This window comes from Peromyscus californicus, unplaced genomic scaffold (genome assembly GCF_007827085.1).
Source record: "Peromyscus californicus insignis strain IS unplaced genomic scaffold, ASM782708v3 Scaffold_3__1_contigs__length_106647218, whole genome shotgun sequence".
In the NCBI taxonomy this organism is placed as follows: Eukaryota; Metazoa; Chordata; class Mammalia; order Rodentia; family Cricetidae; genus Peromyscus; species Peromyscus californicus.
Genome location: NW_026294551.1, coordinates 63,893,067 through 63,947,579, shown reverse-complemented (window position 1 = coordinate 63,947,579; position 54,513 = coordinate 63,893,067). Strand labels below are relative to the sequence as shown.

At 51.1% G+C, this 54,513-nt stretch overlaps 1 protein-coding gene across 1 annotated transcript; it reads right to left on the bottom strand.

The window, feature by feature from the left end:
- Positions 1–8,796: 8,796 nt before the first annotated feature.
- Wnt3a (Wnt family member 3A) lies at positions 8,797–53,391 on the bottom strand. Its single transcript, XM_052759886.1, has 4 exons — positions 53,321–53,391; positions 37,245–37,486; positions 15,300–15,565; positions 8,797–9,276 (listed from the first exon to the last, which is right to left on the bottom strand). Exons 1-4 carry the CDS (start codon positions 53,389–53,391, stop codon positions 8,797–8,799), a joined length of 1,059 nt encoding a protein of 352 aa, XP_052615846.1.
- Between the last annotated feature and the right edge of the window lie 1,122 nt (positions 53,392–54,513).

Genomic DNA, 54,513 nt, shown 5'->3' with positions numbered 1-54,513 from the left:
TCTGCACCTTCTCCACCTGCAGGGTCCTCTTTTGCACCTTCTCCACCTCCACAACCCTCATACGTCCCCTCTCCACCCGCGCTGCCCACGCCTGCCCCCTCTCCTCCCGCGCTGCCCACGCCTGCCCCTTCTCCACCCGCGCTGCCCACGCCTGCCCCCCCTCCACCCGCGCTGCCCACGCCTGCCCCCCTCCACCCGCGCTGCCCACGCCTGCCCCCCTCCACCCGCGCTGCCCACGCCTGCCCCTTCTCCACCCGCGCTGCCCACGCCTGCCCCCTCTCCTCCCGCGCTGCCCACGCCTGCCCCCTCTCCTCCCGCGCTGCCCACGCCTGCCCCTTCTCCACCCGCGCTGCCCACGCCTGCCCCCTCTCCTCCCGCGCTGCCCACGCCTGCCCCTTCTCCACCCGCGCTGCCCACGCCTGCCCTTCCTCCACCTGTACCACCCTCACCTGCACTGCCCTCAGTTGTGTCTCCTCCCTTCCATACTTGCCACATGCATTGGGCACCCATTGTATCTGTCAAGCAACCTTCCATTATATGATAGCAAGGACCTGGCAGGGCCTTCGTTTTGAGGCAGCCCCTTCCTAACCTCAGGGATGTGGGCTCCTCTGGCAGATGGGTCACTTGGAAATACAGGCCCTGTGTTCAGCTGTGTATGTTTTGAAGCCCCTAGGAATGAGCAAAGTTGCAGTGACATTAGGATCGCCCCCCCCCCTTTATTGTCACGCAGGTCCCTGAGGTCAAGCTGGTACTTAGGATGTCCCCAGAGACAGTGATGGGCTCCTGAATGTGGGAAGAGGAGGGTCAAGGAGTTGGAATCAGTTCCAGAGTCAGTTAGAAGCCATTGAAAATTTAGGATCCAGGGGAGAAAAGGCTAAGAGACCTGAGACTTCTTTCAGAGGTGGTGAGAAGACCAGTACAGAGGTCAGGAAGCATCTGAGGGATTGAAGGATGTATGTGGGGGTCAACTGCAGTTAGAAGAGTGATGTGTGTAACAGCTCCTGGGTAGGACAGTCTCTCACTCCATAGGTCAATGACTCATTTAAAGAACCAGACTGTGAGGTGCATAGGTTGAGGAGTTTAATTTCATCATAGGGAGCCATGGAATATCCTTGAGCAGAGGACACATGGGATCAGGTCCCCACGGCATATGGAATGCTGCCTGGGTCATGACACCCACAAGATTAGCCCCTGGTCCCCGAGGTGCAAGCTGGCACTTCACTTTATTGCCGCAACCCAGACCTGGACAATAAAAACAGTCGGGGGAGAAGCATGTGCAATCCCCAGGGTCTACTCCAAACTACAGACGTCAAATGGCCCTCTTAGAGTTTCGGGACTCACCCTTCCAGAGCTGTGTATCTAGTGGACCGGTCAAGGGTCAGCTTGCTTTAGAAAGACTGGTGCTGTGGGGTAGCAGAGTGTCTCAAGTCTGTGCCGGGGATGGAGACGGGACAGAGGGAAGCTGCAGGAGCATCCAGGCTTCCTGCAGCAGAGGGAGCCGAGGAGCCTGGGGTGAAGGGAGCCTGCTGAACCACCATTGCCAAGGAGCCTGAGGGTTCTGCACAGGCCTGCCTGCTCTCCACAGTGAGAGGTGAACAACAGGGGAAGTCCCCTTCTCCCAAGAAGCCCTCCCAGCCATCTGCTCAGGCTTGGAATTCCTCTGGCACCTGCCTTCCACACCCTGCACCCCACAAGCACCATACAGAAGCCATACATTCCTGTCTCAAATCTGTGAGGCCACTGGGTAAGAAGGGCCTATGTGCATGGATATTTTTCCCTCCCTCCCCCCTCCTCTCTCTCTCTCTCTCCTTCCCTCCCTCCCTCTCTTCCTTCATCCCTCCCTCCATCTCCCCCCTTCTGTCCTATGGTGCCTCCTGCATGCTAAACATGGGCTCTGCCCCAGTTCCTGTAACTGCCAGTCTCCCCACTACTAAGTAGATTAAGGAGCCTCTTCCTGGAAGCTTCCCTGGATCAACCAGCAGGGCTGGGCCTAGATAGGGCATAAAGGGTGCCTAGTCCCCCCAGGACCCATGCCTCCTTCGCTTTCTCCTCCCTCCTTACTGGCCTGTGTTTGGGTGGACTAGTCCTGGATCCTCCTCATCTTCACACCATAAACACCAATTTGCAGGGCACTGAGAGCCAAATGACTATTTACCATGAGTTCTAGACGCTCAAATAAAAAAGAGAGAGAGGGTGGAAAAAAGACCAGAGCAAGGAGCTGGCTCAGAGCTAAACAGCAATTAGCACCTTCTGACAGCTTGCAGCTCCATCCCAGCTGCCTGGCCAGGCAGAGCAGGGCAGGGCAGGAAGGGTGGGCAGCGCCCAGGCTCCTGGAGTCAGGGCCCTTTCCAGGGCTTCCTTGCTGCCCTGGCCACTACTCCTTGTCTTGGCATCTGTGTGGCATCTCAGAATTAAAGACCATCAGGGGGCAGAAACAGCACCTTGCTGGGCTCTTCTTGGAAGTCTTCCCACATGGCCCAAGAGTAGCATTGAGAATATAGTCCAGTTCAACTCTAGAGACACTAGCCAACTGGGCTATGCGGGACTCATGCCTCTCTCTAATACTGGACTCCAGTTGGATGGTATGCTGGTCCCCTAGGGCTTCAGGGGCAGTAAGTGGGTGTACCTTGTTTCTCCTCTGGCTCTGGAAATCGAAGGTCATTGAAGAGATGATGGTCCTAAAAAGGCTATGATCTCAGAGTGTGTTGTTCTTGGGTACCTCATGGAGAGGGTTTCTGAAAGGAAAATGGGGGACTCCTGAAGCGACCAGGCTGTAGGAGAAGGTGAATGACTGGTCGGGGGAGGTGGGACCTGGGGCCTATGGCATGCTGCAGGGTATAGCCAGAGGGAGAAGAATCTGTTCCAGGCCACTAGCTGGACTCCAGGGAATTACCATGCCCCACAGTTCCTTCTGGGTAGATCTTTATGGCTGGGGCAGGCTTGGCAGGACTCAGAATTGATGCAGCTATAAGAATCCATCACCACAGCCACACAGCAGCAGTGGGACATCAGGTCAACTGGGACCCATACAGCAAGGCAGGCTTGGCATCATCTGTGGGACATGCCAGGTCTGGGAGGGGTTCCTAGGGCTGTGGTACTCCTAATCTTAGTTTTCTCTCACCCCAACAGTGGATGGTTCGCTTTCAGGAAGGCCCTAGGGACTTCCCAGGATTTCTTCCTGGTTGCCTGTTTGTCCCCAGGCATTCCCTGGAGGAGACTGTACCAGACCCTGCAGCCAAGACTGCTTGGGTTGAGGACTCCAACTTCTTGCCGTACACTTGCCTACACCATCACCAATTATTCATGGGAAGCTAGTCCTCAGGTCCATTTTCTCAGTCCCAAGCCAGGTGTGGGAACCATAGCTGGCTGCATGCACCCCAGCTGTCCTGAGAGTAGGTTGTCTTGGAGGTCAGGCCATGGTGACAGCCTCCAGTCTGTCTCTGAAGAGAGGAAACTGAGCCCCAGGACCCAGAAAGTGGGCGTCCAGGGGAGGGGGTGACAGAAAGAGGGAGGGTCAGTGGGGCCTCAAGGTGGGGGCTGGCCACACCCTTTCCAGTACTTCAAAGCTACTGGGTGTGAGATTTGCAAGGGGATGGCCAAGCTTGTCCTGGCTGGGTGGGGCCCCCAGCCTCCGGCCCTTTTATATGGTTATTCGGGGGCTGTCTCAACTACCTGTGAACAGGCCCCCAGCTCATTTCCTCCTTCTCTGGGGCAGCGGGATGGGCTGTAAATTCACCAGAGAGGCAGCTTCTGAGGCCCACAGCTGCAAGCTTGGATTTGAGTGGGGCCTAGGACTTCCCACCCCTAGGCCTGGGGGTTGCAGTTCATCCCATTTCCTTCTGCAAGAAGGGAAACTGAGGCCCAGAGAGGAGTGGAGCTTGCTTTTGCCAGGCAATGAGTTCAGGGTTTCACCTTCTAGCTCCCCATGGCCAGGCCATTATCTGGGGTCTGTCTCCTGTTCCCATGGGCTGTGGATGCTCTTATTCATGGGCTGTCTCCCTTTGTTCTTACACCGTAGCCATGAGGACCACAGCCTAGTGTGTCTCCTCTGGACAGCCAAGACCATCTTCATGGTAGTCTGAGAGATACTGGGCCTGTGGGGCTGCTGCTCAGAAACTGGCACCTAGGTGCCAGTGCCCACCTGGGTCCCTGGCATGCCCTCGGGCCAATGCTGTTTGGTGCTTCAAGCTTCCCAGACTTCTATCTCAAGGTATGTGGGCTCTTTAACCCTCTAAAGTGCTCTGTCTTCTGCCTGGGCACATGGGCTCTGCATCCCCAAAAGCTGTGTGGCACCTGGATCCTGCTAGAGTCTTGAGACAACTGTCCTCCCAATACCCACTGGACTCTGACTTCTCAGGTCCCCCTGACCTGTTGGTTGTGCCACTGTCCTGCCGCCTCCCAGTCGAGTCTGTCCCTTTCATCTGGGCACTAGGGCAGCAGGTACCAATTAGGGTGGCTCCTGCCCGGGGTGCCAACCAGAGGAGCTACTCATCTGTCGGACAAGCTTAACTGAGGACTCTCATCACCGCCCTAGGGACTGATGGCTTTATTATTGTTAGCACCCAAGATGGCCCAGCAGGCTGAGTGGACTCTTCCGGAACCTGCCCCCTTGCCCGCTAGTGACTCACTCCCCTGAGGGGAGAATGGGCGCCTGTCCTTCTGCCTTGGCTGGCCCTGAACATGGCATCCTCTTTATAGAGTGTTCACCTGCAGCTGGCTGGCCCCGCTGACCCTTGCCCTTACTGGGAATTCCTAGGTAGTCCTGCCAATAGTAGGTCGGGGCCTGGTGTACACCTGCAGCCCTGAGAGTGGGTGGCCTGCCTGGAATGCACCTGGAGGGGTACAGAAGGCCCCGAGGCTGAGGAGAGAGAGCTGTGTGTAGGCATAAATGACATTAGGGTGCCGACTGCCAGGATGCAGAGAATCAGAAGGCTAAAGAAGGGGTATCAACAGTTCGGAACCTGGGCCTACACCCTGTTCCCCCACAAGCCCTGAACAGACCTGGCCAGCTCTCCAGGGGCCAGAGAGCTCCCACACTGTACCCCTTCCCCGAGACCACTCAGCTGCCAGTGTCCCTCAGAACCTGTGATTTTTTTTTCCAGTGCTGTGGTGGTGTTCAGGGCCTCACACATGTTAGAAAAAGCATTCTGCCACTAAAGTACACCTCAGCCCTTTATTTGCATTTTGAGACAGGGTCTTACTAAATTACTTTAGCTGGCCTTCGCCTTGTTCTGTATCCCAGCCAGCCCTGAATTTGTGGTCCTTACCTTCTGTGGCAGCTGGGATCATAGGCCTGTACCGTCAGGCCAGGCTGGCTATTCCTTTTGTACCCTACTAGGACTCTGGTTACCTTGATGTTTTGAGTATGACAATGTGACCAAGGAGGGCCTGTATATTGAGGTGGTGGATTGAGCTGTCTCAGGCCATGGATTGGCAGCCCACAGGTTGAATCTGTGCCCTGGAAGGGGTGAGTGCTCAGAGCATCCCAAGGCTTAGCCAGCAGGTTAGGTGGACAAAAGATGTACCTGGAACATGCAGGGGGAGCCATGTACAGACCAGGCACATGTCTGGTCCCATCTTTAGGCCCTCAGACATGGGGGCTCCCTCCCGGTATACTTCTTTAAGGGTACAGGGGAGTCTAGTAGGGTCTTAGGACTGCTTGTGACTGCTTTGAAGGTTTAAGGGCCTCCTTAAGTGGCCCTTCCACAAAGCCAGTGGCAGGCTGCTCTGATAAATGGCATTCAGAGTGTAGTGTCAGCCAATGTGACATAATGTTGGGCTACCAGGCCTATGGGCAAGTTCATGTGGCATGTGGACAGCAGCCTTGGCTTTTAGCAGTCAGCATGGACCAACCGCAAGAATTCAACACAATGCTGGGTCAAGTGGGCCTGGAAGGCCCTGCCTGAGTCTTCCCTCACCCCACCGCCTCTTTTCCCAGGTCAGTTGTTTTTTTTTTTTGGGGGGGGGGATGAGCTTAGGGGGGTTGAGACAGGATTTCTCTGTGTAACCACTCTGGCTGTCCTGGAACTCACTCTGTAGACCAGGCTGGCCTTGAACTCACAGAGATCCACCTGCCTCTGCCTCTCGAGTGCTGCGATTAAAGGTGCGGGCCACGATGCCAGGTCAACTTGGGTTTTTGAGAGGTAGGACCTGCTGCTCCCAGCCTCCTTGGGACACTCATTGCTCTGGTATCTGGACATCAGGACAGGACCCCGAGGTGTGGACAGTATAGGGATGGATCTGGGGAGCAGGGGAAGGAGCAGAGACATGGTAGGGCTTGCTTAGGCAGAGTCGTGGCCTTGAGAGAAGTATGGCTTTGAGAGAGGCCTTCAGCCTCACTTCCATGGTGCCCCTGAACCCCACCCCTGATCACTTGGTTCACTGACAGGATGGTTCATCCTACCTGGCTCGGCTGAGGCCATGGGCCCCTTGTCAAGGCAAATGGGAGGATGGTGGCTCCTGAACAAAGACCATGCCCATCCAGAGCTTCCTTTGGGTGGGAATCTCCGACACTTCTGGTGTCCAGCCCCATCTGAGAACTTGAGTGTGCTCCTCAGATCCAGTTGACCCTACACTTAAAGGCCACCAGCAGCCAGCCAGACCACTGTCCTCAAATGCCACGGGCTACCTTACCTTAAATACAGTGATCTTGGACTGTCAGCTGTGTGACTATGGATTAATGGGGAGATGGTTTGTTCCATGTTTCTCCTGCATCACCAATGTGTGAGGGGTCGAGCTGCTTCTCCAGTGGCCCGGGCTCCTCCTCTGTTCACCGGGGCTACCCAGGTGTCCTAATCACTGTCTGGATCCCCAGCTCTCTTACTTAAAACCCCATCCACACCTCTCTATCCAAACTCTTCTATACCAGATTTTGCTGCAGCTGACTGCTCTTTTCCTGACCTAGCTATTCCTACTCTTTCTTCTTGGAATTCTGGGCCCACAGTCTTCCCTGGAGGCTTGTTGATGGTCTCTCCTTGGTTCTGAGACCCAGCCCCCGAGCTGGTATCTTCAGGTCCCCAGCATAGTGCAGACACACCACAAATGATAGGGACAGGGAAATGTGAATTACCCTCAGGGGATCAGCACAGGATGCCATACCAAACTCTGTCAATATGTGCAACTAATACATGTTAATAAAAGGGAGAATCTAGTACAAACCACAGACTTGGTTTTTTTTCTCTCTCTCTTTTTTTTTACTTTCCCCATTATTTGAAACAAACACACTATAAACTAAAATAATTTCTTTCATAGAAAGAAAAGAAAAAAGAAAAATGTCACGTTTATCTAATTCCAGTGATGGTGGATATAGCAGCATTGGAAATAAAATTACAACCCCAAACGCAAAGTTCCAGGCAAAAGACAGTCACCGTGAAGAGCCTTTCTTCGGTGCTCTTGGGGCACACTCCTATGTGGCCACATCCCCTCCCCTGCCTGGAGGTGGGGACAATTCACAGTGGCAGCAAGTCAGAAGCTCTTGTAGCAGATGGCCTGCAGCATCTCACTTCCAGGCCAGACAGACGCAAGAGAAGCTTGGAGACAGGCTGGTGGCCAACAGATCTGGTGACCGTCGCCTCAACAGCAGGCTCTGAGGGTTGGTCTTGAACGGGGGGGGGGGGGGGGGGGGGGGGGGGGGGTTGGGGGGCTCCAGGAGACACCTTGTCTCTGCAGCCTGACTATGCCCTAATGTCCCTGAAGTTCATACAACTCAAAGTGAGGCCAAAATCTCTGAGCACCTTTGGGGCCTGGGCATCACTGCCAGATGAACTGGGAAGGTTTCCTGGGAGGAGATCTGAGTGTTAGGTGTCAGGGCAGAGAGAGAGGCGCTATGGTGGTAAGATGCCAGGCTCCAGGATCCTTCTTAGCAGACCCCATCCTCTAAGTACCTTCTCTACTCAGGATAGAGCTCTGTTCCATGCTTGGTCACTTCAACTCTGGAGGATTGCAAATCTTCCTCAGGAGAGATCTGGTAAGGAGGGTAGGAACGCCCAGGCAGAAGGGGTGCAGAACTTGGGAAGGAGTTCCCAGGCATGGGGGTGAGATCTGGCGTCACCCCTGAGTTCTCCATGGCTCATTCTATCAGGAGATCCTGCTATGCACAGATGAGGCTTGCAGTTGGAACCGTACATGGGGACCGAAAAGGAGCCATAGAGTAGCTGAATTGCCTGCTCAGAGCCTAGGCTTCGTTAGGAGCTCCTCCCTCCCTGGAGTTTGTTCCATGAGTCCTCGGTGAAGCCTTGCCTCACCCCAACGGAAGGGGGTCTCCTTCCTTTCTTCGTGCTCAGAAGTTCTAACCACTCAGGGTGAAGTCCCGCCCCCACTGGATCCCGAAGCCCAGTAGGGCCCACCCTGAAGCACCCTCTCAATCTATCTAGAGCAGCACCTCTGGGAGGAGGGACCCCAATCCCTCCCCGCCCATCCACGAACCCCAACTAGTTGAGGGAGTTGCTCACCTGTACCGATTTGAGCCCTGTCGGGGTCAAGAGAGAAGCCCAACCCATATGGGGTAGGACCCCCGTCCCAGATTGGAATTCCATCCCTAGGTGGAGCCCCACCCTCGGTAGAAACCCGTATCCCAGGCAGGAGCCTCTCCGCTAAAAGGGAACCCAGACCCCAAGTAGGAGCCCCGGCTGAAGGCAGAAACCGGGTCCCTAGATAGGAGCCCCTCACAAGTAGGAGCCCTGCCCTCAAGTAGGAACTGGATCCTCAGGTATGAGACCCCCTCCAAGTAGGAACCCTGCCCCCAGGTAAGAACCCTGCCCCTAAGTGTGAACCCTGCGCCCTCCGTTAGGAACCCTCCTATTTGCAGGTGTGCACGTCATAGACGCGTGTGCACTCCTGGCAGCTGACGTAGCAGCACCAGTGGAAAACGCAGTGGCACTTCTCCCTTCGTCGCTCAGTGCGCGCGTTATGGCCGCGCCCGCAGCACAGCAGGTCACAGCCGTCTATGCCGTGCGAGCTCACGTTGCAGGTGCGGTCGCGCGTCCCAAAGGAGCCGGTTTCAGGGTTCGGCTCACAGAAGTTGGGCGAGGCCTCGTAGTAGACCAGGTCGCGCTCTGTGGGCACCTTGAAGTACGTGTAACGTGGTCTCAGGGTCTCCACCCAGCCACGAGACTCGCGGTGTTTCTCCACCACCATCTCCGAGGCGCTGTCGTACTTGTCTTTGAGGAAATCTCCGACAGTGCGGAAGTCCGGCTGCGACCACCAGCAGGTCTTCACTTCGCAGCTGCCGGATAGTCCGTGGCATTTGCATTTGAGGTGCATGTGGCTGGCGATGGCCTGAGGAGGCAAGCACAGAAGCCGGTGTCTAGCCCTGGTGTGACTCAACCAGGGGGTCCGCCCTTTGCTTGCAGCCCACCTACTCCAGAAAGACTCCTCTCTGTGGGCACTTAGTGCCTTCACCTTCCCTATGGTGACCTAGGTCTTCCCTGCCAGATCCAAGGCCTCAGGGGCCTGGGAGCTTCTTTCTCCGTGTAGGTCCCACTAATTCTCTTTCCAGGGGTGTTTTAGGATAGAGTGCAGGAAGCAGGGAGCTTCAGGTGGACAGTGTGGAGATGCTGGAGGGACAATGTGATGTGTTGTCTGGAGCAGATGCTATGGGCTTGTTGCAAAGAATAGGAGTACCGAGCAGGGGCACTTAGAGTGGTCCCTAAACTCAAGGGTCCTGGATGAACAGAAGCTTTCCCTATGGACAATGGAGACCTTGCTCCTTCTTTAGGGGAAGGAGCAGAGTTGCTTCAAGAAGAAGGGAATCCTGCCTCCCTTTCTTTAGGGAAAAGAGTGGGGACGAGGGGACGTTCAACCACCAGAACTGTCTAGAGTGGCCCTGTCCATTGTCCTCAGTTTCCAAGCCCTCCCTACCACATACTCCCTGTTCCTTTGCTCTGGACTTGTAGCCTTCCCACCCAGCCCATAAACATCAGCTCTGGACACCTCCTTTCATCTTTCCTTTTACTTTCCAAGAAGCACTGTCTGCAAAACACACACTGAGTCTTTAAGTGGAGACTTCATTGGAAGGGAAGAATGTATACCCCTTGATAGTCTATAACACAAAGTGATCACCACAGTAGACAAGGAGCTACTTCAAATGACAAGTGGAAGGTTTTGAATGTTCAAACAGAAAAAAAATATATTTTTTCATTTTGAGACATGTTCTCACTATGTAGTTGCTGGCTGGTCTGGAACTTAGTACATAGCCCAGGCTAACCTTGAACTTGTGGCAATTCTGCCTGTGCCTCCAAGTGCTGGGACTGCAGATATGCACCACCATGCTCAGTTAAAATAAATTTTCAGGTGATAGGAATGCTTCCTACCCTGATCTGGTCATGATGTTTTATAGTCACATATTGAAAGGCCTCATTGTACCCTGTAAGTAGGTTCAATTATGATGGCAGTTAAAATAGTTTAAACGGAGGCAGGGAACTGTTAGGTGGTTAGAAGCTTCTCTCTCAAGGACCTTGCCTGCTGCTCACTTGCTCACTTGCTGCCCACTTGCTTTGAGACACATGCCATCCTTCATGTGTCCCTTGGCCCCCTACCTTGCCTAGAGTGACAGTTCACCCGTCAGACCCCAGGAGTCAAGAGTCTAGAGTCTGGGTCTCTCTCTCTCTCTCTCTCTCTCTCTCTCTCTCTCTCTCTCTCTCTCTCTCTCCATCATTCCCCTTTGTTCATTCTGTATACAGTCTTGGATGGGAGGAAGGAGGAGAGAGGGTTGTGACAAAAGAGGAAGACCAGTCCATCATGACGGCACAGGACTATAATCTAAGTGGATGCTGAGGCTGGGGGATTGAGAGTAGGAGGCTAGTCTGAGCTACACTGTAAGACTTTTTCAAAAGACTCCAAGTGTATCTTAACTGGGTGTTCAAAACTACAGCTACCCGAAAGCTAAACCACTCAAGCAGCTCTGGCCGTGCCGTGCAAGGATTTGTATCAGAAAGCGTCGGCTTAAGTCCTCGATCATTCTGGGTTCAGATCTGTTTGCACCTCACCTCACTCTCAGCTGCTTCTTCACCCTATCGAACTGGCCCATGAGCATGGTCGAATAACACCATGCCCGGCCGGTCCAGCTTGCCCAATACCCATATTCCTCTCTTTTGCAGCCAGGCTTTCTGAGAGAGACTTTTTCCATCTCTCCTTTCTCAGTCTCTTGTTTTTGTTTTACTTGGTCAAAGATCACAATAGCAGCTGAGACCTGCTGGTTAAAGCAGGGATCCTGGCCAGTGCTCGCCTGCGTGGCGTAATTCCTGACCGTGCAAGGCCGTGCGTCGCAGTATGCAGGGTGGCCACAGCCTTGTCTTGCTGCTTCTTTATTTTTGAATGGAAGATGTGTCTGCTGCTTTCTTACTATGAAGTGTTGAAATTTACTACTCTCTCTCCCTCTTACTACACAGCCAAACCTCCCCCTTTCTGCCCTGAAAACCATAGGATGATCTGTCCCTTCGGTGGTCATTGCCGATGGCACTGGCTATGTTAGCAAGTATATTCTAAGGTGACACTTCCTTTCCTACACAACTTCCTGTTCCATGATTAACACACCTGCCATGGGCCAGCCCTGTGTTTTCTCACCTCTAAACATCCTCTTAAGATGCCCAAGCATGGGCATGAAACTCAGTTGGTGGGGCACTTGCCTAGCATGCCAGGCATGAAGGGCCTGGATTTGATCCTTATCGTCTCACAAACCGATTATGGTGGTCCACGTCCACAGTCCCAGTGGTACACGTCCACAGTCCCAGCACGTGGGAGGCAGAAGCAGGAGATTGGAAGATGGTCATTCTCAGCTACATAGAGAATTCAAGGCTAGCTTGGAATACATGAGACCTTGTATCCAAAAACCAAAAGGGCTAGCGAGGTATTTCAGAGGGTAAAGGGCTGGCTGCTAAGCTAGTTGACTCTGCACGCGCGCGCGCACACACACACACACACACACACACACACACACACACACACACACACTCTAAATGTAATAAAAATATTAAAACAATCCCAAAAAATATTTACTCATTTCACCTTCAAGACATCTTTTCGCCATCCGGTAAATTTTGTCAAATGGTGCTGTCTGAAGACAAATCTTCTCTACTGTACCACTCCCTTTCTTTTTTTTGGTTTTTCGAGACAGGGTTTCTCTGTGTAACTTTGCGCCTCTCCTGGAACTCACTTGGTAGCCCAGGCTGGCCTCGAACTCACAGAGATCCGCCTGGCTCTGCCTCCCGAGTGCTGGGATTAAAGGCGTGCACCACCACCGCCCGGCACCACTACCTTTCATAGAGTAGTTGGGAACGAAATTCCTGATTTAAAATCATTTCGTCACTCAGAATCCTGAAAGTGTTGCTCTATTTTCCTCCAGCTTCCAACGATGCCTTTTTGATACCCCTTTGTTTGCAGGAACGCCAAGTATTCTCTTTGAAGCTTGGAGGGTTTCTCTAGGTTACAGGCTCTGAATTTCATAACGTCTCTTGGGCAAGGGGGCTTTCCCATTTTTTTTTAAGGTTAAAAATTGTGTGTGTGTGTGTGTGTGTGTGTGTGTGTGTGTGTGTGTGTGTGCATGTGTTCAGGTACCAGAAAAGGGCAGCAAGTGTCTTGGAGCTGGACTTACAGCCAGTTATTTGCCACCCTGTGTAGGTGCTGAGAGCCAAATGCTAGCCCTCTAAACCAGATGTTCTCAACCTTCCTAGTGCTGTGACCCTTTAACACAGGTCCTCATGTTGTGGGGACCCCCCTCCCCAGCCATAACATTATTTTCGTTGCTACTTCATAACTGTAATTTTGCCATTGTTATGAATCATAATGCAAATATGGTCTTAGGTGACTCTTGCGGAAAGGGTCATTCCACCCCAAGGGATCGCAACCCGCAGCTGAGAACCACTGCTCTAAAAAGTGCATCAAGGGCTCTTGACCCCTGAACCCTCTCTGTCCGTCTTATCCCATCCTTGCAGCAGGGCCTGTCTCTGCTAGCATCCTCTTCATGTCCTCCCTTGTCTCCCGTGAACACGCCCCACAAAACTCTCGATGAAATGTTTGCTCTTGGTTTTTTTTTTTTTTTTTTTTTTTTGGTTTTTCGAGACAGGGTTTCTCTGTGTAGCTTTGCGCCTTTCCTGGTACTCGCTTTGGAGACCAGGCTGGCCTCGAATTCACAGAGATCCGCCTGCCTCTGCCTCCCGAGTGCTGGGATTAAAGGCGTGCGCCACCACCGCCCGGCCGTTTTTTTTTTTACATTATTATTATTTGGTTTTTGTTTTTTTTTAAGACAGAGTGTAACAGTGTCACAGTCCTGGCTGTCCTGGAACTCGCTTTGTAGACCAGGCTGGCCTTAAACTCACAGAGATCCACCTGCCTCTGCCTCCCAAGTGCAGGAATTAAAGGCATGTACCATCACCACCCAGCAAATTTCTTTAAAGTACTTAAGGCCAGGCATGGTGGCACATACCTTAAATCCCAGCATTCCAGAGCAGAAGCAGGCAGATCTCTGAGTTCAAGACCAGCCTGGTCTACAAAGTGAGTTTCAGGACCACCAGGATTACAGAGAGAGACCCTGTGTCAAAAACAAACAAACAAAACCTCCACCATGTATTCATTTATCATGTCCATATGTAAATGCACACATGCATGTCACAGGGTGTGAAGGTTAGGGGACAACTTGCAGGAGAAGTCTGTTCTTCCTTCTACTTTGTGGGTTGTGGGGCTCCAACCCAGGTTGTCAGCCTTGGAGGCAAGTGCGTTTATCCTGTGTGCCGTCTTGTAGGCCCCATATTTTTAATTTCTAAGAGCTCTTCTTTCTCACTCCTTTTTAAAATTAACACATTGTTCCAATGTCACAGGGGCAGTGTTTGATCTCTTTGGGGAGACTGATAGTTTTTATGAAGTTTTTTTTTTTCTTACAGTGCCTATTTTATGCAAATTCTGTTTGTTTTTTTAAATAAAAGGATTTTTTTTTTTTTTTTGAGGCAAGGTCTCACTATGTAACCCAATCTGGCCTCAAACTCACAATATAGCCCAGGCTCAAACTGATGATCCTCCTGCCTCAACCTCCCAAGTGCTGGGATTGCTGGCCTGAACCATCACATCTAGTTAAACTTTTGGTTTTTGTTTGTTTTATTGTGCGCTTCCTGGAAAATTTGTTTTATGTGTTTTTGTTTTTTGTTTATTTGTTTGTTTGTTTTGGTGGGGTTGGGGTCAGGGTCTCTATATGTAGTCCCAGCTGTCCTGGAACTCTCTATGTAGGCCAGGATGGCCTCAAATATACAGAGATCCACTTATCTCTGCCTCCCCAGTGCTAAGATTAAAGACTTGCACCAACACTCACTATAAAGTGATCCCACTGCCATGTTTGAGAAACCCCCTCCATTTTTTCTGGGAGAGCTGGGTTCCCCAGAGGAGAATATCCTATCCTTTGTCAGAAGGATAAGTGGATTGGAGCTAGTGTTGAGCTTTAGAAAGTGGTGGAAGGTCTGAGGGTCTGAAGTTACTGATGTATAGAGGTAAGTTTCACTGTGATAACTTGTCCTCAGGCATGCTTGGCATCTCCAAATGTCTGCTACAATGAAGGACAGGCAGGTGCCTGGCCACAAGAACTGTGCAGAGGAGCCAGCAGTTATGAAACGCATGCTTGCTGACTTGCTTGCTTTTGGACTGACTTGCTTGCTTTTGGAGACAGGGTCTCATGTACAAGGCTAGCCTTAAACCTTATGCAATAGAAGCTGACCTTGAATGTCTAATCCTCCTGCCTTGCCTCCACTGAGTGCTGGGATTACAGGCCTGCACCACCATACCCAGTTTAAAATGCCTGTAAAATACACTTTCAAGAAATGTCTCTGTTTTCACCTCCATAGTTAGCTCTGTTTCTCAAGATAGCTGACAGACATTCCTGGGTGGTGCGAGGTCCCTCTTCAATTGACTCAGTTCTTGGCTCTGCTATACCACTGAGCACTACCTATCTGGACACTCGTGCTCTGAGAAGGGAAGCAGGGCTGTATGTGAGGGGCACTAAGCATATTTGAGGATAAGCAGCTGCAGTAAAACTTATCTATGTATGAAAGTTCAGACCTTCCTCTTCTCCTGAAATCTCAGCATCAGCCCCTGAAGTACAGGGATACCCAGAAGAAGGTAAATAAAAGGCTATACCCAGGTATAGCTAAAGGAAGGGACCTTCAACAATGCTCTGTTACCATGTTTCCCTGTTCTGTTCCAGATTCTTACATTCCTTTGATAACATTCCCCCTCTCTCTCTTCCACCCTGTTCTGCCCCTCTGGGCACCCCAATGAAAAAGCAGCTCTTGCTTTGGAACCCTGGGGTTCTGTGTACATACCTGGCGCCCAGCCTCGTTGTTGTGACGGTTCATGGCAGAGCGGGCATCCGGCCGGTTCTCCCTGGCATCAGCAAACTCCCGAGACACCATTCCGCCAAATTCAATGTCCTCGCTACAGCCGCCCCACTTCCAGCCCTCGCCCGGGGAGCCCTGGAGGCGGCTACTGCACCCACAGATGGCAGCTGAGCCCTCTGCACAGGAGCGTGTCACTGCAAAGGCCACTCCAGCAGAGGCAATGGCATGGACGAAGGCTGACTCCCGGGTGGCTGCAGAGGAAGGAGATGAGGGTTATGGAGGTCAGGTGAGGAGGGCTGTAGTCCAAAAGGCAGGAATCCCAAAACCAGGGCTGAGAAAGGAGAACTCAGTACACACAGGATCCTACCATTGTGCTTCTAGGGGGCTTCTGAAGAATATTGGCCCTAATCACCAATGCCCCAAATGTTTTCCCTAAGTGCATGCAGCATGCATCTCTATCTCTCTCTCTCTCTCTCTCTCTCTCTCTCTCTCTCTCTCTCTCTCTCTCTCCTCTCTCCTCTCTCCTCTCTCATGCGCAAGCATGTGTGCGAGCATGCATGCATGCATGCATGCGCCAGGGTTTTGTTAAGGTAGGGTTTTACTATAGAGCTTTAGCTGGCCTGGAATGCTCTAAGTAGACCAGACTGGCCTGGAACTCACAGACATATCCTTGCCTCTGCCTTCTAAGTGCTGGGATTAAAGGCATCAAAGGCGTCATCATCAGGCCCAGCCCTTAGGTTTTTGTTTTGGTTTGGTTTGGTTTGGTTTTTGTTTGTTTGTTTGTTTGTTTTACAGTAATTTCAGGTCTTACACTGAGTTGGTGTTTGTGTGTAGAAGGTAAGGGTCTGGTTCCATCCTTCCATGAGTGGATATTGATATCCAGCTTCCTAGCACCATTTATCAAAGGGATTGTTCTTTCTCGAATGTATGTTCTTCATACATTTTGCTGAAAAACAATTTGGTGTAAAAATGTGGATTTATTCCTTGTGTCTGTTGTTTTATACCAGCACTGTATGGTTTTGGTAATGATAGCTTATGATAGCTCTGTAGTGTACACAATGAGATATTATTTAGTCACAAATAAGAATGAGATTCTGCCACTTGCAACAAGATTGACAAACCCAGAGAGCATTATAGAAAGTGAATGAGCCAGACACAGAAAGACAGGTGTGGAATCTAAAAGCCTTCATTTCATAGCAGGAAGTAGAGTGGGCTAGCTGGCAGAGGCCAGGAAGGAGAGAGGTTGATCACTGGGTCCAAATTCCAGTTAAAGAGGAGGAAAAGATTCTGGTATGCCGCTGAACAGTAGTATGAGGATAGTGGAAAATGGATTGTATTTTAAAAATATAGCTTAAAAGGATTCTGAACATTCTCAATGAGCATACCAAGAACCCTGATTGGATCATTTTAAATATAATCCTATACTGAAATATCACACAGCACCTTAAATACATACTAAAATGTAATAAAAATAAATAGGAGCTGGGTGTGTAGCTCAGTTGGTAGAGTGCTTGCTTAGCATGCACAGAGCCCTGGGATCTTATCCTTAGTACCACACAAACTGGGAATAGTTGTGCACTCTGTAATTCTAGCATCAGGGAGGGGGAAGCAGGGAGATTAAAAAATTCAAGGTCATAGAGGCTAGCTTGGGCTACATGAGACTCTCAAAAAAAAAAAAAACCAGATAAATAAAATAAAATATGATAATGTGCTCAGTGGATAGAGAACCAGGTTGGCATGTCAAAGGACCCTGGGATCAAGCCCCAGCCCTGCCTGGAATGAGATAGTGAAGGTGCACAGGCCTATAATAGAATCCCAATCACTCCAGAGGTGGAAACTGAGGAGCAGAGCTTCAGGTTCAGCCTTAGCCTCAGACAGTTCAAGGCTAACCTGGGCTACATGAGGCCCTATCTCAGCACAAGAAAAATTAGATATTTAACACTATAAATTAATATTGAAAATAAACAAATAAAGGGTAATAAAAGATTTTTAAACCAGAACTCATTACACACCTGTAATGCCTGTACTTGGAAGACTGAGGCAGGAGGATTGCTTTGAGTTCAAGACCAACTAGGACAGCTCTTCTTGGTTATCAACTTGACTATATCTGGAATTAACTAAAGCTGAATCTGCTGGACACACCTTTGAGGGAATTTTTTGATTTGTTTTTCAAGTCAGGGTTCCTCTGTGTACCCCTGGCTGCCTGCCCTGGAATTTGCTCTGTACAGCAGGCTGGCCTTGAACTCAGAGATCTACCTGCCTCTGCCTTCAGAGTGCTATGATAAAAGGCATGCACCACCACTGCCTGGCTTTTTTTTTTTTTAAGACAAGGTCTCTCTACATAGCCCTGGCTGTCCTGGAACTCACTGTGTAGACCAAGCTGTCCTAGAATGCACAGAAATCTGTCCGCCTCTGCTTCCTGGGTGATGAGATTAATGGTGTGTACCACCATGGCCTGGGATTTTTCTTGATTGGATCATTTAAGGTCAGAAAACACACGTAAATCTGGGCTGCACCTGGTGGCAGCCTATATAAAGGACATGGAAGAAAGCTTCGCTTTTTGCCTGCTTGCTCTCTCTCACTGGCAAGTCCATTCCTTCACTGGGGTTAGAGCCGACTTCTTTGGGATTCTTATGTATACTGAAGACCAGCTGAGACAGCCAGCCAACTATTGGATTCTTGGACTTTCTGTTGGAAGACAGTCCTTGTACTGGCCAGCCCATAGCCTGTAAGCCACTCTAATAAATCCTGTTTTAATAGAGATCCACCCTGTCACTTGTGTCTTTCTAGAGAATCCTGGGTAACACACTAGGGTTCCAGAAGTACACAGCCTGGTGCTCAGTACCACCTGTCAGCGTGCAATGCAAACCAATAAGGTGCCATTTCATGCAAGCACGGGACCAGTCAGGAGAGTGAAGAAAACCCAGCCTTGCACAGGAGGAGAGGGGATGGAAAATGTCCATCATGTGAGAGTCAGTTTGGCAATACAGGGCCTTATCAGAGGTTTCAGTTACCCATAGCTTGTCACAATTTGAAAACATTAAATGGAACATTTGGGGGCCTAGAGAGAGAGCTCGTGGGAGGCTGCTTGGCTAGGATTCGAGAGGCCATAGTTTCCAACCCCAGCACCACATACACAAGGAAAATTCCACAAAAAAAAAAACCAAGTTTTTAAATTGCATATTGTTCTGTGGTGAAGTCTCACGCTGTCTTGTGCTGTTCCTTACTAAGACATACCTAACCATTGTGCAGAGAATAGTCTCTCAGTGGTTGCCTGGGGATCAGACAGGCAGTTGCCAGGTTCAACGTCACAATGCTTGTGGCTAAAGTCACTCTTGTTTTACCTAATGGTGGCTCTGAAATTGAATGGTGAAACTGGCAATCTGGAAATGCCCAAGGAAAGCCACAGAGTAAGAGAAAACTCTCAATAAAAGGAAAGAGCAATCACATGCTGAAGTTGTAAAGACTGGTAAGAACAAATCCACGGTGGAACTCAGAAGGAGGAGGAGGAGGAGAAGGAGGAGGAGGAGGAGGAGGAGGAGGAGAGAAGAAACTCACACTAGCTTTGTTAACACCCAGCTACGAAAACATGTAGCCCAACAGCTCATAAAGAAAACTTATCAATGAGAGAAACGTAAACCACCACAGCTAGGCTGTAGCTGTTCTGTTCGGATTGGCCATTAAATCTTACTGTGTCTAACGTATATGAAGCTTTATCACAGGTGTGCATACACAGGAAAAACAACAGTCTAGATTGTGGTGCTATCTCTGACTGCAGGTATCCACTGCAGGTCTGGACCAGGGGCCTCAGACTGAGAGGACAAATCACACAAATGGATCTTGAAATGATCAATCAGCTCATATAGACTAAAAGGCAGAAAAAAATCCAAAATACAGAGGTGAATAATGTTCCATTTTCTATATACACACAAAAATTTCATTATCCATTCATCTGTTGATAGATAATTAGGCTAATAAGTCTTTGCTTAAAGTGATTAAACAGCAATAAACGTCTGGGGTGCAAATATTCTCATGGTAGGGTTTGGAGTTCTCTAGGTATATGTCCATGAGTGAAACAGTGGAGTCATATGGTAGTTCTAGTTTTAATTTTTTGAGAATCCCCAAACAGATTTCTATAATGGCTGTATTAATTTGCACCTCCCCCAACGGTGAATAAGAGTTCCTTACTGAGAGAAGGCATCCTCTCCTCTACTTGACACCAGATGTAGGTGTGCCGAGTGCTTGCTATATGATAAACATGGTGCTCTGAGCAAGAGTGACATGCATCAGACGCGTTGACTGGCAGAGATTTTACAAACCTATTTAGAAACCATTCCAGACTGAAAGCCCCACAGGCCTGCAGGGGGAGCTACACACAGGCTCTCTTGGACTGGGGACCCTCTGTTAGAAGTGGGGTGGTGTCACTGAGCTCCTGGATAGAACCTCCCAGTCACCTCTTGAGATTATGAGACTCTGTTTCACAGAGAGTTGTCCTCAACTCCTCCTCCACACACAGGGAACTGTCATTCTGGGAGACAAGCGGGTAACGACTTCTCATGCTTCCACAAGCCGTAGCTAAGAGGTTAAACTCTGGAGCTCTGTGTGTCCCAAAGCCCAAATAGGCAGGGACAGAGGAACTGTGAACAACTACACACACACTCAGACTTGCCCACAAAGTTAAGCATGCATCCACACAGAGATCGAAGAACTCACATTTCCTTTCATACTAAGAACACAGTGTGAGCTGTGGTTACTTCTAGCTGGCTGGCCAAGACCTCTTGGAGCCGCTGGCCTTCTCTGTGGGCTTGCACCTCTGCCTGGATGGCCCTCTGCAGACTCCAGCTGCTCTGTTCCTAACCTGGGGCATTGTCAGAGCCTGGACAGCTACTGCAGCCACCTAAGAGCCCAGCCTCCTCCCACTACTTCCTAGAGGAAGCCGGCTGGCCAGAAACAGCCACTCTGGACACTAGAATATGGGCACAGAGTCCATCTTCTACCAGAACTACAGAGAAGCTCCCAAGTGGACTGCCACTCAGCCTTCAGCTGCCTCCACTAGTCATGCACACAGCTGCCCAGCTCCGTGCCCCATGCCAGTGTGATGTAGGGCCCTCCTAAAGTTATGTAAAGCTACCTCGCTGCTGGTCTTGTGTTCCTTTTCTCAGTCACTCACTGGCCTCTAGCCATAGTCAGTCTTGTTCTTCCCTGGACGAAAGCTGCCCCTGTTCTGCTTGGCAGCCAAGGTCCTGGGCACTGTCCACCCAACATGTGGCCTCTGGCTCCCTGAAATGCCAGCTGTGGCTATTCCTCCACAGGAGTTCAGTCTGCTAGAATTAATTTCCAGCCCAGATCCTTCCCAAGGGCAGGGTCTGTATCTGGTCCACTGTTTATTTCCATTCCAGAACACAAGCTACCCCTTCCATATCTGTGGTATCAGGGGAAAGGGCAGAAGTCCTGGGCTGGGGCAATAAGTCTACCCTGGAGAGGCAGAGCCCAGCTGAGACTCTTCTGCACTGTGTGTTCTTGAATGGAACCAGAACAGACACTCCACTCTTTCCCAACCTTTTCTTTGGGCAGGGGTGGGGTGGGGTGGGGTGGGGTGGGGGGTGAATGTGTGGTTTTTGAGACAGGGTTTCTCTGTGCCACAGCTCTGGCTGTCCTGGAACTCACTCTGTAGACCGGGCTGGCCTCAGAACTCACAGAGATCCACCTGCCTCTGCCTCCCGAGTCTTGGGATTAAAGTCATGCGCCACCACCACCCCAGCCCCAGCATTCCTGAAAAGCCCTCCACCCTGTTTTCCCCTCCGAATACAAACGTTCAGTCCGGGGATGGCCTGGAGCTGAGGTGCCTGAGAGTAAACACGAGCCTCCCTAGACACACCCACTCACCCTCTTGCCCTCCACTTAGACCTATCCTTATTTTTTCTATTTCTTTTTTTAGGCAGGGACTTGCTTGCCTGCAGCTTACTGTGTAGCCTAGGATGACCCTGAACTCCACAGGTGCTGGAATTACAGCTGTGTGCTACCACACCTAGTTTTAAGTAGTGCTGGAAATGGAACTGGGGGATTTGTCCATGCTAGGCAAAGACTCTACCACCTGGGCTGCATCTCCAGTGCAACCTATTTTATCTTTGAAGGAGCCAAGCCACTCCTGGTGCCTCAAAGGCTTTAGCTCCCTCTGTCTTTCTGCACAGAACCTGAGTCTGGGGCCAGGGGCCTTGAGCTACCTTCTCTTGAGTGCAACTCAGAATTCTACTTCTCTGTCTGCACCCTCACATTCCAAGTCTTGAGGCAGCCCTGGATTACCCTATCCAGCCCAAGTGTCACTCCAGTGCCCCTCCCCCTCCCTTCTTGGCTCTAAAAGATAAGGGGCCAGCACTCTGGGCCTTGCCCTGGCCCTGCCCAGAACAAGGGCTTCAGGCTCCCTTGCTTATCAGGACCCAAGCAAACAGCCCGGAGCTGGTAGACACACTTGAGGGGAAGGGCGCTCAGGAGGAGGAGAGAGCCGCACAGAGCTTCAATTTGAAGTGGACAACAGTTCATTCTTACTCAGCTCTGTCACTAGCAAGCTGGAAAGTGACCCCTTTCCACCGATCCTCAGTTTCCCCTAGTGTCAAATGAGGAGGTGAGGGAGGCTGCTGATCAAGTCATGGCAGGGCAGGCTCTGGAGCTGACTTTCAACTGGCCTGGGAAGAAATAAAGACCAGAAGCCTCTACAGACAGGTCCCAAAACTCCATTTGGGAGGCCAGGAGAGAAGCTGCAGGCTGCAAGGCCACAGGCCAGATGAGCGTACAGTATGGAAAAGAAGGTTGAATGAAAGCTGCAGCCGCGAATTTTTAAGCAGCTTCCCCCCAAGATACTGGTCAGTTAATTATGAGGGGAAATGTTGGAGAAATCTGGCACATACCTTTTGTTTGTTTGTTTTGGGATTTTTTTTTTTTTTTTTTGAGACAGAGTTGTTCTGTGTAGCCTTGGCTGTCCTGGAACTCACTCTGTAGACCATGCTGGCCTTGAGCTCACAGAGATCCACCTGCCTCTGCCTCTAGAGTGTTGGGATTAAAGGTGCAACACCCCCACCACCCAGATGTTTTTGTTGTATTTTTTTTTTTTTGATTCAGGTCTTCATAGCCCAGGCTGGCCTGGAATCTGTGATCCTCCTGCCTCCGTCTTGTACACTTGGATTACAGAAGTGCACCACCACACCCATCTGGTAGACACCACCTTAAGCAAGGATGGAGTTTACATTCCTAGCAGTGAATAGATACCTTCTACCTCCCAAGAAGTACTATATTGTCTTCTAGATTTTCTTGCTATAAAACCACTTGATGGTTGGGAGGCAACTGTTAAAGTCAGATTACAGTCCTTCCTACAAAACAGTGATCTTGGCAGTGAAGAAGGGAGGGATAATGGAGCTCAAGGGACATGGAGGCACAAAGTGGGTCATCAAGTCGGGCTGCCTTTCGTGATAGATCTGTCTGTCTGTCTGTCTGTTTGTTTGTTTTTGCTTTGTTTTTCAAGACAGGGTTTCTCTGTGTAACAGCCCTGGCTGTCCTGGAACTCACTGTATAGACTAGACTGGCCTTGAACTCACAGAGATCTGCCTGCCTCTGCCTTCCAAGTGCTGGTATTAAAGGTGTTTCCACCATGCCTGGCAAGATCACAGTTTTGATGAATACAGTATGCCCATAATTTCAAGGATCGTTCTGATGAATACAGTATGCCCATAATTTCAAGTACCTTGGGAACAGACATGTTTTCTCAGAGAGAAAATCCATTACTTTCACTGGATTCCTACAGGGTTTTAGAAAAACACCGTGAATGAACCACTGCTCCAGAGCTATCTCCCTTGCAGAGAGTGAATGGGAACAGGGCTCTCCCATGATCCCTGGGGAAGACACAGTGGCCCAGTCATCACAGCAGAGTTCTCTCCACAGCAGCGCCTCTGTCAGAGGTTTCAGTTTCTGTTGACTCAGCAGAGGTGGCCAGCATAAAGGTAGAGGTTTCCAGGTGAGGAAAGTGTACCTCACTCCTGAAAGCAAGTGAATCTGTTCAGGCAGTAGCCAGATGAAGAGGTGGTGCCCATGGGCTACTGAGTCAGGACTCTTACAGACAAGTGCTGCAGATCTGGGGGAGTCATCTGGGGCAGAGCTGAAATGCGTTTTGGGGGCTAGAGATTCCTACTGTCTTCAGACCCTGAAGGAATTGTTCTACCAGAGAAGCAAATTCCAAGCCAGGTGTCACGGGTCATGTCTGTAATTCCAGTATCAGGAAGGCTGAGGCGGGAGGATTAGGAATTGAGGTCAGCGCCTCTTCAGCCAGATCCCAATTCTCCTCGAAGAAACAATCTCAGAGACTAGCCTTGCCGTGGTCTTACTGGGTTTAAGCAAAGTATCACTTATCTAGGTTTCCTTCATTTCCATTCATCTATTTCATTATTTATCATCCATCCATCCTCCACCAAATAATTCAGTTATCTGTCTACTATCCACCTGTCATCTACTCATTATCCACCCACCATTCATCCATCTATCCACCCATCCATTATCCTCTATTCCTCCAGCCACCTACCACCCATTTGCCCAACCACCCAACTATCCAGAATATGAGAGTCCATAATGAGCACTAACTAGGCTCAGAACTAGAAATGCAAGATGAGTCATTTGCAAGGTGTCTGTCTCAAGAGCCAGGTATGAGCTGAGCACGGTGGTGCATTTTTTTTTATTTTACTTATTTTAATTTTATGTGCCTGCATGCGTGTGTCTATTTGAGGGTGTTGGGGCTCCTGGAACTGGAGTTACAATTGTGAGCTGCTGCTTGGGTGCTGGGAATTGAACCCGGGTCCTCTGGAAGAGCAATTGCTGTTCTTAGCCACTGAGCCATCTCTCCAGCCCTCATTCTTAATCCCAGCAGCAGTTGGAAGGGAGAAACAGGAGGACCAGTTTAAAGTCATCCTGTGTCACAGTGTGTGTGTGTGTGTGTGTGTGTGTGTGTGTGTGTGTGTGTGTGTGTTTACTGAAAGCACCTACTATTAATGGGTTGATGTTAGTCTGTGTCTCCAAATCCAATAGTACATTTTTTATGAAATTGGGAGCACCAAAGTTTGGTGCATATATGTTTAGGATAGTATGTTATACTATGTATGTGTTCAAGGCCAGCTATCCCTGTTGAAGCTACCCTACACAAGGCTAGAACCATAGAATCCCAGGAGACAGAGGGGTAACCTTACCTATGCCACACTGCACAGTACGCCCACCACACTCCTCCAGAGACACACAGAAGGATTAGGATTACCAGCCTAGCCTGAGTGTGTCAGGCACCTCCCTCCAGATGGTGCCCTGTCCTCCTAATTTCCAGACTCCAAATGAAAGCTCACTCCCCTGCCCACTGGTGGGAAGAAGGAAGAAGAGTGGCCCAGTCCCCTTAAAGCCCAACTATGGCACAGTCATAATTGCTCAGACTCGCCAGAGCCTGCTTGCCATGGGAGCACCAACTCGATTGGGAGCTTCAGTCTCCTGTCACCCTGAGGAAGGACAAACCATCCTTCCCATTCCCATCCTGATATCTGAAAGTGCTTCCAGAACATTCAGTGGGTGGGCACCCCTTCCCCCTCCAGCGTTCAGCACAGCAGGCTGAGGGCAGACAGGGGGATCCGTGCAGCCCCAGACCCCGCCCTGGCGCCTCCCCTCCGAGGTTGCCCACCGTCCCTCCTTCCCCAGGCCCTTTTCCTGGCCTCGAGGAGCCGGGCGGCCCGGAGGGGGTGTCGCGGTGGCATTTGGTAATCACACGGCGGCACAAAAGGCCCCGGAGCCACCTGAGAGCGGAATGCGCCGGTGCCCCACCGTGGCCGCGGCCCCTGACACCGCCCGGGCCCGCGCGGCCGGGCGCCTGGCTGACCTGCTGGGGCTGATGAATCCGGCTTTGTGCGACACTGTCACGCCGCGTTAGCCCCACAATGGCCAGCGATATTTTATATGAATTTCCCCCTGGCCGGTGATTAGGCGATCGCCGGCCAGTCATAGCAACCTGGAAGTATGCGCTGCCCGCCGCGCCGTCGGGCGCGAGGGGAAATCCTCTTTCAGACGCTTTAATTCAACACCCCGAAGGGCGTGTGAATCGCCAACAGCATTTTCACTTTTCCCTTGTGCTTAATCTTGTCGTCCTCGCAGGGACATTGTGCTCCGAGCCGAGCTCAGTGGGATGTCGGCCGGGGTCCCCCCTCCCACAGCGGAGAGTTAATGATATACCGGAGAGGCCCCCAGAGCCAGGGGAGCCCCCACCCCCAACGCATCGTAAATGGTAACACTTTCGGATGGGGGGGGTCAGGGGTCGCAACCTGGATTTGGGGACTCTGCTTCCCTAAAAAGCTGCCCCTTCTGTCCCTCCAGAGCCCTAGGCTCCGGTTGTCTCGCGGGCTGGCCCCATTGGAGCTGGTCCTTCCATAGGCTGAGCACACACAGAGAGGTGGAGGACCACCCCCTGAGGGGCCACGATGCTGGGGCCAGTCATCAGGAAGGGGGCTTGCCTGGGGGAGGGGAGGAGGCCAGGCTGCTGTTCCCTGCTCAGACCCCAAGTAGAGCGGGGAGTAAGTTGGGAAGCAAGTAAGTTCCTCCTTGGGTTGACCAAGGGCAGGGATCTCAGTACCCAGCAGACACTGAGAGTCTAAGGTCCATAAGCGCTCACCTCTGCCACCTGTTCTGATTCCAGAGGTCTTGGGGACCCAACAGAAGTCCAGTCATTATGTGGTGTGAGTGTGGCTGGCCTGGAGGTGTGTCTCAGGAGGGAAGGGTGGACCACACCCAACACAAGGTAAGAGGCTCAGGCTGAAGACACTGTCCAGGTCAGTGTGATCCAAATGACGACTTCACAGTGAATAGGGGTTGCCTGCATGGGCAGCAAGCCCCCGGGAGCCCTTAGGGACCAGTGGAGACCACTTCCACTAGGGGTACAGAGCTGCAACCATGGGTAGATTAGGCCCTTCCTTCATAGGGAAGCCATCTAGGCCCAGAAACTTCCGAGGACCCCTAGGCATGGCCATCTCAGTATGCAGGCAGGTAGAGACCCCAGTTTCTATGGCTGTGGGCTCTAGGGTCCAGGCCATGCTCCTTTATGTCCTAGATGCAAAAGTTCCACTCAGTCAAAAGAGTCTGTCCCCTTACAAGGCCACATGTTGTTTAAGAGCCTGCTTTCCGGACTCTGGGCCCCCATGTCCTCTGCACCTCCCACTAGCCTCCCTAGCTGGACCAGCTGTTTTGTTGACCTTCATCCTGTGAACCCTGACTCTGGACAGGCTGGCCCTGCCCAGTTTTTGCCCGCTTTCAACCATCCCACCCATTTCACCTTGCCGGAGGTCAAGTCGGGACTCACCTAGCGCCTGCCTCCAAGTGTCCAGGTCCTGCCCCCCGAGGACATATAAACTGCTCATAATCATCCTGTACTCAAAATTCTTCAAATGCTTCCTGACCCAACGCAGGTAGCTCCCTGCTATCTTCAGGTGCAGAGCAATCTAGAATTCAGCTCAGCATCAGGGACTGGAGCTTCCTTAGACTCAATGTAGCACCTGGATCTTAGGCCAGGCAGATACAAGGTGGATGGTATTGGATCAGATGTGAGCACACCCTTTGCCATGTGTACACACAAGCCCCCATTCACACATGCATGCTCAGTGCACACACATATGCACAGTGTACATGGACACACCCACATAGAGACACTTGGGTACCCACATGTACATATACAAAGCATGGGAGCACACACATACGTATATTTGTAGCTCCCATTCACACATCTACATACATATATGCAATATACATGAATGTACACACAGGTGCACAAATGTACATGCACACTGACACGTGCACACACTTGTGCACATTTATACACAGCACACACATTCATCTATTCACACACATACCCACGGAAGTAAGGCACAGCTACACAGATACACACTGACACAAGCCCGTGCACGGCCCACATGCAGACATATTAACTAACATGCACACTAAACACATTCACAAGTGCACATGCCCACCTAAGACACTCATGCGCACGTGCATATATAAAACACACGCACACACATTTGTATATAACACATGGGTGCACAATCTCACATGCATGCATACATGCATGCAAGAGGCCAGCTCCTCTCCTCACGGCTGGCTGGTAGATGTTAAACTCTGTTCAACAGAGGCCACCTCGGCAGGGGTGGCCAGGCACCCCTGTGGTCCCTGCCACAAAGCCTAGGGTAACCTTTGACATGATTAGGGTTGCCCTGACCCTAATCCAATCAGATTGATTACTTTGAGGCCAGCAGGCAGGCAGGGGGTGGGGGGCACAGGGCTTCTGGAGCCAGCCCTTCTGGGGGCACATGGAGGGTTCCTTCCTCCCCTGGCCACCAGAAAAGAAGGAGAAAAAGAACCAAGGAGGGGGACATGGGAGGGGGACATGGGGAGAGGGGCATGGGAGGGTGAGAATGGGGCTTTTGGGGAGTGGAGGGAACAGAGTGAAAGGAGAAAGCAGCAAACTGAGAGGGGCTAAGACATGTTTGTAGAGAGGGCGGTGCAGGGGTGAGGGGTGCAGGGGTGCAGGCTGCACTCCAGCAGGAAATCCTCAGGTGCTGCCAGGGCAAAGTGGATGGGATCCTGAAGCCAGAGAGCCTAGGCTCTATCCTGAAGGCGGCTTCTAGGAGGTGAGGTAGGCAGAGGAATGTGGGCAGGTGCAGCCCTTGGCCGCAACGCTGACATGACTATCTGCTCTCTAGGGCAGGACCACGTACCTGCACCAGCTGCTTGTCCCTAGACAGCCTGGTGTGTTTGTTCAAGAGCCTCCTGGGGACACCCTCAACACCCTGCAGCTCCCCTACCCTCACCCAACAATATGAGTGTGATGGGGTGATAGATAGGCTGTCTCCTTCCTCCACCCTGTATCTACTCTCCTCACAGGCTCCTGCCATGCCAGAAACGGTTTAATCACACTGGTGAGGCCTGCTGCCTTCCTGTTCCTTCTCCTCTCACCCCTGGGCCTCCCCAGGGTGATCACCCCACTGTCTGCCTGGAGAGTTTGGGACCAGGCTGATGAGCTCCTCTCTTGCCCCAGTTTCCTGACTTGTAAAACACACACCACAATGTTGGCCTCAGGTAAGTCTTAGGATTCAAACGGCTACGGTATGTTGAATTCTCAAACAGCTCCTGGGAACTACTGTCTATGCATGCTTAAAGAAAGAGAGAAAAGGAGCAAGTTCCTCATGGTCCAGACTAAGTACCATCTCCCCAGGGAAGCCTTCCAAGATACCCTCGGGCCCCAAAACCTTGTTTTGCAGCACCAACACACTCATATGCTAGAGCACACTTGGGTGTGCCCATGGGATGCAGATCACATGCACACGGGCTGTGCGCACCGGCAGTGTGCGATGAGGGGTTACTATCATATATATATACTACTACACCCACTGGAGAGCCTCTCATGTCCCAGCTCTGGTTCTGGAAGATTTCTGGATCTTTCTAGAATGTGCTCGGCCCTGGAGAATTTGCCCTAGAAACCAAGAAAGGGGCACTGCCACTAGCTCCAGCCGCTTGTGAAACTCTGGTTTCTTCCAGTTCTGTTTCCCATAAAGCGTAAGGAAGGAAGATGAAGGGGTGGCTCATGCCTGTAGCCTCAGCTACTTAGAAGGTTGAGGCAGCAGGATTGCCTGAACTGGTGCATTCAAGAAGAGCCTGGGCAACATAGTAAGGTGATATCTCAAAATTAATTAAAAATGAAATTGAGTCGTGTGCTCATGAATTTAGAAAACTTTTTTTTTTTTGAGACAAGATCTCAAATGTACCTCTGGCTGGCCTGGAACTTGCTATGTAGACCAGGCTGGCCTCCAACTCACAAAGATCCACCTGCTCCTGCCTCCCAAGTATTGGAATTAAAGATGTGTACCACCTTGGCCCATCTAAAAACCTTTTCATAATAGATTGTCATAGAGTTTTTGGCATAATTCCAAAAGATCAAAAGAATGGATTATTTCATACAAGCAAACTTCTCTCAGCACTGGAAAGACAGTTCAGCAGGTAAGAATATGTACCACTCTTGCAGAGGATCCAACACCCACATGGCAGCTCACAACCATCTGTAACTCCAGCTCCAGCGGATCCAATGACCTCTTTTGGTACAGACACTTGTACACATGTGGACACACACACATACACAAATAACACACACACACACACACACACACACACACACACACACACACACACACACACATTAAAAGACGCTTTAGGAGCTTGAGAGATGTCTCAGCCATTAAGAGCACTGGCTGCTCTTCCAGAGGCCTCAAATTCTGTTCCCAGCACCCACATGGTAGCTCACAACCATCTGTAACACTAGCTCCAAGGATACAACGCCCTCTTCTGGCCACCGTAGGCTCTGCATGAATGTGATACATATACATGCAAGCAAAGTATGCATACAATAAATAAATAAAATCTTTTTATAAAAAACCTTTATTTTATCTACTTATCTTTGTGTAAAGGTTTCTTACTCCTGAATGTACAAAATTTAAAAATTGGATAGATCCACAGTTATCACTGTCTATGGTAACAGGCTGAAAGCAGTCCCTCTAAGGTTAAGAAAATGGGACGCTCACTCTGGACATCAGACCAAGGAAGCAAGGAATGGAGTAAAGAGCATCCGGAGTGGGAGGAAAGGGTGAAATCATCCCATGTGTAGAGCAGTCCAAGGAATCAACAGAAAAAAAACCTGCCAAAGCCTATGAACAACTTCAGCCAGGTCACGGAACAGCTGGTCAATTGTACAGCACACAACTCCATGCTGCCTCCCAGGAACCAACAATCCAAACACAAGAGTAGACAAGTAAACAAACAATGGTGAGCTGGGGGCTCGTGGATGACAGAGGCGCGTGGATCTCTGAGTCAGAAGCCTGGTCTACAGATCGAGAAAGGCACGTGGATCTCTGTGAGTCAGGAGCCTGGTCTACAGATCGAGAAAGGCGCGTGGATCTCTGTGAGTCAGGAGCCTGGTCTACAGATCGAGAAAGGCGCGTGGATCTCTGTGAGTCAGGAGCCTGGTCTACAGATTGAGAAAGGCACGTGGATCTCTGTGAGTTGGAAGCCTGGTCTACAGATCGAGAAAAGCAGGATGGGACTGAGAGACAGTAAAGAGCACTGGCTGCTCTTGAAGAGGACCGAGGTCCAATTCCCAGCACCCACATGGCAGTTCACAACTGTCTGTAACTCCAGTTCCAGGGGATTTGGTGCCCTCTTGGGACCTCCTTGGCACCAGGCATGATTGTGGTGCACAGACATGTGTGCAAGCAAAACACTCACACACATAAAATTAATTTATTTTAAGAAAGAGAAGAAAGAGCTAGGCGGTGGTGGTACACATCCTTTTTTTTCTATTTATAAATTTATTTATTTCTATTTTATGTACATTGGTGTTTTGCCATGGATGTCAGATCCCCTGAAACTGGAGTTATAGACAGTTGTGAGCTGCCATGTGGGTACTGAGAACTGAACCCAGGTCCTCCGGAAGAGCAGTCAGTGTTCTTAACCATGGAGCCATCTCTCCAGCCCCATTGGCATACATTTTTAATTCCAGCACTCGGCAGGCAGAGGCTGGTGGATCTCTGTGAGTGTGGGTTTGAGGCCAGACTGGTCTACAAAGCAAGTTCCAGGACAGCCAGGGCTTTGTTCCACAGAGAAACTCTGTCTTGAAAAACCAAACCAAAATCAAACGCACAAACAAACAAAAAGGAAAGCAAAGAATGTCATTTACAAAGATGGAAGAAATGCTTAGGAACAATTTCAAAGGCAATGTACAAGACTTATAGATGGAAACTATCACGTGTCACTGAAGGGAAATGGGACAGTGAGTGAAGGTATCCCATGTTCATGGAGCAGGAGACTTAACACTGTTAGTGTGGCAGTATCGCTCCTCCTCCAGGCCCTACACAATCCCTAAAATCCCTAAGCATTTTTACACATGGGAGCTGGAGAGACGGTTTAGGAGTTAAGAGGACTGCCTCTTTCTTCAGAAGCTCGCGGTTCAGTTCTCAGCATCACATGGCAGCTCCCAACTGTCTGTAATTCTAGTTCTAGGGGATTTGATGCTCTCTTTTCTGTGGGCACCAAGACCACAACATGATATACACACATGCATGCAGGCAAAATATTCATACACAAAAATAATGAATAAATCTAAAAAACTGTTACAAGTGGATCCCGACATGCATACGGAATATAAATGACCTCAAACAACCAAAACAATCTCGAGTTAAAAAACAAAACAAAACAACAACAAAAAAACACTGCAAATCTACAGACATGGAAACAGCATGGCACTGGTATGAAGATGGACATACAGACCAATGGAACATTGAAGATGGACATACAGACCAACGGAACAGAGCAGACAATTTATACACAAATGCATGCACATAGGGCCAGTTGATTTTTGATGAATGAACCAAGACCACGAGGGAACAACGTTCTCTGCAGCAAATGCTGTTTGAATAACTGCATTTCCATGTGGAAAAGAATGAAGTTGGATCCCATTCTCACACAATAAATAAAAATAATTAACTCAACCAAATAGGAACACAGGCTGCTCTCCCAGAGGACCTGGGATCAATTTCCAGCCTCTACATGACAGCTCACAACCATCTGTAAGTCCAGTCCCAGGGGATCTTCTGGCCTCTTTGAGTACCAGGTGTGTGGTACACAAATATACATGCATGCAAAATACCCATGCACATAAAATAAATAATTTTAAAAAATTAAAACAAAATCATAGACCTAAATGTCAGAGTTAAAGCTATAGGACTCTACCTTTTTTTTTTTTAAGTATAGAATCTCATCGCGTAGCCCTGACTGGCCTGGAACTCACTATATAGATAAGAATGTTCCTGAACTTACAGAGATCACTGCCTTCCAAGTTCTGGGAATAAAGCCACATACCATCATCTCTGCCTTGAAGCTATAAGACTCTTACAAGAATATGTAGTAAAAGCAAAGCAAGCTTCTGTAGCCAGCATAGTGGTGGCACATGCCTTTAATCCCAGCACTCAGGAGGCAGAGGCAGGTGGATCTCTGTGAGTTCGAGGCCAGCCTGGTCTACAGAGTGAGTTCCAGGACAGCCAGAGCTATACAGAGAAATCCTCTCTCAAACAAAACAAAACAATAAAACCATAAAACCAAACCAAATAAACAAACAAACAAAAGCAAACACCCATGACCTCAGGGTCAGCAGTTTTCTTAGAGATCAAAAGTCAAAGAAAGAGTTGGGGAATTGCCATCAAAGTTAAAACTCTTGCAGGAGGGTGGGGAGACAGTTCAGCAGCTGACAGAGTGTACTGCTCTCACAGAGGACCCAAGTCCAGTTCCCAGCACCCACACTGGGCAGCTCACAACTGCCTGTAACTCCAGCTCAGGGGGATCTAAACCTGTTCTGGCCTCTAAGGGCACCCTCCCACAGGTTCACAAACCCATACACAGACACACATGTTACACACTAAAATAAAAAAAACTTAAAAAATGTTCTATCTATGCCTGTTTTGTCTTCATGTTTAGAGGCTAGAAAAGAGAGTGGGATTCCATGAGATTGGAGTTACTGATGGTTGTGACTCTCCATGTGGGTTCTGGGAATTGAACCCAAGTCCTTTCGAAGAGCAACCAGTGCTCTCAACAACTGGGCCATCTCCCCAGGCCCCCAAAATTGATATTAAAAAAAATTCTGTGCCTCAAAGGACACCTTCAAGAGAGTTGAAAAGAAAGCCAAACATGGGAGCATATACTTATTAATCTCCACTCAAGAGGTGGAGGCAAGCATATTAGGAACTTAAGGCCAGCCTGGGCTGCATGAGACCCAGTGCCAAGGATAGAGAAAGAGTCCACAGAATGAGAGAAAGTATTCACAAGTTATATAATGGATGAGGGGCTTGCAATGAAGTGTTGCCTGCTGAAAGACTGTTGAGAGGTGATTGGTGATTATATAGTATATATATGTATACATGTATGTATGAGTCCTGTATATTATATATTATTTATATTATATTCTTTCTATTATATATAAAGGACTCTTAAAACTAAATAACTAGGGTCAACAAGATGGTTCATGGGTAAAGGAGCTTGTCGCCAAGACTGATGATCTGAGTTCAATCCCTGGGACCCACATCATAGGAAGAGAGAGCAGATCCCTATTTTCTGACTTCCACATATGTGCTAAGGTATAAATATTAATACACACACACACACACACACACACACACACACACACACACACACACACACACACACGAGCACACAGAGAAAGCAAAACTGTGTTTTAAAAAACCCTACAAATAACCAAAACCCAAACCAAATACAAATAACTCTATTAAAACACAAATAAAAGAACTGAAGAGATACTTTTCAAAAGGGGACACATATAACTGCAAAGTTCTAGAAAAGACGCTCACACCCAGCAAGGCGGCTACAAGAAACCAACAATAACAAGTGCTGGGGAACTGAGGAACCTGAATCCTCAACCCCTTTTCCCCTTGATGGGAATGTAGAAGTTCATCACTTCCTCAGTGTTAACATGGTTGGTGGGTCACGTGGGTTCCCTCCTTGCTCCTGTGAGAGACACACCTCGGCATCATGGGGCTGGAGTTGTAGTTAGTGATAAGCCCAAGGTCTCACATGGATTGATCTTAACAAGATGTCTTAGTTACTATCACTGTGATAAAATGCCCAACAGAAAAGAATGTTTTTGGAATCCTCCAGCTCAGGATTCCAGCTGCTTCAGTCCATCCCAGAGAGGCTCTGTCTGTGGTAAAGGAAGCCAGGTTTGTTCACTGCAGCACAGACTACAGACTGGAACCTTCAAAGGCCAGCCTCTCTCACCTGCTCCTGCCAGCCAAGACCCCAGGTTCTGAAGGCTCCACAGCCTTCAAAAATAAGGTCACAAGCTGGGGACTGAGTGTTCAAAACGTGAGTCTGTGGAAGACACTTCAGATTCCAACCACAGGTATTAGGAAATGTTAGACATCTCACCCATGCAACACAGCCATCCTTGTTCACCTGCCGTGGCTTCAAGTGGGACAGGCTTCCCCCTTCTCCCCAAAGTCCCTTCTGCTTTCTTCTTATCTGGAGAAACAAGGTCCTGAGAACCCCCACACTGGGCTTGGAGTCCCCTGTATGTGATACACATGTCTCCTGCCTGGGCACCATGGCCATGACAAGGCATGGAGACCCATGTAAGAAGCAGCTGCTCTGCATTCACACTGAACATACACACGTGCATGCCCCACATACATGTGCACGTGCACCAAACCCCAGACGCCACCGTGTGCAGCCACATATGGATTCACAGGTGAGTGTAGCCCCATCCTGAAGCCACGTGTGCATATGCATGTACACACCACTGCCGCAATACTGTGATGCTTTGGAATGAAGTGTTGCCTGCTGAAGAGCTAATGAGAGGTGATCAGATCCTCGGCTGGGAACTAATGAACAGATTGGACAGAGTCATAATACTATGGTTGTTTTAAAGAGACGCAGCCTAGTTGGGGGCAGAGGGTAGAAGCATGCTGGGGGCATGTCCCGGAAAGACATCCTCATCCCTGGGCCCTTTCTGTTGCTTTCTCTGCTTCCTGGCTACAGGGAAGTAAGAAGCCGTTTGTAACACATTCCAACCACCTCGTGGCTGCCCTGCCTGAGGCAACTGAACCATGTAACCATGGGCTGAACTCTTTGAAACCATGAGCCAAAATAGGTCTTCCCTCTTCAAATCATTTGTATCAGGTACACTGTCACAGCAAAACAAAAACAAAGAAAGAACAACCAAATATACACATGCTGCTGTACACAGCCATGTAGGAAGACATGTGTACACACTAGCATTTGTGTTGTTGCACGGGCATAGAATACACAGGATGGACCACACGTACACACACTATACGCCGTTTTCGGTAAACCGCATCACTCTTGGGACCCTAACTTCCCCTGTCTACAGCAGTGGCTGTTCCTGTGGGGAGTAACTGTGTAATTAGCCTGACTCGAAGCTCTGAAGTTGCAGGCTGCAATTACTTTCCCATTTTATAGATAGGGACGCTGACACTCCTCGGAGTGAGCTGATGGATGTCACCAGGAAAGGAAACCAATGGTGGGTCATGATGTCGGGTGAAAGGGGGTCAGAGGAACCATAGGGTCAGGGCTGCTGGCATGATGTCATTCTACGAGGTGAACAGTTGGCTTGAGAATGGAGGCTGATGGAACTGGGCGGAGCCACACGAACAGCAGATTGCTAGCAGCAGAAGGCAGGTAATCAGAGTAAACGCACCCCAAAGGATCCTGGCGCTGTCTTCTGCTTTGTCCTGACTGGAAGAAAGACTTTAAACACCTTCACGGTCACAAAGAGACAGCCGCAGGTGCCCAGCCCCAGCCCCCTCTCTGCAACACTGTTCTCCTTGAGGACAGTGTCCAGTGAACCTGCTTCCAAGCCAGACTCGCAAAGCCCTGGTTGCTGTTCCATTTTGTACCTCAAGTGTGGGAGCATCTAGCAGATAGATGCACAGGGTTGGGGCGGGGGGGTGGGGGGAGGCGGCGGTCACAAAGGGGCTGAGTGCATTTTGGCCTCTGCAGTGAGCACCTGAGGCTGGGGGGCTCATGAACCACAAGACATCCATTGCTCACAGTTTTGGCCTACCCACTCCACTTTGCTTCCACAGGGGAATGATGTCCTGGGCAGCAGAATTAGGTCAGATCAAAATACATTCTATATGTGTATGAAAATGTCCTCTTAAAACCCAGTACAATGAATATATGCCTACAGAATAAAAGAAAAGGAAATGAAATTCACAGATGACATCATCCTATACATATACAATTTTACATATAAAATTCTAAGGTGTATACACACACACACACACACACACACACACACACACACACACACACACACACACACCATGTAATGGAATAGTATTCAGCCATTAAAAGGAATGATGTTTGTGGCAACATAGACGAACTTTGTAAACCTCACACTCAGTGAAAGGAGCCAGCTACAAAGGGCCACAGAGAGCATAATTACACAGAAAGGAAATGTCCAGAACAAGAAAACCACAGGGGTAGGAAGCAAACCAGTGGTTGCCAGGAGCACCGCATAATGGGCTTGGGGCTTCCTTTTGAGATGATGGAAATATTTTGGAGTTAGAAGTGGTCGTGTCGCAATTCTGTGGGTGTGCTAAGTGTGCTGAGATTCTATGTTCTAAAGTGATTTAAATTATATGATTCCCCCCCCTTTTTTTAAAGGCATGAAAGCTTTCATTTGGTGTGTATTCTCTCTCCTTCTGTCCCTGTTTCTCCTCCATGTCTTTGTTTCTCCTTCTCTCTGTCTCTCTAATTCTGTCTCTATCTCTCTCCTGAGTCCTAGAAGCCACAGAAAGAAGTCTGTGCCCCAGTCAGCGCCCTCTCTCGCACCTGGTGCTGAGCCAGCCTCACGTGGACCTACATGTGGATGGGATGTACCAGGAAGCAGAGCCAGCCCAGCCCCTGACCCCCGGCAGCCGGAGGTCAACACATGGTAATTATTGCCTTAACCACTACACTTTAGGATAATTTGCTCTTTGCCAGCAGCTAACCAACACCCAGCCCTCCTGCCGTTTTCTCCTTTCCAAACCAACCCAGGGGCCCCCAGCCCTGCTGGCTGGCATACCTCCCCCCTCCCCAACACACTCCAAGCTTCTCTCACCCTGTGGGTTCCTCTCCCCCGCGTCCCCCCCCCCCCCCCCCCCCCCCCCCCCCCCCCCCCCCCCCCCCCCCCCACCCCCGCTCCCCAGAGGCTCTCCTGAAGCATTAGTTGGGATGAGGAGGGAAGAAGCCCAGCCAGGTGGAGTTTGGAAGGCCTTGTGATGCCCACATAGAGATGACCCTAACCTCCCAGGGTACCTTTGTCCAGAACAGGGCCAAAGATTGCCAGGCTGTTGCTGACGGTGGTACAGTTCCAACGCCGGCCGCGGAACTGGTGCTGACACTCCTGGATGCCAGCCTTGACACCTTCAGCCACACTGGGCATGATCTCCACATAGTTCCTGCAGAAGCGAAGCTGCTTGGGCACCAGACCTGGGATGCTGGCACAGAGGATGGGCTGAGTGCCCAGGGCGGAGTACTGGGGCCCCACAGCCAAGGACCTGGTGGGAAGACAAGGCAGTCAGTGAAACCGTCTCTGGAAAGAGACATTTTGCTATGTGTATATGCTGGGCCTGATGCTGCTTCTGCCATGAGGGACACCTAGAGACAGGATGCTGTGGACCATGTGCCTAAGATGAGGATGTCAAGTTGTCACAATTTGCTGTGTGCAAAAACCAGTCCAAGCATTCCTGCTCTGTAGAGGTCCCTCAGGCTGTGGCTCAGGCTTCTGAAGGCACTGGAGGATACAGAGACTGATGGAGAGCACAGGATGAGGATGGTTGCTAAGGGGTCTCCACGGATCCCAGAGCAGATGGTACTAGTCTTCCCTGAGGAAGGGCACAGTCAAATCTGGGGGAGGGGGAAACACCAGCTTCCAAGACAGGGCATAAAAATTGTACTAAATTAATTCCTTCCCATTTTGGACTATTTACCAAATTATATATTATTATTATATTATATATATATTACCAAAATATATTTGGAGATATAAAAGCAGATGTCCTCAAAGTGTGAGGAGGGGACGGGGAGAAGGCTGTTGGTAAAGTGTCTGCCAGGCAAGCATGAGGTCCTAAGATAGGATCCTTAGCACCCATGTAAAAATCAGGTTGGCATACACCTGTAACCATAGAACTGAGAGTGAGGGGGCATAGAGACAGCTAGTCTAGACAGTGAGGTCTGGGTTCAGTGACAGACCCTGTCCCCAAAATGAAGGTGGAGAGTGACAGAGGAAGATACCCAACATCAACCTTAGGCCTCCACATCCACACGTGCACACACACACACACACACACACACACACACACACACACACACAAACACACACAAACACCATACCACACCCCCACACAGGCACATTGGCAAACATATATACACAGCAGATATTTAGTTCTTTTGTATGAAATAGCATGGTATTTGCACAGTCTGCATACCCTTCTGTATATGGGTATACAAACCTAGAAGACAGTGATACTAACACAGTGGAGTGTCACATTATACTTCACAGAATGTTGATGCAGGAAGTCCACACACGTTCAGTACACATGCAGTCATTTTTCCAAATATTTTCTCTTTTTGTCCCCTGTTTTTTATCTGTTTTGTTTTTTAAGACAGGGTTTCTCTGTGTAGCCCTGGCTGTCCTAGAACTCACTCCGTAGACCAAACTGGCCTCCAACTCACAGAAATCCACCTGCCTCTGCCTTCCAAGTGCAGGGATTAAAACTGGGCCACCACACCCAGTTATCACCATTGTTTTTAGAAACACTCACTATCAGGACTCATTTCTGTAGCTGAGGCTAGCCTGGGACTGTCTATGTAGTCCAGGCTGGAACTTAATGATCCTTAGACTCCTACTGCTGGGATTACGGGCATTACCACAGCCAACTTTTCTGAACCACAACTTAAAAGAAAGACTGGCTAGGTCTCTTTGGGAACTGATCATGAGGGAAGAAGAGAGTTTTCTCACGGTGGCCCCAAATGATGCTTATGTCCCATCAAGTGCACCTCCAGTCCCAACTCACAGTTTTCAGGTTCCCAACCACATGTCCCTGGGATCTACTCCCCACAGAGCTGGCCTCTCCTGTCTCCTGAAACACTAAAGAAACCTGTGTCACACGCTGCCACATGTCTGCCCTTAGTGCAGTCTGTGTCCCCGTGTGCACCCCATGAGGGGAGGGCCTGCCCTTTGCTCCTTCAGCCTTTCTCTCTTTGGTGTGGATAAGGCCTGTGGGCTGGGCGGGTAGGTTTCTTACGTGCACACCTGCTTGTGATAGGCCATGTTCACAGGAAGGCCAGGCCTGGTGCAGGCTGGGCACTGCTCCTGCTCTCAGTAGCTGTGAGCCTTTCCTCTCCGGGCCCCTGACCTATTTAGTCTGGCTCAGAGGTGCCCCCTCCCTTGCCTGCAGTAGGAATCAGCTTATGTTCTCTTCTCCAGGTACAGACCACCATGGCTGTCTGTGTGCCCCTGCTGGCACTAGATGGACTGTACGGGTACCTTTGAGTATGGGGTGCGCAGACACTTGGCAAGGGAGAGAGAGAGAGAGAGAGAGAGAGAGAGAGAGAGATCACTGTCCAAGGTACTGGCCTGAGGGCCAAGATGTGGGCATATATGGAGTGGACTGAGATCTGTGCTCTTTACCCTCAAGAATGGCCCCGAGAAGAAGGGCCTGGTCAGGTTCCCAGAGTAGAGAGAGCTAGACCAAGGAGGAAAACCACTGCTATGCCTTGTCACCGTGCCACTTTGGCTGACCATCTTAAAACCAGAAGGTCCCAACGTGTCTTGTCAGGCTTTCCTCCTGTGATAGTGGATCCGGAAGGACTTTGTCTCTCCTTCTGCCATTCCTCAGCTCTCCTCTGCACCCTCCCACCCCGCACTGCGCCCACCACACTCACCCACCATTCCTCAGCTCTCCTCCACTGCACCCACACTCACCCTGAGACTCTCCCACCTGTGAGAAAGCAAAATTTCCTCTTGGCCTGGGCAATGCTTTTCTTTCTTTTTTCTTTCTCTTCTTTTTTTTTTTTCTTCTTTCTTTCTTTGGTTGTTGAGACAGGGTCTCTCTACATATCCCTGACTGTGTTGGAACTCACTATGTAGACCAGGCTGGCCTAAAACTCACAGAGATCCGCCGGCCTCTGACTCTTTCTTTTTAAAAACATTTATTTTTGTGTTTATTTTATGGTATGGGTGTTTTGCCTGTGTGTTTGTGCATCATCACACTTGTTTCTGCGGTACTGGGGATCAAACACAGGACTTCATACATGCTAGGCAATCATTCTACCACTGAGTTATAGCCATGGCTCCCAGAGAAGGAGTAAGGGCATCTACCAATCCATCCAAAGGAGGGATATCTTCACTCCCAAATTCAGTTGACTAGGAGACTTAGAGTAAGAGCTTCTTAAATAGCAGAAAATGAGAACCTGACCATTTCTGTCTTCACCATAGGAATTGCCCAGGGCCAGTGGCCAGTTCCCAAGAGTGGGTGGTCTCTGCTGTGAGATGCCAGAAGCCAGGGCTCATTCTGGGTGCTGATGATGTGGGGTTAGGAGATGAGGTAAAGAAGAGGATGCTGCAGAGGCACATAGCTGAGAAGCTGCTGCAGGTGGCATGGAGTTGTCAGACCTCAGCTGCTTTCTCACCTTGTGGGAGTGGCCCCAAGGGAAGGCAGAGAGGGGACTTCCCAGGTTCATGGCTGCTCCCAGCCCCCTTCCTGGGGATGCTGAGTCAGCCTGCTCTGCCTCCCCTCCTCCGGGCAGGTCCCTGCTCGCCACCTCCCCTAGGAGGCCAGGGTGTGGGCAGCTCCAGCAGGATCCTCCCGGCTCTCTCTTGTGGATTTAGGGAGGTGGAAGAGAGCCTTCTCTGGACCCAAGGGCCCCTTAAGTCCCTTGAATCACAGCCTGGATCATTTCTCGTTCCCTGGGAGCTGGACCATCAGGAAAGCCCAGGCACAGCCTTGTGGGAAGAATGCTGAGGGCTGAGCAAAGGGTACCTGTTGTATGATGGAGAAGGCAGGGCAGGGTCAAGGAGGTTCATTAAGCATCTGGATCTCAACTGGGCTGTGATGGTCAATCTAGTTTTAGTTTGTTTGGTTACATTTATTTATTTATTTATTTATTTATTTATTTATTTATTTATTTATTTATTTATTTTTCTGTTTTTGTTTTCTGAGACAAGGTCTCGTGTATCTCAGGCTAACTTCCAATTTGTAAGTTGCTAAGGATGACTTTGAAAGGTTCATCCTCCTGTCTCTACCTCCTGAGTACTGAGATCACAGGTGTGCACTAGCAAGCACTCCACTAACTAAACTACAACCTAGAACTCACTCTGTAGACCAGGCTGGCCTCGAACTCACAGAGATCCAGCTGCCTCTGCCTCCTGAGTGCTGGGATTAGGGATAGCTGTACAAAGTTAAACATCGATTTATTGATTTATTTTTCTTTCTGTTTTTGAGACAGGGTCGCACGTATCCCAGACTGGTCTCTAACTCTACATGCGGCCAAGGATGACCTTGAACTTCTGATCCTCTCCAGTACTATTTCAAGTGCCCTCCCAGACATTTGGCTAGCTTACCATTTCCTGAGTGTCTCTCTCCTCCTTCTCCTTCTCAGCGAGCGAGACTTGCCCTTGTCAGGTAACCACTACTGAGGAACAAGCTCTTGTTAGGTAGCCCAGGCTAGCCTCAAACTCATGATTCTCTAGGCTCAGCCTCCCTAATCTGGGATCCCAAGTGTGTACCACGCCTGGTTTACTCTTTCTCAACACCAGCATGAGGGGAAGCTGGCTACAGCCTAAGTGCTATGAGCTCTTCGCACTGTCGTCAAGAGACATTCCGAGAGACATTTCAGGGGCTAAAGGTGCCTATTGCCAAGTCTGACAAACTTGAGTTGGATCCTTAGAACCCACACCATGGAAAGAGAGAACCTAAAGCTCCTAAAGCTGCCCTCTGACTCCCCCACCCCCATAAGCATGCTGTGGCATGTGCACAAGAACAAGTAGACACATAATAAATAAATACAATTAAATTAAAAATTTTTTAAAAATCTAAAAGAAATAGCCCGGAAGAAAAGTGGAGACAATACAGCCACGAGGAACCAAACCAATTGAGTTATAGGAAGGAGAGCAAGTTTGTATTGTGTAGGGCTCAGGCTATGGTGTGCTCTAGACTTGTACATACTGTATACAGCCACAGCACCTGCAATCTCTTCTCCAGCTATCACCCCCACCGTGGAGGGATCTACCTTCCTTTCGGGATGTTAGCAACTGTGGCTGTAACAGCAGTGTGTCGCCTCCTTTCATAATTGAAGGTGAGGTTTCCATTGCAATGAGCAGAGCTGGGAATGAGAATTCCATTTCTCATTCCGTTTGGAACATGGGCATGGGAACCCCACACAGTATCCAAAGGCTGCACTGGACTATGACTCCAGGGTTCGAATGTCCACCAAGTCTCTCCTGCTGTAGGCTGAGAGGCTGGACCACTCTACACCTAGAAGGAGGCAGCTGCTCACTAGGACAAACAGCTTCTTTCTTCAGTCCCCTGTCTTCAGAACCTCTGCAAGTCCAGAATCTGGCAGCACTCCAAACTCTGAGGTGTCCTCATAGTTCTGAGGTCCAGAACTATGGCCAGAAACTCCTATCAGGACTTTGGAGGCATACACTGAAGTCTGGAGTTCACCTAACCATGTGTGCATTCAGAAGTTGGCTCTGAAGCATGGAGTTTTCTCAAAGTTTCTGCCTCTGAGACCAAGGAGTCATGTTCTAAGACCAGAGAGGGACTGTCAGGAGCTACCCCAAGCCAGCCAGCCAGTCCTGGAGAGCTCAGTCCCACAAACACAGAGAATGACCCTCAACAATGTAAGTGAGGTTAGAAGGAAGTGTCTTCCCCAATCTGACACCTGTGAGCTACAATATTTCCATAATTCTGTGGGTATCCATTCCACATTGACAAGAATCAAAGAGCACATCACTGTCCTTCTCATTTGAACTAGATTCTCCTACTCTCCCCTGAATCCTAGAAACCAGACCAAAAAAAAGGCATCTCTGAGAGATGCCACCTTCTAGGGCTCTGGGGGCACATGCCACTACCCCATTGGCTTAGCCTGTGGACAGCTGTCCCTTCTCAGGACCTTTCTTTCCACAGATCACCCCACATGGTATTTGTTCCTTTAAACCTCCTATCATTATCCCTGCCCTGTATCTTCCTGCCCTCTGCTCCAGTTCCCCCGGGACCACTGGGTGGAACTCATGGATGATGTCTTCATGGACCCTGTATGTGACTCCCTCCAGCTAGACAAACTAGGACAGGTGCCACCCAAGGCCACCTGGGACAAGAAACCAAGGTTCGGTGAGTAGAACTGGTGCCAAGATTTCAGGTTAATATGGCAAAAACAGCAGTTCCGTTACATTGGCTCCCAAGGGCACACCTTCATGCATTCATGTTCAGATGTGTACACATGCATCAGAGGTCAGGGGTCAATCTGGTGTGTTCCTTAGGAGCTATGTGCCTTGTATTTTGTTACAGGGTCTCTCATTGGAACTTCTGGCTCACTGATTAGACTAGGCTGGTTGGTCAGTGAGTCCCAGGGGTCTGTCTGTCTCTACCTCCTCAACACTGGTATTTCAAAACTATGCCACTCTATTCTGCTTTTTATGGGTGTCCTGAGACACAGGTCCTCATGGTTGTGCAGCAGGCACTTCTGATACTGACTGAGCCGTCATCTGAGCCCCGGTACACTATGACACTCTTAAAATGTGTTAAGCTCCAGTCCAAGCAAAATAAAATTTGTGAATGAATCCAATATAAAGAAATGCATCAAGCAGAGGCCATGTATGGCCACCATGTCACAATGACACGGAATTTTAAAGGTGGCCTGCTTCCCCCATAGCACCACTTCCATCCAGGGAGAGTCATCAAGGGAAACAGGGGTGGTGACCACAACCATCAGGTCTCATCTCACTCATGGTGCTGGTCTATCCTGGCCTGCCCTTGGAAACTCCTGGGGCCTCCGTTTCCATAGCTGAACAGGAGGTGACTGGGTTAGAGCATGGTGGGCCCGGTGCCAGAAACATGCGTTTGTTTGTTTGGGTTTTTTGGGACAGGGTTTCTCTGTGTAGCCCTGGATGTCTCGGAACTCACTCTGTAGACCAGGCTGGCCTGGAACTCACAGAGATCCGCCTGCCTCTGCCTCCCGAGTGCTGGGATCAAAGGTGTGCGCCACCACCGCCCGGCCAGAAACATGGTTTTTAAACTACTGATCTGAGGCTTCTTCCAGTTCGATGTTCTACATCTCTAATGACACTCCATAGACGAGGGATTTTCTAAGGCTTGAGTTCAAGGGCAAAGCGTCTGACCATCTTCCTGGGGTCTGAAGGGCCTTTCCCACCTGCTCTTCTGCTTTCACTACACCGTTCTCCCAGGAGTTAGCCACGGACATAATTTCCCCTAGACATCTGGAATTCCGCTGACCTCTCTGGAGCCATTGATCCTCCTTGAAGGCCAAGACATATCAGGTCTAAACCCCCAAGAGATACCAGGGGCTAAAGAAGAGACAGGAACCCGTGGAACCTGAGCCCTGGCAGTAAGCCAGTCAGTCACCCTTGCCTGCTTACAAGACCCCCAAGAGATGGCCACAAGCCAAACAGATAAACTGGTGGCCTTCATCCTGCCCAGCATGAACCTAGTCTTTACTAAGCCTCTAGTGCCCATCCTGGCACATAGATGCTTCTGGCATGTGTAGACCAGTGTCCAAACAAAGACAGACAGCCTCATTTAAGGCTTCTCAAGGGACCCTGTGTCCCCAATCTTTTGCCCAGGAGAGTATTGAGACTAGGAGACGCTGTCATCAGTCACTCCCAATCCATATCCAGCTCCTCTGGCTGGGAGGTCACTGTAAGGTCTGAACCCTGCCTTGGGGTGATGGAAACAGCTAGGCAGGAGGGCCCTGCCTGGGCCTGGGGAGAAGTTGGGAGGCCGGCACGCCCTCACTGCACCCATTTCTCTGCACCTGGCCTTTGTGATTCACTCCAGGAGGAATTCATTCCATTTCCCCTCTCTCTGCCAACCAGGGTGGAGGACAGCCTCTTGGGAGAAGCCTACACTCTCTACCTCTAGCTAGGATTGTAACTGTCCAACTGGATGTCACATTGCAAGGTCCTCTGGACACACCCCCGCCAAGTTAGAGTGTTTCCCCACCACTCCTCTGAGAGGCCTGGCCATCTCGCCCCCCAAGTCTTTCCCTGGGTCCCAGCAGAAAGACTGGAAGTTAAAGTTAGGCAGTAGACTGTGACCTCTGAGCACTACAGACCCCCATGTAACTGCCAAGGCCACCATCAGAAAGTTCCCCAAACGCAGATGTTTAAACTGAGCCTTAGAAAGCAGGTCTGAAACTTTTGAACCTTACAAAAGCATGTATCTGTGGGTCAAACAAGAACAACCCACACCAATGAAAATACCTGTGTCATGCCAATCAGATCACAGACTCCGCTTGCCTTCACTTTCATTAATGCTGTTAATTTTTTTTATTATTACTTAATCATAGTTTTGAAAGGAGTAGGCATCGCCTTCAACCTAGAGCACGCAGAACGCCGTTTTGGAATACAGCCCCATCCCTAGACTCAGGGTTTCATCCTGTGGCTGCAGCCACGTGAGCCACGCCTGCAGCCGGCAAACACTAATGGTTTTTCTCCCCCCCCCCCCCCCTTTCCCTTGCTCCTGTTGAAAGGCCGGGCACCTGGCCAGGGATATAGCAGAGACGCTGGCTGTGACATGCAGGGGAGGAAGGAGGCTGGTCCAGGACTGTGAGATGGGCAGCAGGCCAGCCTAGCCTGGGCCAGCACTGGCCTCCCTTGGCCAAGGGCCTCCAGCTTCTATTTGGTCTCAAGAGAATTTTCCCACCCTTGTGTCATGGCTCTGGTTCCATGTTAGCTAGTGTTGAGCCTGCAGGAGCAAGCAGGGGACCCACTGCCCGGCAGACAGAGAGGGGCGATGTGAGGAGGTGAATTGTCGGGGTGCTGAGGGTGGGTTGCATTTGGACAGGCATAGGTGAGGGACCCAGGCTGCAGTGCTTATAATTAATTCCCTTGCTTACTGTGACACCCTTCCCTGTCCTGGGCCTTGGTTTCCCCATCTGTCCGATGAGGTGGTCAGACTTTATTCTAACAGGCTTTAAACAGGAGTGAGGCATATAAGCTGTCTACTCCAGAGTCTCCATTGCTTTCCTGACTTCAGAGGGGCTGAGCCACATCCTGCGGACAGAGCCTCCGGGGCCTCTCTCCCGGGGAGGCACTGTACACTGGTGGCCCCGTTACCTGCCTGTCTGGGACTGTCCACCTCTCCTTGCATCTGGATCTGGTACAGGAGGTGCTTCGTTTGCCTGACTTCTCTCATCCTCTGCTGGAAGGGAATCAGGCACAGTGAAAACACTGGGTTGGATCCTGGCAAAGTGGGATTCCCAAGGCTCTGCCCAGGCCCAGAGGGAACAAAGAGGATCATTGGTAGAGGTCTCTGCTGGTAAAGGTCCTGGGCCAGTGTATTGCAGGCTGATGGAGCATCCATGCTATTCAATTCCGGCCGGCCTTTCTCTCTGGAGTACTGGGTCTCTCAGTGGCAACACCAGGCTTCCACTCTCATACCTGAGACCCAAGGTATGGGGCTCACTCTCTCATGGATAACCAAAGCACACTGTCCTCTCTCTCTCTCTCTTTTTTTTTTCGGTTTTTTTTTTTTTTTTTTTGGTTTTTCGAGACAGGGTTTCTCTGTGTAGCTTTGCGCCTTTCCTGGTACTCGCTTTGGAGACCAGGCTGGCCTCGAACTCACAGAGATCCGCCTGCCTCTGCCTCCCAAGTGCTGGGATTAAAGGCGTGCGCCACCACCGCCCGGCTTTTTTCGGTTTTTTTGAGACAGGGTTTCTCTGTGTAGCTTTGCGCCTTTCCTGGAACTCACTTGGTAGTCCAGGCTGGCCTCGAACTCACAGAGATCCACCTGGCTCTGCCTCCCAAGTGCTGGGACTAAAGGCGTGCGCCACCACCGCCCAGCTGTCCTCTCTTAAATAGGGCTGCCCAGGAACCAACCAGAGGAAAAGCTGTGTTCCTGAGATCCCCAAAGATCAGCTGTCTTCCCCCAAAGAGACAGTATCCCCAGGAAGTAGAAGCCCTCTTTGAGATTCCAGCACTTTCTGAGCTGGGGAGGGGTCCCAAGTCCTCACTCCAGGCTGCACAGGGCCCTGCCTGAAGCCTTCCCAGCCAGCTCCTGTCCTGCCCCGCCGCCGGGCCAGCAGGATTACTGACACATACTTTGAGCGAGTCCTGGCAGGCGGGAGGCTCCCGCGCCCGGCGGCCATGTGTTTGCCAGCCTCCCTGGGCGGCAGCGGCAGCACGTTCTGCTGGTGAAGGAATGTGGAAGCACCAATGTATCAGACACCTCCAGGGTGTCACCTGAGGAGCCCCGGAGGGAGACCTAGGCAGAGGCAGAGGCCAGGTACCCCAGGTCTCAGGGCTGGAAAGCTGTCATGTGGTGGGATGGGGGAAGGTATTAGAAATATTAAAACATGTCCCTATGTCCTCCGCGCTCAGGTGCAGCATCCGATTTTCACAGGAAGGGCTCTGTTCATTCAACACAGCCTTACTGATTGGCTGAAGAGGGCAGAAAGCAAGGTCAGGAAGAAGAAAGGAAGCCATCCTGATAGCCTGACCAGTGAGTCTGCTTGATGGAGTCACAGCCTTGATGATAGGTGTAGGGAGTGTGTCATTTCCAAAGGAAGAGGAACGCTCCTGGGTACAGGTGGCCCACATGGCTGAGGCCTCTCTGGCCATGGGCCTGTGCCTCTCTGAGATTTAGTCCCAGAATGCTCTACAAAGACAATATGCATCCATCAGCTCACTGCGAGGACATATTTCCTTCAGGTGCACATGACTGAGTTGAGGGCTTTGTCGACTTTAAGGAGGGCTGCGCTGTTAACAACCTCCTGGACGTTTCAGCCTTTGGAAGTGAAGGGGAGTGGCCAGCTCCCTTCCTCAGCCTTGGATTCTGCAGCTCATCATCTCCCAGACTGCAAGATTGGTACCAGGTCAAACCCTCAGGAAGCCTTTTCCCACCGTGAATCCATGCCAGTCTCCCTTCAGGTAGCTACTCCCTTGGCTGCAGCCTCCTTCTCCAGAGGACTGTCCAAGATCCAAATGGTCCTCCCTGAAGCCTCTCACTCCAAATGCCTAATTCTTCAGCTTCCCAGAAAAGAAGCAAATGCAGACATTTCCAAGGGTGGGCTGGCAGTCCTCACACCTGGGTCCCGGGGTATAGGTGGGGGAAGAACTCTGCTGACGAGTGATTTCAGGTTGCCACACAGGCTTAGATACCTCCTCGACCAACCAGAGGAGAATCTGACTTGTCAGGGAGCTATCTTTAAGCTTCTGTGACATCACCAACCTCTCCCTCCACCACCACACACACACACACACACACCACACACACACACACACACACACACACACACACACACACGCGCACTCACGCACGCACGCACGCGCACGCACACGCACACACACACGCATGCGCGCACACACACAAATGCACACGAGTGTGTGCTTTCATTTCAGATTGTATTTCTTCACAGATAAGTGGCTGATCTTTCACAGGTGGGATCTGGTTACACATCAAGAAGCATTGATCATATTCTGAGGACCAAGGTGACAAAGCTGAGTCCTGTTTCCTGAATTCTGGACCACACCAAAAAGAAAGATGGTTGCATTGCCAGGGAACCTAAATTTTCTGACCCTCCAGGCCAAAGGTTTGTTCAAGGGACCAAAAGTCTGTGTATGTGGGGGATGTTACCAGGCCATTAATGATCACCTCAAAGTATACTCACTGCTACTATATTGACTCACCCTCTGCTCTGGACACAAAGGGGTCTGGGAAGCTTTATGCAAATGAGATAGAAAATCTTTTTAAGGGGGCGTGAAGCAGGGTGAAAGAAAGACACCCAGCCTTGGAGACATCCTCCCATAGCATTTGGAGGGTGTCGGCACCAATGTCTGGAGGAGCTGGACAAGCTGGGTTCTGGAAAGGGCTGGCTTTGACTATTCCTTTGGTGGTTAATGAAGAACGTTGGGTGATTGGCAGTTCTGGAGCAGTTGCAGTACTGGTGGTGGTGATTTGCTTAATGTCTTACTTTCTCTCGCTTTGTGAGTTGTTTGTTAGTTACTGACCAAGAAGAAGTGGGGAAGGGAAGAAGGGGGGGAGGGAGGGAGGGAACAGAAAGAGAGAGAACTGAGACTGAGCTGGGTAGAGGAGGAAGGAGCAAGAAGATCCTCATGTACCCACCACCACCCGATGGGCCACACTGCTGTGTTCCCACCCTCCCTGGGGGAGAGAACGGAGGCCATGCTTTGTGGGCTGGACTGGGATGAGGCTCATAAAGGACAGCTCTGGGAGTGGGGTCTGCAGACCTGCCTGTAACAAGCCAAGAAATTTAGCTTGACTCTTCCTCAGTCTACCTGTCTCTGCCCAGCTGACCTTTTTCATTGGCTTGTCTGCGCCACACAGCAGCCTAGTCACTGTGGCTACCTGATGATTCTACATGTACCACCCACCTCATCTGTAACCTTCTCTCTACCTTATCCCCACTCCCAGGGTCACAGTGCCCCCCCCCATTATTCTCTCTCTCACCTTCTCTGTGTGTTCCACCAGGAGACTTTGTCCCCACTGTGGGGCAGACTGCTGACAGTCATCACCAGGCCACAAGGGGATAGGAAGTGGGCTAAGGACACTGGCTTCTAACAGCTCTCTGTGGCCAGCAGCGCATGGGGGTATGGCTGAAGAACCGTTAGAAGCCAGAGGGACCTCTGTGCTGAGAAGAGGAACTAGAGTTGGTCTTAAAGAAATGGGACACAGCACACAGTCTCGGGGGTACCAGGGAGAGCCCCAGAAAGGAGATTGTTAGAAGCTACTGAGGGGCTATGAGAGAGCTGGGCACTGGCCCCACCTGCTCTGCAGTGTGGCTTTCATACTCAGGAGCCCATGGTCCAACAGGAACTTGTCCATCGGAGAGGAGCCCAGAGGAAGAAGGGAGAAAGGGCATCTGGGACCGGGCTCTTCCACCAGTAAAGGAGCAGGGAAGCAGCCACCTAAACAGGAAATTCAGGGGGCAGTGAGGGCATGGGGTAAGCGTGGGGTGAGAAGGGAGGCCAGATGTGGCCAGGGAGGGTGGGAACACAGCAGTGTAGTGTGGCCCATGGGGTGGTGGCGGGCACAGAGGAATTTGTAAATTTGAATAAAGTCAATTCCCCTGACACGAGATTAGTTCAAAGTCTGGAGAGAAGGGGGGGGGGGGGCACAAGGCTGACCCCTGGGACAAGAGATAAGAAGAAAGCAGGAGGAAGGGGGGTCAAGGAGAGCAGCACATCTTAGATTTCTTCCAGCGTCCATAGGGACTGTCCTCTAAAGGAATCCACATTCTTTTAGCCTCATGAACCTCTCCTCTTCCCCTGGGCTCTTTGCAATCAGTTCTAATACTGTGAGAAGAGAAACTGGAAAGAGGAGCGGGAAAGGCAAACAGACCCTCCCCGTGGGCCTTGGTCTGGTCCACTTTTCTGCCCCTTGCCCCAGCTCTTGAAGATCCCAGAAGAGACACTCTTGGAGGTGGTACCTTGACGGGCCTGTCTCTCTGTGGTATCACGACTGGCACTGGGGCTGGACACACCATCCCTCAGAGCAGGTCCTGGGGAGGTGGTGGACATTCGCGGTCACCCAAGGAGCAGAGAAGAGCTAACTTTCCCCTCTCTCCCTCCTTCCCCCGAAGAGCCACACCAACTTCAAAAGCCTGATTGCTCCTGATTGGAGATTTCCTGGTTTTGTTTCTCCAGGTGAGGAGGTTTTCTGCCATTCACTTTCACTTTCATAGGTGAAGGGAGTTGGGGACCAAAAAGGGGGAGGGAGGCACAAGCCCCGTGGAAGGTGAAGTAACAATCAATGGGGAGGCTGAGCATAAATGTAACAAATCATAGGGAAAAAAAGAGAAAGGTTCCCAAGTCCTCTGTTTTGCCTCCATGTGGAGCTCACCAATAGCCCACCCAGTGGCTATGATATCGTTCCCCGCTCCCCCTACTTTTGGGGCTATGTCTCATCTAGACCCGGAGTGTGGGCAGGAGAAAAGAGGAGACACTTGAAGCTTGGATAGGTAGAAAATGCAAAGCAACCTTTATTAACAAGCCAGCTATCACGCTGTGTAAAGTGCCCGCAGCCATTGCTACTCTTTTCAGGGGACTCCTCTCCATTCTGCCAGCACACCCAAGCCAGCTGACACTTAGAGCCTGCCAGGGCGGAGAGGGAATGGAGGAGGCAGGAGGGGAACTCGGTCTTGTCCCCAGGAAGCCAGCATCCCAGAGTGAGGGGGGCTGCTTCTCAGGAAGCAGAATTGTTAAGTGTGAGAATCCTACAGAGAACAAAGTGGGAGTAGGGGGTGGGCGGAGAGGTGACTCTTGTCACCCACCCCTATGAATACCAGGTGGACTTCCGTATCACTTTCCGAGGCCAAAGGGCTGCCCCAGTCCTTTGATGGGAGGGGTGGGGAGGTTAGGGGGCCTCACTTTTTTCACACTCCTCCCTTCTCACCTGGAGAATGCCGGGTGCACCCGAGGGGGGTCTAACAGCCCAGGTGAAAAGGAAGCTATACTTCTGTTGGGCTGGGTGGACCCGGCTAGAGATGCCCCCCCCCCCAACACGACCTTAGGGACAAAAATCCCAGGGCGCGGGGTAGCTAGGAGGCTGGCGACAAGGCCCTTCTTTATGGGAGTAGAGCGGGGGCGAAGGCGCTTCCTCTTGAGCCCAGGAATTCAGCGGCGGCGGGTTCTAATTAGAAGCCTGACGCAGGAGCTGGCAGCCCGCGGGGCTCTCTCGGACGCGCTGCCCCTGGCTCCCAGCGACCCGTAGGACGCGCCTCAATGTGTCCGCGCTCCTAGACGGGCCGGTCGCAGCCCGCGCTCCCGGAGGCCACAGGGCTCCACAGGTGCTGCTCCGGGTCGTAAAAACTCACGTGAGCCGAGGCTCAGCTAGATCCCCGCAGAGCGCGTCCGCTGTCCCAGCAGCCTCTCCAGCCCCTAGCCGACTCGCGGCTGCTCACCCTCCATCCCTGCAGCGGCGCGGTCCCTGCATCCCCACCCCAGGCTCCTCAGCTCCTCTCCTGAAGCATCTCGAAGAGAAAAATGATTATCGGATTAGATGTACTTCGGCTCGCTGGGTCCCCCCTTCCCCTCGGCATAATTATTATAATTCCAGGCAAGCTGTCGGAGAGTGATCCTGGGTGGGGGGGGGGGGTGCGCATGTTTGTGGGGAGGCTTCTGTCCAACTGAGTCTCCACCAGCGGCGCGCCCCGGCCCCTTGGCGCCCGCATTCCTCTCGCTCGTGTTCGAGAGATCTGCGCATCTGATCGTGGCCTTAAGTCTGAGTTCCATGCAGGGAGGAGGGTTGTCACACACCCCGAGGAAGGGGCGCCCCAATTTCCCCTCCTCTCAGGGTACGTGCAGAGGACGTGGGGCCTGAGAACCAGGACCTTTCCTTTACTTAACCTCACTCCATCCCCAGGCTGAGAAGGGTCTCCCCGTAGTGTGCCCTGTCTGGAGAGGAGGATGCTGTCCAGCCTCTCCAGGACAGGGTCTCCGAAGCCTCTCACTCCGGGGAAACTCAAACCCCTTACTTTACCTATTGCTCATCCCTCCCCGCAGCAGCGTTTCCTTGTCAGGGAGATACAGGCTGTGGACAGCAGACCGACCCCTACACCCCGACAGCCACGAAGAAGCGACAGCGACAGCGTTGGGAAGCGCGCAGGGCTCCCCGGCTGGCCCCGGTGCGCCTTGCCGCAGGCTCCGCGCCACTCCCCGCCCGGTCTCGGACTGTCTTTACGTAACTGCGCTGCCCCGAGCTGTTCAGTCTTGTCTCGCCGACTTTGTTTTAAAGTGTGTGTGTGTGTGTGTGTGTGTGTGTGTGTGTGTGTAAAATACGGTCCCTAAGAAGAGTCTCCCTCTTCCTCGCGCTGCTTCCCTTTTACACTCTTTCCTCGACCATCGCCTCGGCGTTAGTGTCATGTGCTGACCCGCTTTCTGCCATTCTTGTTCGACGCCAGGGACAGCATGGACCTCCACTGCCCTCCCTCCCCGCCTGCCAGGGGAATCAATGTCCCCGGAAGCTCCGCCACCCGCGTCCCAGCTGCGGCCCGAACAGGTCCAAGTGGCAGCCAAGGAAAACAACCCGCTCGCAGCCAGTGCGCAGAGCAACGGTGGGGGCCCTGCCCCAGGGGGGCGGCTGCCCTAGGGTGGCACTGGGGCCGGGGCGAACGCAAGTAGACTCACTCACCACCAGATCGGGTAGCTGCCCAGCGCCTGCTTCAGGCTGCAGAGCACTAGGAGGTATCCGAGAGGAGCCATCGCGGGCTTGAGCGCGCAGGGCGGGGAGTCCGCCCCGAGAGCGCGGGCGCCGGGGCTGGCCCGGCCCTGGGAAGTGGCGCGGCTGCAGAGGCGCTGGGCCCTCTGTGGCAGCGGGGTGCGCGGGGTTCCCGGGTGTGCACCGGTACGCGGGCTCCGAGGGCGGCGCTGCGCCAGGTGGGCCGGCGGCCGGGCGGCGGGCCGAGGCCCTGGGCGGCGCGGGGCGGCGGGGGCGGGGCAGCGCCGCGGGGGGCGCCCGCCGGGGCTGGGGCTGGGGCGGGGCGGGCGGGGGGCGGGCGGGGCCCTGGGGGTTTGGAGCCTCGAGGCGCTGGTCCCTCCCGCGGCCGTGGGTGCGCTGGGTGCTAGGGTGAATGATAACGCGCCCGGGACTGAGGTGTTGAAGGTGTGTGCAGCGTGCCCGAGTATGTCGGTGTTCATGGAGGGGAGCTGGGGTGCGCGCGGGGTGCTGGGGCACTGCAGGTATGGGCCAGTGTACAATGCGCGCCGGGGTGCACAGGGTGTTAGATCTGCCCAGGTGTGCATGGGGTGTTCTTGTGCATGGGGTTAGTGGCCTTCCAGGGCCGCGCTGTGCCAGCTGGGAATTGCACCACTGCGTAGTCCTCGGCTCCGTCTTGGTTCTTCCTGGATCTCAACCCATCGGAATCACTGTGCCAGACCCTGGATCTCCAGCTCTGGGCTCCCTGAGCTTAGGGCAAAAAAGACACACAGCCCCAACTCCAGCGCTTTTTTTCCCCTTTTTTTTTAAAATATTCTGCCACATCCTGTCTCTTGCTCTTGGTAGTGTGGAAGCTCCTCTGGTCCATCACCTTGCTTCAGGAGTCTGTCTGTAGCCACACCCCCGCCAGGAGCAGGGACCACTGTAGACCCTCTGGACAGGTAGCAGTTAGGGACTCTGAGCACAAGAAGTATCCTTCTACTCTCTCCCTCCTATCCAACCAGGAAGAGAACACAGAAGCCCATTGGAGGGAATTTGCAGTTCCTGGGCTCAGGCTCTGGAACAGCTTCCAGTTCTGCTCAAGGCAATAGATCTAGTTCTGCTCAAGGCAGTAGCAGTCTATTCAGGAAAAAAACAAACCACCACCACCACCACCAACAAAACCAAAC

Excerpts from the sequence above, each read along its gene's own strand:
- Wnt3a (XM_052759886.1), bottom strand. The coding sequence starts at position 53,391 with ATGGCTCCTCTCGGATACCTCCTAGTGCTCTGCAGCCTGAAGCAGGCG. Across the intron at positions 37,487-53,320 it reads GGCAGCTACCCGATCTGGTG|GTCCTTGGCTGTGGGGCCCC; the intron begins GTGAGTGAGTCT and ends TCTTCCCACCAG. Across the intron at positions 9,277-15,299 it reads ACAACGAGGCTGGGCGCCAG|GCCATCGCCAGCCACATGCA; the intron begins GTATGTACACAG and ends TTGCCTCCTCAG.